Source organism: Numida meleagris, chromosome 1, assembly GCF_002078875.1.
Source record: "Numida meleagris isolate 19003 breed g44 Domestic line chromosome 1, NumMel1.0, whole genome shotgun sequence".
NCBI lineage: Eukaryota > Metazoa > Chordata > Aves > Galliformes > Numididae > Numida > Numida meleagris.
Window position 1 is genome coordinate 69,303,187 of NC_034409.1, and position 72,089 is coordinate 69,375,275.

Consider the following 72,089-nt stretch of genomic DNA (forward strand, 5'->3'; position numbering starts at 1 on the left):
CCTGACCAGCCTGGTGGCCTTCTGTGACAGCAACAACTTTGGTGGAAAAAGGGAAGAGAAATTGATATTGCCTACCTGGACTTGTGCAGGGCCTTTGACATGGTCCCACACCACATCCTTATCTCTAACTTAGATATGGATTTGAAGGCTGGATTATTGGATAGATGAAGAATCGGTTGGATGGTCACAGCCAGACAGTTGTGGTCAGTGACTCTATGTCAAAGTGGAAGCTGGTGATGAGTGGTGTCCCCCAGGGGTCCATTTAGGGACCAGTGCTCTTTAGCATCTTTATCAATGATATAGAGTGAGATTAGTGTACTCTCAAGTTTGCCAATGACACCAAGCTGAGTGGAACACCTGATCCAGTAGAAGGGAAGGATACCATACAAGAAGGGACCTACACAGGCTTGAAAAGTGGGCCTACACAAACCTAATCACAAACCTAATGAAGTTCAACAAGCCAGAGTGCAACGTGTTGCACTTGGGTCAGGGTGATCCCAGGTATGTGTACAGACTGGGTAAAGAACTCCTTGAGAATAGCCCTGCATAGAAGGACTTGGGGTCTTGGTACACAAAAAGCTCAACATGAGTCAATAATGCGTGCTTGCAGCCCACAAGGTCAACTGTATCCTGGACTGCATCAAAAGAGGGGTGGGCAGCAGTGTGAGGGAGGTGATCATTCCTCTGCTCTGCCCTCGTGAGTACCCATCTGGAGCACTGCATCCAGGTCTAGGGACCCCAGCACAGGAAAGATGTGGAGCTGTTGGAGCTGGTCCACAGGAGGGCCATGAAGATGATCAGAGGACTGGAGCACTTCTCCTATGAAGATATGCTAAGTCATTTGGGCTTGCTCTCCCTGGGAAAGGCTCCAGGGAAACCTCACTGTGGCCTTTCAATACTTAAAAGGAGCTTATATTCAAGATAGAAACTGAGTTTTTACCCAGTCTGACAGTGATAGGACAAGGGGGAATGCTTTTGAAGTAAAAAATGGGATGTTAGATATTTGAAGTAAATTCTTCACTCAGAGGGCGGTGAGGCACTGGCACAGGCTGCCCAGAGAAGCTGTGGATGCCCCATCCCTGGAGGCGTTCTGGGCCAGGCTGGATGGGGCCCTGGGCAGCCTGAGCTGGTGGGTGGCAACCCTGCCTGCCGCAAGGGGTTGGAACTGGATGATCTTTAAGGTCCTGTCCAACCCAAGTCATTCTATGATGCTATTAAACTTGAGTTAAAGCTGGCTCTTCCAGTGTACAAGGCAATCCTCACCTCCGCTTGATGAAACAGTGACACCTCAAGGGGTTTATTAATGACACAAAGAGGTGCATTAGAGGTTAAGAGCTACGCATCCAGTCGCTACGTCAAGAGAAGGTATTAGTGGTAATGGGTTGCCATAGAGAATCTGCAACAATAAATGAAGGCATAAATCCAAATGACGTTAAACTGGATGGTATTTCTGAAAATACTGAACTGTTTCAACATTTTACATTCTCCAGACTGCAGCAAAACCAAAGAAGTTTATACAGTTACATAGAACTCTATTCTAAGTTACACTTGCTTTATTGCATATAAGGTAACTCCACAACTGTTTCCTCCAATAATTTGTTCTTTTGTACTGAAAATACCAATTTTTCCACACTTTTCCATCTGTAAGTGGTTTGCTGTATTGCAATGATAAAAAAAAACCAAACATGCGTAATTATTTCTATGTAGGTGATCTCATTTACATTTTTCATACATGAGAGAGGATGGGACAGGATGGAGGTGGGGGCAGGGACAGAACTACATTTTATTACACCTCACTGCCTTAAGGCAAGGCAACTCTATCCACACAGAGATGTCTAAACATGCAGTCTAGTTGTAAGAGCAGCAGCTCTTCTGCAACTCACTGGGTGCAGTTGGTACACTACGCTGATTTTAAAATAAGATCATTTTTCATGTGTAATAATAAAGCATTTTCTGCTTACATTAGGTAAAATCATCTTAGAGCGGGAAAGGAGAAAAAGTGTAAAGCTCTACAACTGAGCAGGACAAGTAACTTATCTTCTGCTACTCTCAAAAAAGAATCATCATTTTTGGCTTAAATCTAAACATAACAGCTACAAGAAAAGTTAGCAGAAGTGAGAGTTAAACACAAGAGGCATCAAGAAACAGAAAAACAAATACATCTACACAACGTGAACCGTATTTCAACACGTGTCAGTACAGAAACTTGCTTTTCTATCCCACTTAGTGCTTTGATTTCTAAACTGCTATAGCAATTTAATAAGAAAGCTAGTTTCATTAATTGAAATTAAAGGCTAATTTTACCAGATCATTGTATGGAATACAGATGGAAGTATTTAGAAAGCTGGAGACTGGCGTCTGCACATATGAATTTAATAAAAAAAACAAACAGTTTGTATCAATTTTTTTATTAGATATCAGCAGTTTACAAATTTGAATTAAGAAACAAAATTACAGAACAGAATTAGCTTGAGCTCATTCTTGGTTGTGAGGTTTTTCCTTTATGATCTAATCATTTTTATACAAGATGTCATCAACAAAAAAATCTAAACTGTCTAAAACACAGTTCTACTATATTTCTTCATCCAAAATTTCATTATTTATCAAAAAAAACGGTGACTGTTCTGAACATTTTAACGAGTATTTTACCAGCTACTCTATTAGGCCCTTTATATATTTTAAGTTTTTTCAATTGTACATAATACAGATCAGTTTTTAAAGCACTTAAGGATTCTATATTGCAATTTTTTATAACTTTCAAAACCAGAAATAAATAGATTGTTTTCATAACAAGATGAAACCTATTATTCAAAATACCAGGTGCCTTATCACCCCTATACCTCACATTAAGTATAACATTTTCTTGCAGAAATATTGTTTTAAAACATTAATCTCCCATCATTTTAATGCACACCAATTTACGACTGCAAGAGCTTCTACTTTCTGATAAATGCAGGTTTAACTTCATTCTATGTTTTGCTACAGTCCACTAAATATCATCTCAGCATAGGCTTACTTTCTTCTCCACAGCTTTAAAGACAGCCGGAAGACATGTTATGTCTGGCAACTAAGGATGCAGGTGCACAGAGGCTTCTATTGGGAAGTCTCATTTCTAATGTTCATGCCCATCCTTCTTTCTCCTTCCTGCCTCACAGACAAAAGCAGTAATAATATAAAGCTCCCAACATCTAACATCGAGGTCACTAAGAGAAATACAAGACTGTAAAGGAAAAGAAAAATAAAAGCATACGTAATGTAACAAGTTGCTACATGATTTCTGCTCTGTAAAGACAAAATAGCAATAAAAAGAGACTGCGCCAGAAAGCTGCACAAAAATAGGCTGGAACAATTAAAGACATTAACAGTCTTAAGGCAACCTTTATTCAAATCAGCAGTGTGATTACTTGTGCATCTGAGGAGAAACTCTTCTTTAGTCTACTTAATTGATATGCAAGATGTTATGAACCATATCGATCCTAGAAAACAAAAACAGACATGAGTGTATTTTCCATTGAAAGAAATCAGTTTCACTTACATTAGTGAAATAAATAGTAGTTTAATTCTTAAAATCTTTAAGAAAATTGGCCACTGTTTTGAAGAACTGGAGCTTACAGCTAAACTGAAAGATAATTAGCCTTTTCAAATATAAAAGAGCTCCCGCTGCCCTCATATAGGAAATACAAACTACAGGAAAGCTTTACATGATTGAGAACAGGATGCTTTAATTTTGTGCACTAATATAGACCTAAGGTACTACTGTCAAGTCAGAACCAATACAAGAGTTAGGAACTATAACAGTAAGATGAAAGCAAACAACTTTCGTAGTGGAATTTTTGTTTAGGTTTTAAGAAAAAAGAAAAACACTATAAGGGAAGAAACAAAAAGACATTCTAAGGAAGGTGTGCTATAAGCTACAGATTTACTTTTAGAATTATAAAGAACTATTGTCAATCATGGCAAGTCTATGAAGTTCAAAACTGAGTCCGTTCTTTTCTTCCCCAAAATAATTCACAGCAGGATCTATGACATAAGATGCTTACAAGACAACTGCAACTAATGTGTAATATATAACAATTTTTACTAACCTGTATAGATGTCATGACTCCATTAGCGAGTACAGAAAGCTTTCCAGCCACTGATTTCACTCCTTGTTTAAACTGGGCAATATCAGGAGCAGAAGGCAAGACGTTTGTAATGTTGTAGCTTCCTAAAGGGGGATACACACAGAGACAAAAAGAAAACAGTTTCTTATAAAAGCAGACTTCTTTCTTCCCCTATGAAGTACAATATTATACTAAGAGGACTAAAAATGAACATCTGATAACCACTATAGTAAACAGGAGGCCTAAATCTCAAACTTCTTAAATGCATCTTGCTTTTTATTTTTATATTAGCTCATATTTCCACCATGTCTGTCATTTTCTACACTTTGCATTCCCAGTTAAGCAATATACATTTGGATGAGACATGATTTATCCTGTGCTTCCAACCTGCTGCAGTGGTATGTCTTGTATCCTGAAGAGCTGTTCTTACATTGCAATTTGGAGATGAATGAAAAGTAATGAACCCTATTTGTGCGCACACATGGGCATGTTTTGCTTTCTGTACACACACACACACACATTTTGCATTACTATATCCACAGCTTGGAAAATTCTGTGGAATTATAGTAATGGTCATTTACATCGCAGGTTTTAACACTCCCCAACAAAGCTGGGAATCCAACCTTCCTTAAAAACAGCATTACCTCTACTGCTATTATGAGAAGTACAGGTCTAAAAATAACAGAAAGCAAAGGTGTTTCAAAACTAACTGCGCAGTAAATAGTAACATGCGTACAATTACAACCAAACGCTCATCAGTGAGAAGAATTATCGACATGCTAAATTCTGCAAAGTATTCTGAAGTCTTCTAAATGTCCGATACTGTAAAGGACACAAATGTCAGTGAAAGAGCTTGTGCAGAATTAAGATCTGGGAATGAATCTCTACTCTCTTCTCAGTCAAATGATTTTTCTCGTTTTTCTAGTTTACAAGAAGTTTCCCAGACAATTGCACAAAGTGACAGAGGTAGGTAACTCCTTTTTTCTAACTTCCATCAAAATCATCCTTTGCAAGTCAACTATCTGACATGCCATCTTTCAAAAGCAACCGGTATAAAAGAAAATACAAAGTAAAAACTCCTTTTTGCAGCCTTATGTTTTTGGTAACTAGATCCTACAGCATTCTGTGTAAAGACAGGTATCCTGAAACTTTGCGACATAAAATCTCAGCAGTGTTCATGAAAACATCTTTAGTTTCAAGACACTCTATACGGGCAAGGACCCCAGAATTACAGCAGCACATTTGTTGCCAACCTCCGGTCTTCTGATTACGTTTGTTTTACGGAACTGATGACGATCTTGGCATTAATCCAACACCAGACAAGCTATGAGTGCAGTAAAATATCACAAACGGTCACAGTCTAAAAGTAACCCTTGAGAAGGGGATTGTAACAGATAAACAAGCAGGAAAGGCAGATCCTAGCACCTGAATATAATGTGAATTTAAAATACACGTACTAATCATTCTTGGTGTACTGTTTCCTCACTTTTATTGCTCTGAAGTGTAGTAACTATACAGGAAATTGAGCCACCTTGTAAGGTAACTTCAAGTTCACTGTTGAATTACGTAACAAGGTTGCCAGTCATAGTGAGTAACTAACCATGAAATGCAGGAAAATATTTCTCATTCTTTTGTAAGAAATCTCTGTACTCCACACGCCCTAAGAGCCTTTCCAAGTAGTCAGTAACGAATAAACGTGTGTACAATTCCTTCACACATAATACATTTTGTATAATGGCCAGTAAGTATCCTCATGTAGAATATGATGAGAATTTTATCATGTATACACACACACACACACCTAGCGTATAAATGAGCAGAATCCTCAAGTATCATATTCTGAGAAAGGATAGAGCCTATTTTGAAATGACACTACATTGTTGAATTACTAGCAGGGTGTTAAAAAACAATGAGATTTTCAATAGCCTAAATACTACTTTTCGCTCTAATACTTACTCATTTCTAACCCGATGATATGTACTCTCCAGGGTAAGTACTCCAATAAATCCTCTTGATAGACAAACAGCTTGCAAAATTTCCTTAATAACTTGGCAAGACCAGTGTTCGAAGTAGATTCAACATTATTATTACAATGGGTGGCACGCATGTGGCATGTGGTAACTCATCAAAAGATTACGTGAATCTAGGTGTCATCTCCTTTGTTTTCATAAAAGATTATTATAGGATTTTGGGGCTTTATTTGTTTGCTTTTAAACAAAAAAAGCAATACATCACAAAAATTATAATAAGATACTGAAGTCACTGAACTGAAAACACTTAACTTTTTACCTAACAAATGAACTTTTTTTTAAAAAAAAAGAGACTACACCCGTCTTGCTTGTTTGATCTATTAGCAATATTAATGCATATTGCATTTTGCATACTTTTTGCAGAATATAGCAACAAATAGCTTTCTGATATCATGACTAGAAGCAGAGTACTGGAATGTATCCCACAGCATGCTACAGTTTCTCACTCAGTTAAATATGTACCTGCTGGTTGCTTTTTCTGGTCTTCAAACAGGTCAGCTGAACTTATAGAGGAGCTTCCAGAAAGTCTTTCTAGTCGAGCCCTAGCTTCATACTAGAAAAGAATTGAGAAGGTATTTTAACAGTGTGCTGGCATTTTTAGAGTTCACATAAAATAACGAGATTATAAAATATAAAAATCCATCTGAAGTAGACCATTCTGAAAGCTATCGTTGTGTTACACATGGCTTATACAGCATGAGTTTGTCGTCCCCTCAACTCATTTCTGAATGGATCAAAGAGTGATATCTACCACTGCAACACTGAGAGGGCTGTCCACTGTTAGCTCCCCTAAAAAAGTTTATATTGCTGACCAGGCAGAGGACAATGCACTATTCAATCATTAAAAATCCCAACAAAAAATAGTGGCTAGGTATGAAAAGACACTCCAGTTAGCATGACGCTGGCATCACAGCATGTTTATAACACAGAATCATACAATGGTTTGGGTGGAAGAGACCTTAAAGCCCATCCAGTTCCAACCCCATGCTGCGGGCAGGGCTGCCACCCACCAGCTCAGGCTGCCCAGGGCCCCATCCAACCTGGCCTTGACCACCTCCAGGGATGGCGCATCCACAGCTTCTCTGGGCAGGCTGTGCCAGTGCCTCACCATTCCCTGAGTGAAGAATTTCCCTATCACCTAACTCTCCTTCTTTTAGTTTAAAACCGTTCCTTCCTGTCCTATCACTATTAGATCGTGTAAAAAGTCAGTCACCCTCTGGCTTACAAGCTCCCTTTAAGTACTGAAAGGTCACAATGAGGTCTTCCTGAAGCCTTCTCCCTGCTGAACACATGATGATTTTAATTAAACTTTTCTCAGTTCTTAGTCCTTAGGAAAGGTGATACAATGATTATGTCATTTTACATCACTGTTAACATTGTTAATTTTTCTTTAAAAGTAGGTCTTTTTAAAAAATAATTGCTTGCCTATAAAATTCTAACTAACATTAATGCTTTTTTTTTAAATTTATTTATAGGCTGATCCAATTATACGTCATTTGTTGAACAATTCATAAGCTTACCTAGCCATACAATTGTAAGGAGACATCTATTTTTACCAGTAGTTCATTAGCATCACTTTTGTTATTTGAGACGAAAGAAGCTGGACTTCATGCAGCACCAGGCTGATTCTTTCTAAATCAAAGACTACTGAACCACAATCTACCACCTCTAACAGAAAAGAATAATACTGGAGACAAGTTCCTCCTAGCAGTTGTGGCTTCTTGAAAGGAAGTACTAAACTATCAGTGTTACTGGAGACTTGTCCATTTCTATCAAACAAATTTTCAAATGGACATAACAGTCTGTAAAATTTCTAAGTTTGTCGAGTTAAGTATTTACTGCCTACTCTTTTTATGCAACAACACCTTGTTCTACAGCCAAATAATATTTTCACATTCAGTAACATTTATCACTGTTTTCAACTTACATCTGCATGATCTTGCCTTCCGAAATACATGTCTGATGATATTGCTTTTACATTGCCAAATTTTTTTTGTGCCTCATCTGTGCTTAAAGATGGCTCATATTCAGGCTTACGACGAGATGCAGGCCTAGAAGAAAAACAGAGAGCATTAGTGCTGTAACATTTATATCATGGCAGAATGTTGAAATAATCAAATAAGAAGTACTATCATCTTCATTTTTTGAAGTCTAGAAGTATAATTGTGATTTATAAAACAACAACATGCAGAAATTAAATCAGCATAAATCCAGGACTAGATAACTAGTCTGATATAGCAGCAAATAAAATTTCAGTGACAGTTTTACAAGACAATGAACTTTATGGTATCTGAAATTCATTAATCCTGCCATCTTTATTTTTAGAGTTCACTCGAAAGTAAGCCAAAATTACATCAACAAGAATAGGATATTTCTACAAAACCTCAGAAAAACAAACCCACCCCAAAACACAGCATCAGTGAAATTCACATTTAAGCCTAACAGCATGAAAAGATCCAGCCTTTTACCTCAGCAAACATGCATATTCAACTGCTTCTGGCTCTTTTTAAAGGAAAAAAAAGCTTAAATAACAACCTAACAGCATTATGAACAATATCAACACATATTTTGTGCATAATGTATTACTGGTCCAGTCTTGAGGAAACAATAGACTATGCTTGTCTTAAAAAAAAGTTACTTTAAGCATACAGGTAAATGAAAAATAGTTTTAAATAAGAACAGAAGCAATTACACTAGGCAATCACACAAAAGCCCATATTCTTGTGTTTTCCACTTTAGTGAAAAGATAGAAACATGGTTGTCACAAGAAGAAATACATTCATCTTTTATCATCACAACTAGACCTGCTGTCTTTTCGATACCTTAATCCTGAGAGCTGAGTACCATACAGTTTCACTCCTTTGGTAACTGGGTTCCACTTGGTTCATTAGGCAATAAACAGAGCAAGTAAAACAAGTAAGTTCTCAAAACAGTCAAATATGAGTCACTCTATTTTGTCTACCACCTTTTTGCTGAAAATACTTTGGAAATTACCTCCAGTAGATACACCGCACAGCACTAATCAAAACAGACAGCACCTTTTAAAAGTAACTGAACATGAAATTCAGCTTACAAAAGAAATTCAGCCAGGACGTTCTTTGCCTGATAATCAAAGCTACAACCAAATTCTCCCTCTAGACTGAAAAAAATCTCACTACTATGATCAGGACTCAAATTGTATTAACATGCCTAGACTTTCTGTACAAAAATCAGTTAGTATTTCTTGGCATACCTGTCTGAAAATCCTGTATTTTTTGAAGTTAATATTACATCAACATCTCTACTTTCCTTCTTCCAAAAAGGATCTGAATTGTCATCCCACTTAGAGAAAGTGTTGCTTCTCAAATCTGAAGAATCATAGTACCTAAATATAAGAAGAAAAGAAATATTGAAAAAGTAAAGACTCTTACACTTAACCGAGTGGAACGTTCACCTTTCCTTTAGGCTGGATACAGTCACGAATATATGCAGTGGACTTCAGAGAGATCTGTTCCCATCAAAGACAGCAGAGCAAAGGTTTCATTACTTTGAAGTATTCCGTCTTTTTTAGGGTCAGGCAAAGCACTTGGAAAAAACACTGTCAAGACATCTACTTGATTTAAGAGAAACGCTAAAAAACCTCAGGAGAGGCACTGTGAGCAAGGTTTTTGCATCATGACAACCCTACAAGTCTGTCTGTTCATAAATGCTTGGTGCTCTTGACATTCCATACCAACATACCAGCTGTGAAAAAAGCCACCACCACTTTCAAGGCACTTTAGAGATCCAGCTGCACCTAATCCATGCCATCTGATGGTGCTGTGGTGCCACACGCAGCAAAGTTTTCTAATCACAGAGCTGACACTGGCTAATCTCACAGTTCGATACAAGTCTACATCTAATTTATACAAGCAGAGAATCTGCTCCCATTTTCTGCAGCATTAACAAACAAAATTCAAAGCTGTATGGAAAGCCCTCGCCTCAGGTTCTGTGTATTTTTGTATGCACATATTACTATGAAATTTCTGAGCTTTGTAACGTTTATTAAACAATGATAAAGAACATATTTCTTGAAAATTAGTCTCATTTGAACAAGTGAGACAATCTTTTTGCAAATCAAATCTGCAGGGAACACAAAAACAGAAAGAAAAGGAAAAAAACTGAAGCATGTTTGTCAAGGAACCTTATCTTGAGCATTTCCCCTTTGATTATCTACACATATTTAAAGACATCTGGATAACACCTGGCAAAAAAAATATACATTAAGTGCCAAACACTGAGCGTTTCTCTTTGAGGCTAAATTAACTTTCCTAAAGTTTGGATATGACTAGGATAGGGCTAAGAGGACCACAACAGCAGAAAGCATTAAAAGCCAGGACCCACATTTCGTGAAAAGAACCATTTAAAAAACACACTCTCTTTGTGTTATGAATAGTCAGGACACTGTTTTTGCAGTTTATGGGAAAGGTGACACCTTCAGTAAAGTCTCCTGCCAGTGTACATGTAAAAGAGCAAGGACAGATCTGTGATTAACTTCTGCAAAAAGTCTCTCCCTTACTCTCCTGACAGACACCAAGAAAGGTGACTCACTGAGATGCAATCTTCATTTTCACAATCTCACCTCACAGAATGGATGTTACATGCAATACATTTTTGAAGGCACTTTTTTTCCTGCTAAAACCACTGTTTTAATCTCTCCACTCTATGGATACAGCTGGAAAATCCAAAGGAAGAGTCATCGATATAAATCGAAACGAAAGGAAAAGAACCACTGTTTGGGGCACATCACTATACTAATTCAATCTTTTCCTGTTCCTGTGATCCCAGGTTGTTTTCAGTCGAATACCACACACAAAACAAAAGGAAGGCAGAAATTCTGAGACAAAAGTGGCAGAGCATCAGAGAGAAGACTGTCTTCCAAACTGCCTCGCTCAGCTGCTGATCTTGCTCTCAGCAGCTCAGAAATATGGCAAGGTGTTATATGCTCTCCTACAACCATTTTCCTTTGGCCTGATAGCTTAGTTTGTGTCATATGTTCCTGCGGTAGCAGGATGTAGAAGCACACTATAAAAAAACCCGTGTGGAATCTATGACATAGCAAGGCTGCTATTCTTGCCCACCTGAAGAAGAGACAGCCATGTTTGAAAGTTCCATAGCAATGCACAATAACAAAGTGGGAGTATGAGGGCAGGGAGGTGAAGCAATCTAATCCCTCAAAGACCATCAAAACCACAGGATGGGAAAGGGATTACTCATGAGCTGCTTTGAATAAAATGACTTATTTCTTCACCTTTCCCTTTCAGGTTTTCCTAACTCTACAAAACATTTCTTCAGTATTCAAAGAGAGGGAAAAAAACACCATATAATAAAAAAACTGCATGTTACATTATTGTGTTAATAAACATTTGTTAAATGGAGCAAAAAAAAAAAAAAAAAACCAAACAAACCAATCCAAGGATTTTAAGAGGCTTTAATCATATATTAAAATCTTAAGACATTCATCTTACTTGATTTACAGACAAGTACCAGCACTAACATCCAGCATGATTATTTTGCTTTTTGCTATATACTAAGATGACAGTAAAGTTACTCTGCCTCTATTTCAGTCACAGCTTGCAATAAAGGATAACTGCCTTAGAAACTTTACCAAGTCCAACAATCTGACACTTTCTTTAAAGAGAACGAATTTGTATATCAACTCCAATTAGCTTCTACTTCTGCTACAATAAGCACAAGAGTCAAAAACAGCTAGGTCACAATTTATCTTCTAATTATTGAACCAAAATACATTAAAAAGCCTCTTCCATAATTCATTATTTCTCTGCTACTAGACTTATAAATTATTTGAGAGCAGCAACAGTTCTTTTCAAGGTACAAATAAATAGAGGAGCACTGAGATGATACATTTCATTTTAGAAGACTGCTGCCAGTTTGCTTGGTATCGTATCTGCAATTCTGCTGCTAGTGATTACACAACAAAGTAAAGACATAAAAGCCTCTGCGTTTCTGTTTGCCTACCTACAAGTAATTAGGTACCATTTTCCACGTTACTTTGGCAGCAATTCAATAAAGTTTACAAAAGGACCACCTGTTTCCATCAGTCCAGCTGTTTGAATGCAATTAATGCCTGTCAGGCACTTTGCTGTCTCCTTCCCAGAAAAATTTGCAGTACCAAAGCTTTTTTGTCTGAGATTTTTCTTAAACCTTATGTTTAAAGACATAAAGTCTTTTACTGTAAGACTGCAGACATCTACACAATTTACCTAGCACACAAGATATCAAGATTTACTTTTTTGCATTTGGTATGTTTGTAGGTAAAAGAATGATGCCAACCGCAGTAAATCATGTACCAGATTTTGATGTCTATTTAATTTTCAACTGAACACTGAAGACACACTAAAGTACCACAAAACAAGCAAAAAATTAACTAGATTCCACATACAGTCAAAGAAAGCTTATACACCAACTCTTCACAAATAAAGACTAGATAGGATTGGACAACTGATAAGACAAAACCCATAAATAACACTACTTTTCCTCAGAAAAAGTAGCTTGTTTTCATTATGTTGAAGGGCAGCAATGCCATGCAGAAGGATCTTAAAAAGCTTGAAATGTGGGCCCATGCAAACTTCATGAAATTCAGCAAGGGCAAGAATAAGGTCCTGCACTGGGGCAATCTCAAACATGAATAAAGGCTGGGTGATGAGTGGATAGAGAGCAGTCCTACAGAGAATAACTTCAGGGTATTGGCAAACATAAAAACTGAGTAAGAGCTGATCCTCCTGAAATCTATGTTAAGGCACGTGCAAGACAGAAGATATCTGAGACAGGCAGCACAGCTTCCCCAAAGACAGATCGCATCTGGACCAATCTGATGCCCATCTACGACAGAGTAACAGCATCAGTGGACAAAGGAAGGGCAACTGATGTCGTTTACCTGGACTTGCTCAAGGCCTTTGATGTGGTCCTGCATCACATCCTTATCTCTAAGTTGGAGAGATAGGGATTTGAAGGCTGGACAATTGGATGGATAAAGAATTGGTGGGATGGTCACAGCCAGAGGGCTGTGGTCATTGGCTCTTATGTCCAGGTGGAGGCCAGTGACAAGTAGCGTCCCCTAGGGGTCCATCTTGGGAGCAGTGCTTTTCAGCATCTTTATCAACGACAAAGATAGCGGGATCAAGTGCATCCTCAGGAATTTTGCTGATGACACCAAGCTGAGTGGTGCACCTGGCAGAAGAGAAGGAAGGGATGCCAAAAAAGGTATCCAGACAGGCTTGAAAAATGGGCCCATGTTAACCTACTGAGGTTCCACAAGGCAAAGCACAAACTGTTGCACTTGAGTTGGAACCATCCCAGATATTTGTACTGACAAAAAGAACTCACTGAGAGGAGCCCTGCACAGAAGGGCTTGGGAACGCACTGGATGAAAAGCTTGACATGAGGCAGCAGTGAGCACTTGCAGCCCAGAAGGCCAGCTGTATCCTGGGCTGCATGAAAAGAGGGGCAGCCAGCAGGGCAAGGGAAGTGACTGTCCCCCTTTGTTCCGCCCTCACTAGGGTATCCAGACCTGGGGCCCCCAGCATTAGAAAGACATGGAGCTGTTGAAGCAGGTCCAAAGGCGGGCCACAAAGATGATCAGAGTGCTTGAGCACCTCTCTTATGAAGACAGGGTGAGGGAGCCAGGCTTGTTCAGCCTGTAGAAGAGAAATGTTCCAGGGAGGCCTCATTGTGGAGTTCAAGTACCTAAAGTGAACTTGTTAACAGGAGGGAGACTGACTTTTTATGCAGTCATACAGTGATGAAACAAGGGGGAATACTTTTAAAGTAAAAGAAGGAGGTTAGATCAAGTATGCCCAACCTACGTCCTGTATGCGGACCAGCAAAGATGTCAATGCCCTGCACCATCATGGCAGTGGCTCTGCCCCACCTGGCCCAAGCACATGAGTGACAATTAACCCTATCTGGGCTGAAAAGTGGGCATAGAGAGTGCACAGTAAAGTGCTAACTCAAGTTATCTGTCATATGTTCATGCGTTTTTGATACATTGACTAAACACTGTCAACAAAAATATATTATCTATGATTTTCAAATGGAACACAGTTTCCCCACAAGGTGAAATATCCCACTAGTTTTATGTTTTTGTTGCTTCTTTATATGTTTTAATATAAAAATATTAAAAATTAAAATGTTTTGTTACTTATATACATTAACTATATTATATATTTTACAAGGCCTGCTCTGAAAGTAATACCTCCTATTTTATGACTTTGGCCTACGATGTCAGAGATGGATGTTGGTGGTATGGCAGTAGAAGTTGAACGTTCCCACCAATATTCCATTGCATTTTGTTACCACAAGACAGACGGCAGCAGAAGAGCAGTCTGACAAAATGGCATCTGATGTGGAAGTGGGTATGAAGCAAAGGTGTGTTACTAAATTCCTCCATGTGGAAAAAATTGCACCCACTGACATTCATTGACACTTGGTGAACATTTATGGAGACCAGTCAGTGGATGTGAGCACAGTGAGGCTGTGGGTGGTACATTTCAGCAGTGGTAACAGAAGGTCACCTCCACTGGTGCAGACTGTTCTGAGCACAGCATGCAGGCTCTTGTCCATTACTGATGAAAATGCATAGCTAATGGTGGCATCTGTGTTGAAGAAGAGTGTTGAGAATTTGCTCTATTACATGGTGTTATTGTGCTCTTTGTATCAGCAGTAGTTTCCATGGAAATCATTAGGAGGCATTACTTTTGGAGCAACCAAAGTAGGTCCACATTGTAGATGCAGCTCTAGACAACTCCCCTTTACTCAGTGAGGCCCAGGCAAGCCAAAAGGTTGCACAGCCATGGGTTAGATCTTTGGAGGTGGTGGTGAGGCACTGAACAGGCTTCCCAGAGAAGCTCTGGATGCCCTCATCTTTGGTGGTGCTCAAGACCAGGCTAGACAGGGCCCTTGGCAGCCTAATCTAGTGGGTGGCACCTCTTCTATGAAAGCACGCTGAAAGAGTCAGGGTTGTTTAGCCTAGATAACTTATAGTGACCTGCCAGTACATAAAGGAGATATGGATAAGTACTCTATTAGGCAGCGCAGCAATGGGACAAGGGGTAATAGCTCTATACTTAAAGAGGAGAGATTTAATTCAGATGTTTGAAGGAAATTCTTTACTTAGAGGGCAGTGAAGCACTGGCACAGGCTGCCCAGAGAAGCAGTAATCCCTCATCCCTCGAGGTGTTCAAGGACAGGCTGAATGGGGCCCTGAGCAACCTAACCTAGTGGGTAACAACCCTGCCCATGGCAGGAGGTTGGAACTGAATGGTTTCTAAGGTCCCTTCTAATCCAAACCATTCTGATTCTAAATACATTTGTGTTATTGAGAGGAGGTCAACTATTTCACAACTTCTGATTTGGATGTTCCTTCAAAATATAATAGGTGTGCAGACCTGTGCAATTGTTTTCCGTTTTTATCCTGTTTCAAATATACTGCATACATTCAAATACATAACTTGCATACACTTCCACTCCCACTCAAAACAAAGCCAATACGTTACCTTGAACTAGAAGAAGAGAAATATGAGTCTTCTACATCATCTGTGTACTTTTTCTTAGGTTTTGCAATTGTTGGTGTTTCCTGTTCTATTGTTTGCATATCTGAGATGACAGAGTGGGAAATGCCACTGGGAATAGGAGGAAAAAAAAAATGTGAAGAGATGACAAAGCCCACACCCTAAAATAAACAAACAAATAAATAAAGCCCTAATGTTGTTTCTGAAGCCTGCTGTCAATGCAAAAACTCTACAAACATTTAAGAAGAAACAGGAAATTAAAAAAGTAAAGCCTTTGAAAGCTCAGCTACAGTTCTCGGAAGTAGTGGCAAGACTTTTGAATACACAAACCATTCCAACAGCTGTAGAAGAGCCACATTTTTTTATTCAGAGTTTTGGCATGTAGTGGGTAGATTATGCTTAGGTTTGTACTGTTCACGAAAACATTCCAGCTACCCTCTTCACAGACAGCTAAATACAACAAAAATCCTACAGATAGTCTACAATTTAAGTTAGCATCTGTCCGGAAAATTAAAACGTCTGCCTCTTTCCCTGTTAAATACTCAATTCTTTGACAATTATGTTTCCATAACACTTCACACTTCAATATATTTTTCATTTCCGAAGTAAAATCAAGAATATTTGCATGAAAACATAGTCCATCTTAAATACAGTGTACAGAACTTCACATACCTTCTGTTGCTGCCAAATCCCATGCCAAGCCTCTCCAGTTCATTTTTCTTCTTACCAGATAGATTTAACTTTTCTTCTTTTGTTTTTATATCAAGATCTCTGTAGGCCAATCGTAAAGATGATACACTAGAACAAAACATACAGTTGAATGTTATCGTAAAATCATTTAAAAACAGTAATATTGATAGAAAACAAGTAATATGTATTGTACAACTGTATCTTGCTTTCTGTGTTTATTGAAAATATTCATTATTAAAAGGATCACACTCCAACTATAAGAATGGGAGAAAGCTGGTAGAGAACACTGCCTAAACGGTACTCTAGTGTGAATATGAGCATGCAGGGTTGGGGTTTTTTTTGTTTTGTTTTGTTTTTTTTTACTTTAAAATATATGTAAAAATTTGTAGTGTTAAAGTTCAGGGTAGAGTTTTTCCTCTACCATCAAGTCAACCACTGCCACAGTTGAATCTGCTACTAAATAATTATCAAAATTACCCAACTCTGACATATTACAGTACTGCAGTACCCACAATACGAACTAGTAATGCGTTCCCCACAGTGCACTCCTTGGCCCTGCTGTATCTTCCTACATGCTCCTAATGGTTTTAACACTTGTTATATACATTTGAGGGACATTTAGTAGAGGTGGACTACATTTCCCCTCTATTGATGCTCCTCTTCTCTGTCCCCAAAAAAGTGTCTCAGAAGAGGGGAAGAGAACCTTCGCAGCTACAACATCAAATATATTCCCTATTATGGAATCTTTGGAGCACCCAAAACTTACTTACTGCTCAGCAAGCAACACATTTTGTCTCCTGAAACATCCTTGTAATTCAAATACCGTAAGTGCTCTGAGATGCCATGAGCCTTTCTAAAGCTCAAAACAGTATTAATAATTATTTCCCACCAGTATCAATGTAGGAGATAGAGTAAGTTTAATGAGAAACACAACAATATCTTATTTATAGGTTGTGTCTGTCAAAAAGTACAAGTGAACACCATCAGAAGAAAAGTAAATGAAAATTACATGTTACTTGTAGATAATTCCTCCTGTAACTAGACGGGAAGTATCTAACTTTCCATCCATTTTGTACAGAAGTAGGAATGAAAAGCCATTTGATTACTGAAATGGACTCCTCTGGTCTTGCTCTTCATCTGGCCCCATGTGTCCTTACTGAACTTTAAACAGGAGTACAAGATGCCCCTGCCAAAGCTCATACCTTGCTGGTCAGTGCAGCCTACTGCAAGACAAGAGGCTGTGTACGTGAACTTGTGATGACTGGATATCCTTTGACTAGTCCTTCAGAAGGCTTTAGTTCAGAACTAAAAATTAATTATGTCTTACGTTCCAATGCTGACAACAATAAATGCCAGTCATCTGTTGAATGATTTTTGAAATCAGTAAAATCAGAAAAATTTATCAAACTACAGAATATACTCGGAAGTTTTAAATCCTTACTCTTTAGCACCAACTCTTATAGAGAAAATGGAACGTGTTTTCTGAAGTTCAGCTTAAAACTGCTACTGAAGGGAATCTACTCAGCATTTCACTTAAGTAAAAAGATAGCCTGCTTTATGAAATCTATTTAATGAACATAAAAAGCCTCTTATTTTCTTCAGATTAAAAAAACACCATTATACCTATTAGTTTTATAGTAACTCTAGTAATCTATTATTTTGTCACTGCACAGCAGAAAATGCAGAAACTGTACCAATTATAAAATTACATTTTAAGTTCAATCTTAGGTCTCTTTCTAAAAAGGAAGCACTTAAAAAGGTAATTTCCAAACATGTAACAAAGTCACTATTAATTAAATTACTTAAGTTCATTACTCTAGATTTTAATAAATTAGCTGGAGGCACGTGCGACTTTAAAAGTATTCATTTTTTTTAAATTTTGATATACACTGCTTATCTACAGTTAAAAACCCAAAAAGTTAACCTCTAGGGAAAGTTACCTTGTCTCTACAGATATTGGATATATAAACCCAAGTCTACGTGCATCCCTCACGTTTACAGACATTTTTGTAGGGTCCTAACCACTCCAGAAACATTGCAGTGAACCTATACAGACTGTGTACTGACAAATGTTTCTGAGACAAAAACAGAATCACTACTGTGAATTTCTTCCAAACTGAATAATATCATTAAAGAGGTTATAATTAAAGAATACTAACAACTAATAAATGAAGAATCATTTTTCTTTTTTATTTAGCAGCATGTTCCTCCAATTCAGTTTACTGGTAATTTTTGTCAATCAGTGAGAAATGTGATTTTTGCAGTAAGAATACTTGGAAAAAATGAATGATCCCCTTACAATTAATACTTTTGACGCATACAAAACATTGATTTCTGCAGAGGCCACGTAACAAGTATGCAAAAATAGCATGAAGCAGTTTATAGGTCAAAGAGCTTGGTATCATGAATTCCAAGTGATCTTCTAATTTTGTAATTACATTTATATTCAGAAAATTCCTCAATAGTTTATTAAAATGATGCATCCTAGCTCTTATGAGCTAAGAATATTCTTATGCTAAGAATAAAGAGCTGCAGCCTATTTACTAAGGATGGACTAACAGAGTTGAGGTCTCTGACAAAAAAAACAAGTTTTCGTGAAAATGAAGGCAGCTTCCGTATAAAACAGCTGCAACTTAAGCAGGCAATTCTAGCCATACTTAACCAACCCCCTGCTTCCAACAGAGAAACCCTTACCCAATACATACACAAATAATACCAAGTACCTGCATGATTCCTAAGCAGTCAGTGAGTCTGTTACAATGTTTATATAGTTCATTATACCAAACCAAAATTAACTACATAACTAATATTGAATAAAGAATGTTCAAGAAGCAAAAGTCTTCTTTGGTAATACAGGCAATGGAACAACTACTTTTTGAACCATTCCACCCACATTTGGGGATTTTTCTTAAATTGAGAAATGAAGTTTTATTTGCATAAGCTAGTCTTTGGTAGCATTTAAAATGCTGACAATTCATTAATTCATTAAGAAATCAGGCATCATGTTTTACCATTGTGAATACAACTCATACTTACAGTGGCTCTTCCATCTCTGTTTTCTTACTGCTATGAAGATCCTCTTGTTCCTTCATTCTATCTACAGCTTGTGCTTGTTTTTCAATCTCATTAAAGCTTTGGCTGCTGACTTTTTGTGCCCCCAAACCGCCTTTTTTGGCGCCAAGCTTGATCCATTAAAATAAAAAAAAAGAAAAAGAAAAAGGCCCAAGATAGCAACTGAGAATACCAAAGAATCAATTTTGAAATCAACAGCAAATACTATAACTCTGTTACGGAGTACGCAGTGCAACTTCAATAATGATTATGCTGCATAACAATAATATAATTAACTTTGTTGCAATTGAACCATTTGATGCTCATTCACTTAATTCATAATTACAGAAGTTACAGAAGTGATTAAGATTTTTGAAATAGTTCTCATTGGCCAGTATTAGCATGTTATCTTAATAGTAAGGCTTGATTTATTTACATTTTTAATAAATATGTATACAGGTATTTAACCATTTACCGTAAGATAGGAATACACAAGTTCTGTATGTAAGTGTAGGCAAAATTCATAAATGCACAATTAGTCTCTGCATATCACAAAGCATAATAAGTTTTGAGGTTTGGGGTTTTTTTGTGTGTGTGTGTTTTTTTGTTTGTTTTTTTTAAGATAAACATGTCGGTTAAGAGGTTACAGTTTTGCACTGGTTCTTTCAAAATAAATCTATTTCCAGCTCATTACTTCAAAACATGAATGCAAATCCTTTCATTATCAGTTTTTTAAAAAACACTGACTACTACAAATATGAATAGACAAAACGACGCAGATTCAGAAACAGCAAAACACTCAAACTGCAGTTCTCAGTCTCTCACGTGTTTAATTCTTTATCTGAAACACTACAGCAATATGAATTTTCCCAATATACTTATCTTAACCTGCTAGCACTTTGAAGTCTTCATCTAAGAGCTCTGACCTATGTACACACAGAATTGTACAGTTTTAGGCTCTGACAATGTATGTGCATCTGTGAACCCAGTTATGTTCTTTTAACTGTAAGAGAAAATACCTGCGTCAGCCACTTGGAATAAATGTGAAATTCCTCTTGCACACTGAGGCCCTCTAGTGGGAGCAATGAACAGTATGTTTCAATCTATTTAATTGTTTGCTCCAATGGAAGTCTTTTCCACACGTTAGCCAGACCTAAATGAAGTGACTCCCTGTTACATGTCATCCTCGTAGCCTAATATTAGGGCTATTTTCTTGGGACTTATAAGCTACACTTCCAAAATCTAGCTTTTCCTGAATACATTGAGTCAACTCTCAAATATCTCACTCAGTTTTCAGTTCCCTGAACAATCACTCTGAGATGCACAAGTCCGCATGTCTTCTCTACAAAGACCAGATACCTAAGAAAGCGTTGGGATCCAATCCAGAAGCAAAAAAGAGCTACTGAAAATGCCTCTGTTTTCAAGATTTGCTACGAAAAGATCTCAAATGTTAACTAACATAGCTGAAAGACTGAAGAAGTCTAACAATCCAGTATCAACATATCTGCCAAGAAAGAAGGAAGGTTACAGGGCAGGTTATGGAGGGCTGAAGTTGCAGGCACAATGGTTGTGAAGGCTATGTATCAATACAGGCTTTGACGTTTTTATTTTGCTCATTTTTTAAAAGACAGCAGGTGTGAGTCTAGACAGTGTAGTAAGCTGCACTGCAAACACACTTAGAATTTATCTGAGATCAGAAAACAACCCACACATCTTAGGTACTCCACCACAGAATAACAGTAATCTGTTAGACAAATTCATCTTAACAATCACAAAATCATTTGAGTTGGAAGGGACCTATTCATTTTGAAATGGATCATTAGCTGTTTTGATGTAAACAGGTTTTCTACTGCATTTTAGTTCCAGAATTGTTACCAATATATGTACTGTTCAGTATTAGCTCACATAATACACTTCCAAATTGCAATTTACTATTTCCATAGATCTGTAATACAGAGGAAAAAAAAATTATGTTAATCATATAGACTTACCCCTTTCTTAACTTGATTCGGCTTCTTTTTTATGAAGGAGGTGTTCTCTGCAAGGATGAAATGTACATTACTTTACATATATTTTTATTAATTTCAGAACTGCAAAAGATAATTTCTGCAATTTCAGCCTCAAAATATATTTTTGAATTTACTGTCATAAAGTATTATAGTTACTTCATGAAGAGATTCAGAAACTAAACTGAATTACAGTGAACAGAGCAGTAACTATTATCAAGATAATGTGAAAAAGAGCCTCTGATTGAGGACATGGTACCTCTTGCCTATTCTTAACAGGAATAAAATTATGGCTCAGTGAAAACCTGAGTGGATACCTAATAGTACACAGACTTGCCATTCTGAATCATACTAGAGGTCTACCTGATCCCAAACCACTTCAGGACAAATTGTTTAGCAGAGAGAAAGGCACTGTCCATGTTTAAAACAACCAATCATAAAGATAAAATAAATCAGTATCATCATAAACATACCAACAAAATCGCAAACATCACCAGAGGTGACCACGTACTCTACCACGGAACTGACAATTTTGCTCAATTGCCTAAATACATCATCAGGAGTCTACATTTACACACAAAGTTTGCAAGTTCCAGTCTTATTGCTTTGTATTAAACTTTGAAACATACAAAATGAATGAATCTACATTCTGCTCTTCGTGAAGTCTGATGCAACTGCTGATCTTGGTATTTTAATGAGCCCACAGTTGAATTAACTACAGTTTTCAAACAACTCCTACTAAATGCTCATACATAAAACTCTTTTGAGCTGAAATTTAGTTGGAAACAGACTGAAGAAGCATACACAGAACACAGATTCTTCATGTAAGACAGAACTTGTCACATCCAAAACAAGTAAGAAAAGCACTTGTTTTATGAGACCACATGTTATAGATAAAAATGAGAAAGAACAGGTAACACATGAGGATGACTGTTTCTCCTATCCTCTAGTCTCCATCTCAAAAAAAAAAAAGTGAATACAAAAAGCAATGAAGATCATGCCATCTTGAAGCAGTAAGCTAGATCAAGCTACCACTTCTTTACAAACACTGCGCTGCTGAAAAAAATCAATACTCCTGCTCCTGCAGGGTGATCCTCAAAATGATACACCACCCTATGTATTTAATTCTATTTTCCTCAACTTCTTAACTTGCACACAGAGATACATTCCTCACTGTTACGTAAACTAAAATTCTAGATACTGAAGATTTTGCATTACAAACACAAGATTTTTCCTAATTTTTTATGTTTCGTTTTCTGAAAAGGGAGCAAATCTATATCTAGCTAGAAAGAGAGATCTGCAAGATGTAGTCTTGCTTTATGCAAAGTGCTTGCTTAAAAAAAAAAAAGCAGGCCATTACTCACAGCACAGTTATCCACTTGTGCATAGATGCAGTCCTTGAAGAAGGCTAAAGGTGTAAAGCATTACTGGTCACCATTATTAGGTGCAATATCTGTAGCATTTAAACTCTTCAAGTTAACTAGGATAGCATAGATAAAACCAGAACACAATGGACTAAAACTGATTTCTTTAATGGGATACACTGTTTAAAAGAAGAAGTCGTAAAACAAATTGATGTTTCAAATTAACTCATGCACAGAATACTACAGTAAGAATTCCACATCCCTTCCCAGTCACACATTCTGAGTAAGAACACATATAGAGGTACACTACACTGGTTGCCGCCTTCTGTTTATGCTTATTACCTAATGTGGCTTTCGGTGATGTACTAAGGCAATCAACACTTGGTCCATGTTCTGGTCCACCTGAAAATATAATGCATAGCAAGGGTAAGAATAGCAGAAGGCTCATTAGAGTATTTAAATACCAAAACACAACGCACTGTCCTCAGAGTACTTTTTGGTATAGATACCATAACGCGTTATTTCTGTTACAGCTTTACCAGTTACTAACAGGCACTGAAAGATTCATCTGAAATCTTCTGAACCAGACTTTAATTTGGATTTCTACTAAGCATTATTAAAGGAACATGCAATACCACACATTCTAGCACAATCCTTCTAGAAACTCATTCCTTCCCCAAATCCTGAAGTTTAGCAAGGTTAGATTATTTAACTACTGAAGTAGGGTAACGAAAGCCTAAACAAAGAGGCTTATCAGAAAACGCAGGTTTTGTTAACAAAGAACCAGTCATATACCTTCATAGCATTCTGGAACATTTTCTGGAGCTTTCGGTTGTAGAGGAACTGGTTCGGGCTCTGATAATACCCATTCTGTATTCTTCATGTTGAAATAAAATTAAAAAAAAATCAGAAGGGCACACAAAATGGAATCCATCAAATACGTATGAGCACTGTGCTCAAAGACCACTGATGAGTTAATATTGAATTCTTCTGACTATAGCTTCTAGTTTTAAAACCTATAAAAAGAAATGCCTACCTTTATTAAAAAGCGAGCTGTTTTCAAAAGCTCTGCTGAGCATCTGTATCCACCTCTCAGAAACTTCAGTGTTTGCCATCCAAAACAATTATTTGCATTTTAATTGTGTTCCAGATTTCTTCACTGTATGCTAGCTATTCATTTTTATTTTTTTTTTTTTACTCTTAACATTTATACAGTACAGGAGAGCTGAATTATTTATTTACACATAATAACCAACCCTTCTCCCTGCACTAAGCTCTCATATTTATCATTTTCTAACACCTATTTTTTGATTGCAAGCAGTACTCCAAAGTCTTTGATGAGTCCTTCTGCTTTGCTCTGACACATCCTTCTCATGAGGCAAGTCTGTGGCCTGGACACAATAATACCTGCTTAATATTACCTCTTTTTTCCCCCCCTACAAGCCCTGTGCCAGTTCGTGCTTACTCTTCTTTAAAACCTCAACCTCAAAGCTGCCTGACATTCCCCTCTCAAAATACCATACTCAAGGAATCTCTCTCCCTGAGGCACACAGACTAATTGTCCCTGGTCTCCTATATTTGCAGCTATCCAAAAATTCTGTTCTGAAAATTTACTGTACCCTACACATAAATTCTCTCAAGAAGGTTTCTATCAAGTTCCTACTTCTTGTTCTCAGCCTAAAAATATTTACAACACTTCTCTGCTTAATTCTTTCTCCCTGGCTTGCTTCAGTTTGTACTTTTCCTATGTTCTTGGAAGTGTTCTTTCATGTTGCTTCTGGAAACAGAAATACTCTAATTATTTTTCTGCTATCAGAACAGATCATCTTCTGGTGAAAACTCTTATTTAAAAACTTATTTATTTCTGTCTTTGCAATAAGCATTTATGGGTAATACAGCATGTAGTAGAAGTTCCTAAAATAAAACAGATGGATAGCAAAAAGGCTGAATTTCCCCTCAAAATGTACCACTTCTGAAATATTAAAAAACAAAGAAGTTATCTTTTAAAATGTCACAAGTTTGTTTTGTTTTGTTTTTACCATTTCATTATTCATTTAAATTACAGGTCTTTCCATCCTTGGGCATCCCAGATACATTAAAAAGTCAATAAAGTGATGCTATTTTTTACCATGATCTTTACCCAGGTGCAGATATGAGCAACTTGCATAAGTTTTTATTATTTGCTGATGATGTACATGCAAGACCACAAATTATGACAGGGGAATTAATGTTTTTGAAGTGGTGAAGAGTACTCACAACAATGGCTAGTATGATATATACTCAAGTTCTTTGAATTCTTCTCTATACCAAAATGTACCTCGTGATGATATTTGAGTTTTAGGTGTTCACAGACCGCAAACGTCTGTGAACACTACTGTCAGAACATTCAATATTGTTGCAACGGCTGAACACACAATTATCCTAAATGTTCAGAAAGCAAACAAGAATTAAGCAGAGTCAACCTATACCTTGGAAGAAGCATGGGATGCAAAAAAGTCCTCTTCTTTGTGTTGAGGTGACACAGGTGGCATTCCACATCCATCTGTCCACAGCTACAAGTGTTTTGAGAGAGGATCACGGTAAAGAAAGAAGAGAAGGACATTATTAATTTTACAGGACAATTCCATGAAGGTATTCTTAAAAAGTGCACTTATCTTAAAACTACTTTTTTATTGGGTTAAAAATTTAGTGATTTTCTTTTCCACACGTTTATTTGAATATGTGACATTCCTTGTTTTGATTCCACGTCTGTGGTATCTTCCTTCCCCATAACAATTTCCTTCCTAACAAAATACACAGTATAAGCTCTGTTGCAGTAATACTATCAATACTTAATATCACCAGAGGTTTAGAATCATGTTTTTTCATATTCTCATATAAGAATTAAAAAAACACTAAGAAAATACCATGTTCTGGTACTCTGACGAATGGTCCCACTTGGTCTAAGAGTTCCAAAACCTCTACTACACCTGCAGAAAACTTTTGCAAGATGCTAACAGTTCTCAGGGAGGGCTGCAGAGCCATAAGTGCCTCAGGTCATTCTTGGAACCCTGCAGGACAATATTTTAACTTGTGATCTACAGTCCAAGTTTAAAAGGTTCTTTCTAATACACGCAAAAGACATCATACTGAAAATAGCGTCCACTTTCAAAAAGGTTACTAAATATGCAACAAGCTTACCTCATCATTGAATAATCAACTGTATCAGTAAATTGGAGAATAATTTTTTTTCAATGGGACTGGTACTAATTACTGAATGATGCACTTCAACAACACAGATAGTACATAATCACTTAAGCTTGCAGTATGTTCAGAAATATATTTACTATTTTTTTTTTACATAAGAAATAAATGATTAATAACAATTTTTTTGATGAAATATGTAACTGAAGATTACCACAGCTCTTCACAGTGTCATCTGGGGAACTTAGCACCAATTTAAACACAAACAGTATGTTAAATTTACTTAAACTTGTTTTATATCTAAAGCTATTAAGTAAAAAAAAAATCTCAGAAGTTAGTGATGTGAACCATGTTAAATATAATATCCATAACACAGAATTAGTATGACTCGCTAAATTTCATGCTGTATTACGTATAGACTAGAAGAAAAAAAGCAAGAAAACTCTGTCGTGTTTTCTGTTTTCTCTCTTTTCTTTTTTTTTTTTTTTTTTAAATTCCCACTCATCTGATCAATTTCAAATGAGTTAGTCATGGACTTGAATTAAATAATCAAAGTGTTCATTCTGCATATGCAAAACAGAACTGCTGTCAATCTTACTTAATACCTCAGCAAACTCATATACTGCATAGTTCATTAACAGCTTCTTCCTGTCAGCAATCTAACTTCAAGGCTTTGACAGCATGCCTGAACTGCATCAGTGCTTTTAACAGAACAGTACGTTCAAGACATGTGATTTGCTAATTTTTCATATATAATTTTTGTAGAAAATGTACCTATTCAAATCAAAACCCTGTGAAAATCACAAATATTTTATAGATAGCTACTGGCACTTTTATGTTTTTACAATGCTGTACATTCTCAATTCCAGAAAAGCAAAAATAATCACAATATATAATAGATGGAGAAGTGCTGGCATTTTTATTGTGCGATAGCACAAATAGAATTTTGCAGTACATCGGTGAAACAGAGTAGTTTCCATTTTGAAGAATACCTGAAGTTTCTGCTTACAATTCTTCTAACTTACTGCAAATGATACAATTAATGTTCTGAGCAACCCAGAAGTGATCCTGAAATATCAGGTTGAGCTCTACTCTCAATATCTGCTGCAAATTGCTTACTCCACTTCTTGCCTCTTCACAACAATGTGTGGCAGTAGGTCCAAAATAATCATCTTTCACACTGTTCGTTAGAAACTTAAAATGACTTTAGTGGTTAAGGAATGGGAAATGTTTCAGAAATCTAAATGATAAAGGACACACATTACTCACATCAGTACCATGCTTTCTTGTTGCTTGTGTTGCAAGAGATTTAATCTTCTCCTTGTAAAGCTGAGCAGCTCGACTGTTATACTTTGCATTAGTGTCATTTGTTGTGCATCCATGTTGATGGAAAAAAGCAGACTACGAAGCAGAACATATAAAATGCTATGAGAAACAAATATCAAAACACATGCCACTTAATATACACTGCAATGCAGCAAAATACTCTGTTCCTGTATCTAAATCTTCTAAATTATCAAGTCTATGTAAATCACCAAAATAAGAAGAAAACTCCATTATAGCAACATAGAGACACATCAACAACAACAAAATAACAAATACATTAGTAGGACATTTTAAAGTATACACAATTCCAATCAGATACAATGATTCCTAGTTCTGAATCTAACAAGTGGAGAAAGGAAGAGGTAACTGACTGCCAACAGCTGTGCTTCAAAAGATGTTTCTGATACTCTAAAAGGCATTGCTTGGCTTCATTTCAAGCATGCTAGGGAGGACAACGTATGTTCAACAGACTATTTACACAGACAGATAGTGATAGGACAAGGGGGACTGGCTTTAAACTAAAAGGGGACATTTAGGTTAGATGTCAGGAGGAAATTCTTCACTCAGAGGGCGGTGAGGCACTGGCACAGGCTGCCCAGAGAAGCTGTGGATGCCCCGTCCCTGGAGGTGCTCAAGGCCAGGTTGGATGGGGCCCTGGGCAGCCTGAGCTGGTGGGTGGCAGCCCAGCTGATGGCGGGGGGCTGGAACTAGATGAACTACAGATCCCTTCCAAACCAAGTCATTCTGTAATTCTAAGATTCAAGAGCATCAAAATGAATATATAGAAATGGTCTTCCTTAAAAATAAATAAATAAATAAATAAATGTGTGTATGTACATATATATACACACTCTTTTTATGTGCATATTTACATACAAATTCAAATTTTGTTTGAAAGATCAAAACATGGAAGAGCTAGGCATTTTTTTTTTTAGTACCTAGAACTAACTAGCAAATTACATCATATGCTCTTGCACAAAAGAAGATATCAGATCATTACAGTAAAACACAGTAAATAAGTTTCTGATAGGGTCAGCAAATCCAGATAACTGAAGGTTATAATGTCAAATGTAAATCTAGTACACAAATACCACACTCTGTAAAAAATTAAGCCAGCCAACTTCTCTAACTACAATAAAAACAGTTGTAAATGTCACCCTGCCACAAAAATTGTGTATTTTTGCATAAAAACATATATACGCTTATGAAGTTGACATTCAGAGCTTTTCTTTGTAGGCCTCAATTGCTATCACTGTAGATATTTATTCTGAAGACAAAAGGAACTTGCAGCATCCCATTTCCTAGCAATCTCAGAGATAGCTAGGAAACAGCTAGGAAGCTCACAACTGCTGTTATCCAAGATTCAGTGTCACCAGGAAAATATAAAATATAAATAGAAAATGTTAATCTGACAGTATTTCTAAGCAATAGCTAGTAAAAAATAGAATTTGACTTAATTGGAACAAAAAAGAAACTGTTTTTAACGCAATTAAAGGGAAAATGTCAGCTTTTAAAATGTTTAGGTAGTTTTCTAAACTGGTCTTTAAATTTTCAGCCATTTGTCTTCATTTGTCAGGTAATCTAAAACATGTCATTATGAATTTGAGGTATATAAGGGGTGAGCATGCTTATATTTGACCTCTTGGTATAATGCATGATAGGAAACTGTGACATCCAAGCAGAATGAAAAAAAGTACCTAAAATAACGTTTACTGCTAATCCTCTGGGAATATGCTTTCTGAAATTAACTGCAGTGTGTTTCAAACTTTGCTGTCTCTTCCTTCCAACTGCCTTAAAACCTTTGGCTAAAAAAAGGAAAATATTTTCCACATAGAATCTCCCTCTTTTGTTTATGTACTAGGTGGTGTAAAAGAAAATTGACAATTAAATACATCTAACTGCAGTATTAAAAAAAAAAAGTGTAACTTAAGAAAGGAGAGAGATAGAAAAAGGGGGTGAAAACATCACTTTATTTCTGAGAAAGTTACACAGCTGTTCAGATCTGCACACCAGAGACAGTGATTCGTCAAGTACCAAACTCAAAGAAAAACGTTTGACCAGAAAATACAGAAGTGGAAGATAAATAATTATCCTCAATTCACCATTCTCTGCATGGAAATAGAAACAACTAGAAAAAAATAGCAGAATACCAAAGTGACAAGGCTTGAGGAAAGCAGTTTCATAAAGCTCAATACTGCTAAGAAAAAAACTACAGAAAGCAAGTTTGGGTGAGAGGGAACACAAACTAAAGCAGCTGAAATTTCTTAAAAAAAAAAAAAAGAAGAAGAAGAAGAAAGATGACAGGTAAGCTCTCTGGGAATTGGAAGAAATAGAAATTTCTTATGAAAGTTACAGGTTTCCACACTGAGTGGGCCAACTCAGAGAACTCAGTTATCGGGCAGATGATCTTTGAAAATACATGGAAAAAGAGGCAAGATTCTGGAAGAGCTGACAAAGGAAAATATCCCCTTTTTGAGAAAAATGCAGCAGTTGGCACAGCTTGAATTTACAAAACATTGTGGAATAAACTTATTTCTAAGTACATAAAAAATGAAACCAAAAGTAAAAGCCAATATGAACTGGCCAAAACAAAAACACTGCTACTTCCTCTCTGACAGTGTCGTGTGTCTTATCTTGATTTCAAGTGTACCTAAGTCTTATAATAGTATTATAAGTCAGTACCTTGACTTCTAAGAGACTTTTGACATTGATATGGTCCCTGGCATGGCATCATCATAAGACCCGTAGGGAAATACAGCCACAGGAAAACATTTGTTAACTAGGTTTACAAGCAGATGGAAAGCCATCTTTCAGCAGTTATCAATGTTTCACTGTTAAATTAGATGTATTGACAATGTATTGACAACAGTTTCCAAGCCTAACAAGCTTCAATGCGCAGGATAAGAACTCAATAGTACATACAGCATTTGCATTTCCTCCAACTTGCATGCATCTCAGTTGAAACCAAGACCAATTGGAATCCAGTTCTGTAGATCTAAAGAGAGGGAAACATGTTTAGTGTTTTCTCCACAGTCATTTAAAATCTACCTTTTTCTGTGTAAAGAGTCTCTCATGCTAATTTTTTTGGGGAAGTGCAAAGCAGTGACTATGAGAAGAATTCCAATCATTATTGTACTATAGTCATCAGGAATGGATTCTTGAAAGACCTTTTGCAACACTCACGTATACAGTGTCAAAGCAACAGAGGAAGAATATTGACTTTAGTTGATGGAAAACGTCTGCTTTTATCTGCAATCCACTGTCAAATGCACTGCTCTCTCACACTTCAAACAGTACCTCCCATTTCAAATATTTCACTACTAGGCCAAAAATGCCTGTCAGATGTAACTGAGGGTACTCACCTGAAATATGAGAATCTCAGTAAAACAGCAACAACTGAGCCCCCAAAGGGGGTAGCACTTTACACAAAACCTCCCTCTCCCTACCCCCGGTACTAGCACTATGGCAAGATAATGAACTACTTCAGGAAGCAAAACAGGCAAAAACACTACACAGGTCTCTTAACCGGTTTGCAAGGGCATCAGATCAGCATTACCATCAATACACTGTCACACTGCTGAAGATAATAAAGTGCTATTCGCCTCAGTCTTGATTTGGAAAAAAATGATAAAACTTCAAAATGCTTACTCCCTCCTTTGTTTTCATCATCTTCAGTGCAGAAACAAGCCTGCCAACAAAGGTACGCTACTAACACAATAAGCAGGTGATGGGATAGGGTGCACGGCACAAGTTCTACTGAACCCTTCCTATTTACCTAATTCCCAAGTAGCCATCAGATAAATCAAAGCCAATACAAACATTAAAAACGTTTGAAGTAGAAGGAAAGAATGGACTTCTCTCTTTGATCAGGCATCCAAACAAACCAAAAAAAACCATTAAAAGTTGCAGTAAAAATCTTACTATTGCTGTCGTAAAAACACACCAACTACTTACCGAATGAAACTTAAGTGCACACCAAGCGATCGATGGGTCCCTGAACAATCAATACAAAGAAACACTCCGTATGTTACGCTTGCCCAGCTAGGGTTTTTCGATCCACAGTCAAAACATACCTTAAAGAAAACAAAGATCATTAACTTGACTTACACATAACCTCTTCTTACAGTTGTACTATGGGTCATTTTAACACCCTTGCAGTGATCAGAACTTCACTCATCATTAACGCATGTGTCAGCACAACTTCATATAACCCTAACTTTATAAAGAGAAGCTGCACAATCTGCCTGAGCTTGAAGAAGGCATCCACTCTGCATACCCCTTAGCCTAAGACTCTGCCAAATGCGCTCATTTATATTACGTATTACTTGCGTGTTGCTGAACCAACCATTTGGCTGTCCACAACAAGACTGGTTAAATAGCTGACGTGTCCAAAATTACATCATAGCCAAAACTAAGACTTTCTTACCCTCTGCCACCACATTAGATTCCTAACATTCAGCCAAAGCTACAAGAGGTTTCTGCCTCTATACCTCACGTACTTTGTAAGTATACAGACCACAGCCCTCAAGTCCCACTTTGGTAATTCTGACATCTGCGCCTCTTTGGTCAAGGAAAGAGAGAACAAAAAAAACAATATCTGGTATGAATCAACTTTCAAATGCAAGGAAGAATACAAATTTAAACAGAAACAGCTATTCCTACTCAATGTTACATTAATACATCTCTTCCTGTATGAAAACACTTCATTAGTTGATCAATGCTTTTTCAATGGGATTTATAAAGGCTGCAAAAGAGTAATTCCACAGTCAAAGTGCCCACCTACCAGGCATCCTCAGCAGCATCTATTAAGAAATGAACTCCACAGGGGCAAGCTTTTTCACCTAAACTGACAGAGTTTCAATTTGCAACCTTATCCGTCAACACCAAGGCGAGGGGAAAAAAAAAAAAACTCTTCCTGCTAGGAACTCCATTAATGTGACTAAATAGAGCATTTTTCTTACATACCCTGCCAAACTACAGGAAAGAAAGGAGTGCAGGAAGCATATATGTATCCCACAACTGCATGTGGAAATGGGGTCATTCACTGACATAAGCAGAAAGAAGAAAAGAGAAAAGCTACAGAAAATGAGTGACAAAAGGAGGAGTTAGAGTCCCTGAAGAAAGCATAGGACGAAGAATGATATACAGGAAGTTGGGAAAAAAAAAAAGAAGAATGAGTTCCTTAAAAAAAAAAAAAGCTAGCCTCACCTTCATTTTAAATCGACTGTTTTCAAGCTGTTCCTTCCCAGGGCAAAAGGAGGGAGACGACTGAATTACAAGCGGTTTCTCTTGGAGAACAAAGCTAGCACAACAGCCCTGGTCCTGCTTCTATCTCAAGAGAGCAAAGCAGACCCTGAGCAGTGAGTTGGACAGAAAATCTTCAGAGCAGAAATGGGAAAAGAGAATCCTAAGTATCAGCAAATAGTTACAAAATAATCCCATGGTTAGAAAAGTCCAGTTGGAGACATCCCTAGGGATTCCTCAGTACAATTAATTATAAGCTCTTCCTAACCTTAGTGTCTTTAAAAAGTTGACTGCATTACCTTGGAAGGTGCCTGTCACAGAGCAGTACAGTTCACTGCCTGCACTGGCCTAGGTTTCCATCACCTCTTTACCAAACGCTCGTGAAAATGACTCACAGAGATAAAGCCCTATCTTGAGGGATTGTAATCTAAGTAGGAATAACACCTAACTTCTTTAAGAACTGACAGTTCCATCATGTTATGCAACAGACAGAAACGTACGTTTCAGTAAGTTAACTGACAAAGGAGTGTACTTAACTCACACTCATGGTGCTGAGCTGTCTCAATTTCCGAAGTGCTTCCCACCATATAAATTGTAAGAAGAACTGAAAATAATGTAAGAGACTTCAGAGCCAGCCTATGAAATTATCTCCCTTTTAAAATCTGAGACAGTGCGTTTTCTGTACTGACTGAAGTACAATTAAGGTATCAAAGTCATTATAAAAATCAGTTAGAAGGATACACTTCAATAATCTGTTGTTTTTTAAATACACCTGTATTATTTTTGTCTATTTTGTTTTCAGTCATTTTAGGACAGTCCAGATTCAGTAACAAACGCTTAAGGTAAAAGCCATAACCAAGACGTTTGTACTGAAACAAACACAGATTTAGGGATAACCCACAGCAAGAAGCCATTGAATCATACAGCATCCGGCTCGCACAGAGGTGGGAGTTAACAAACCCCTTACCTGCAGTGGTGAACAAACTTGCAGTACCCGCTGCCATTGAGTATGGAAACATACAGACACAAGGCCTACAGAAGTGCTAGCTTTGGCACTCCAGGAGGGCTGGCTCGGCACGCGCCAGCTGTGCAAGGCCCCAGCGCTGAGCTGTGCAGGAGGTGTTTGTCACTGGGCAAAGGTGAGCTGTGTGCCAGCACCTGCTCTTACTCACCCACCGCTGCATGCAGATATGCTCCCTTTTCTTGCATCAGGGATAATAATCACGCTTGTTGATGCTACTGGAAACCAACACTGCAAATCTGTTCTGGCTCAGAGCAAAGGTAGGTCCAACTCACATCGCAGCCACATCACCAGCAATGCTAAGGTAAGGCAGGGAACAGGAACATTTGCAAATAGAACAGCATCAGGGTGCTGTTTGGGGAGCGTGAAAGTCTTAATAATGACATAAGGGACCACCACATACACAAAACACACTGTAATAACAGCACTGAAAAACTAACAAACCACCACCGCAATGTGCGTACTTGGTTTGCAGCCAGTTCACATTCTTGAGTTGGGCCTTCAAGAGGTGACATGGATGCTATCCTCAATAGGGGACGGGAAAGAGCCAGCAAAGGGAATGAAAAGCCACCTAGTGCAGGGAGATAGACTTGTGCCAGACCAACAGGCTGTATACAACAGCACGAGGACAAGTCCTTTAACCAGGCAAGCTCTGCAAACATTTAAACCAATCATACTGTGAAGTTTCACGACTGAAAACAACTTTGTCTGCATAGAATACATCCTATGTGATAACTGTAACATGTTTGTTAAAGCCAGCTCTGTATTATGCAGCGCATAAAAACACAACAACTCAGAAAAGCTATTTCTCACACCACACAAAGTAGAAGAAACCAGAGTCCAAAACACAGGTAGGCTAATTTCAAGACTATTATTCAAATTCCAGTTCAAACATGCTATAATCTCTGAATTAAACTGCAGATGTACTTAAGTGAGAATCATCTTGCCCAGGCCAGCATGTGCTCAGAACCCTTGCAGAGCGCCCAGCAGCGTACACCTGCCTGCAGCAGGCAGACAGGGGCCCATGGCCGCAAGAAAAGCACTTGCGCTTCCCAAACTGTGCACACGAGCAACACAGCTGAAGCACCCTACTAAACTTTCAAGAGGAAACTCTTCCAGTATTCCAAAGTGCTTCTTTCCCAGGTCTGCAGGAAAGCCCTACAAAAGGGGCAGACTAAGAGCAGAACAAAAGATCAAAGAGCATGCAGTCAAACTCGAGGGGGCGGGCTGGCAGCCACAGCTCCTTTTGCTCAGGAAGGCTCTTCCACCTGGGCATAGGAAAGCCGTGAGATGCGAGCTACTGAAGCTCCTCATGCTCTTTCTTTCCTGGCTCCACCACGGAGTTACTGTGAGCCGCCCCCAAATGAGAGCTTTCAAGCAAACCCGGTCTGAACGGGAGCAGACGTTGCCCCGGTCCAGCTCTCCCAGCACTGTACTGAATCCCTTCGCGGCACCAGCAGGACAGCCAGGTGAGCCCGACACGCCTGGGCGGCCCCGGGCACCACAGCCCTGGCTCAGAGCAGCGCGCTCCGCACCGAGCCGTGCACCCTGCCGCAACAGGCAGCAGCGGGCCTGCGTGGCTCCAGCGCAGCAACAGCGCGACGGGAGCGCCGCAACACCGCTGCATCTCTTGGGCACGGAGCTGGCGAGTTCAGGAGCCAGAACCAGGAAAGCACGAGGGCAGAGCTTGAATGAGAGAGGGAACGGGGATCTTTCCTTGCTTTAGAAACTAACTTGTGACTGTCCCTTTCCTTTAGCTTCCGCGCTCTGCGGAAGCAGGCACAGCCCCGCTGCCAGCACTGCGTGCTCGGCACAGGAGCCCCGGCCGGGCCAGGGGCAGCCCTGCAGGCTCCGTGTCCCGACACCCTCACGGCCCCACGTAGTACCACGGGTACTACACTGCAACTCCCCAAGTCCTCCCTGGCTGAGGCCGAGCTGCTAACGAAACGCCCACGTTTATCACAAGGAAGCGACCGTGCCCGTTTGATGGATAAACACCCGCTGCACCCTCGCTATCTCGGGGCGCGCTGCTGCCTCCCGGCCGCTCCGGACACCGAGGGCGCCGGGTCCCCGCCGGGCAGCGCGAGCCGCAGCCGTGCCATGTTTCCGGACGGCCGCCCCGTCCGGCCCAGTCCCGCCGGGACGCGCGCCCCGCCCCCCGGCAGTGCGACGTGTCACAGCGCTGGAGCGCGGCCCCCGCCGCGCCGCGTCCCGGCGCCCTCACCTTGTTGGTGGGCACGGAGCGGAGCCGCTTGAAGATGGCGCCGATGTCCTGTTTGCTGGGCTCGCACATGGCGGCAGGCTGGGGAGAAGCTCGAGGGTCGCCGAGCGGAGCCGCCACCCCTGCCCGCTTCGCTCTCCGGGCCGCGCCGCCGCCGAACGCCCCGCCCCTCCCGCCGGGTGGCCACGCAGCGAGCGCGCGCGCAGGGCGGCCCGGCGGGGCGCGGCTTGCAGCCGCCGGCGTGGCGCGAGGGGGCGCCGGTTGCCATGGGGACGCGCCGCTGCGCCGCGTCAGCGCCCGGTGTCGGGAAGCGCGCGCGGGCTGAACGGCGGCGGGAGGCGGCCGCGGGGCGGGGTCGGTCGTCAGCTGCGTGAGGAGATACGATGTGGGAGAGCTACAGCTGCCCCGCTTGCTGGTTTTGGAAAAAAAAAAAAAGTGAAGTGGGACAGGTGATAAAGCACGTTGTTACACCTGTGAACAGACTGATTTCCACTCGTGGACACGGTGTGTTGGTTTCAAGCACTTTGCTTCCGCTGGGCATTCACATTGAAGTACGCAACCAGGAACAACCGGGCTCCTGCCAAAATTTGGCATCTCAGCACTGTTATTCATCAGAGACCCCTAGGGCCTCTGTATCCCATCCTCCCCTCTTATCACACGTAGAGGAAGGATTACGCAGGTACCCACAAATGAAACAGGGTTAGGACAAATTTTCCTAACATCTTCTTTCCTAATAGTTTAGGTTCAAGGGACCCCTGCAGAGTAGCTACTCTAACCTGTTGAAAACAGGGCCATAAATAAGTTATCTAGGGTCTAAAATGTACACCTCCAAGCCTAACATGGAAATCTAACTTCAGGCACTGGCCTTCACCCTTCATCCACCTCAGCGCCTCAAGGACAAGAGGTTCATCCTCTCCAGTAAAGCTAACAGCCACTCTGCTGGCCGGTCAGCAAAGAACGTCCAGGGTGATGAAACCCATTACCACTGCAGCTGCAGACACACAACACAGTGTACGTTGCCACATCTTCTGGCAGATTTGGGGCCAGCAGAGGCCAGGGGACTCGTGCTGCCTGCTGCCCCCTGTCCTGGGCACCCAGCACTGCCAGACAGAGGCACTTCAGCCCGCTGGGGTCATTACTGATCACCAGGACTCAGGCACCAGTTGTCCTGACAGGCAGCTGAACACACAGACTTTTTACTCATTTTTGGAGTATGGACATTTTCTGGCAGCAGGCCAGCAGTCTCCTGCCTAGACTGACTTAGTTCAGTATAAGGGTATGCCACAGGCAGTGGGACTGATTGTGCTATATAATCAACCGCCCCCGTCACAGCCGTGTGGGATCAGCAATGACTAACAAGAGTAGTGACTGCAAGCAAAGTTCATGTTTTGTTGCCTGTGAGTCATAGGTATCCATACATCCTGCACACGTTCTCCAAATTTGCTTGCCAAATCCCATCAGGCTGCATGAGGACTGCCATCCTAGCCTACAACTGCTGGCCTCTTAGGGAGAAAGAGTTGCCAAGAAATTTCCACGAAAGAGTCTATTACATCAGCTCCATAAGTATGGAAAAGGAAAGAAAAAAAGAAAAAGGAAAGAGAAGAAAAAAAGGCAAGATAGTACCTATCTTGCCAGCTAAGTGGAAAAATCAATATCAGAAAAACAAAGTTAATCTGAAGACTAAACCGTCTGGCACAGACCCAGGAAAAGACAATCTTTGTTACTGTCCCATACTCTCCTCAGCTACACTACTGCTTCCCCAAGCAATGTCACACGAAGGCAACCAGTTCCTGCCACTGCAGCAGCCCTGCTAAACCACAGTGCACAGGCAATAACAACATGGGCAGCTCATTCTTATTTCAGAAATGACTCTCATTTCAGGAAGTGGTTCATCTCTGCCCCAGTGTCAGAATGTCAAAAACCTGCTAGTTAATTCAGAGCCACTTTGCACAAGATTCCATCCTCAACGGTGTTCAGAAACACACTCCGCACTGTCTCTGTCTCACACAGTGCCTCTATCCCAAGGCCATACTTTGCCATCCAGATAAAGTGGCTGTGCAAGCTAGACACTCCTGCTGCAGTCTGCAAGCTCAGCTGATTGCCAGCAGATGAGATGTTCAAAAGATGCAAGAAAAACATTTAGCACGTGCATACGAACCTGAGGGATGTAAACATGACCCGAGGCAATCTTAAAAGCAACCTATAGGCTTGGGAAACAGGTGATACAACAAATGGACATAGAAGAAAGGGCTGAGCTGTCCATGTCTGCTAGGGAACAGGCAGTGCTTGTAATTCACTGGCTGCTTTTACAAGTTGAGTAAATACAAATATTAAAAAAAAAAAAAACAAAAAAACCTCTACCCTTTAAGGGTGCCTGTAGGCTGAGCGCTGGAGCGTCCTCTACTTTGGAGTTAGGTGCAGTACACGTTCTTATGCAGAGCCAGTAGTAGACCAGCACTGTGAGCAAGACAGACTCTGGCATCACTTGTGTCCGCAGCCCTCAGCAGATTTTCATCTCAACTGTTTTGGCTTAACCCTGTTTGCCACTAAGCACAACACAGCTGCTCTCACTCCACACTCCCAGCAGGAGGGGGAAAGAGAATTGGAAGGGCAAAAGTTAGAAAACTCACAGGTTAAGATAGTACAACAGGAGAAGAAGAAAAAATGGAAGCAAAAAAAAGAAATGAAGAAAAAGAAAAGAAACGAAGAGGAAAAAAAAGTTATACAAAACCTTTTCACCACAAGCTGATGCTCAGCCAATCCCCAAACAGCAGCAACCCTGATGAACTTCCCCTCAGCTTTTATTGTGTGATGCTATGTGGTGTGGGATATCCTCCTTGGTCACTCTGGGTTAGCAGTTCTGGCTGTGCCCCCTCTCAGCTGCTCATGCATTCCAGCCTACTCACTGGCAGAGCAGTGTGAGAAACAGAAAAGCACTGCTCAGTACTGATTACAACATTAGTGTGTTATCAACATTATTTTAATCACAAATCCAAAATATAGCACCATATGAGCTACTACAAAAGAAAATTAACATTCTCAGCCAAAATGGAGCACATTAACAAAAAAACTGTCCAAGGCTGTAAGCCTGAGTGTGCATTCATTCTCTGGCCCCATTACCACAGTAAGTCGTACTGCCATTTGCTTTGTCCTTGAGAAAGAATGCCAATTTGTTCAAGGTATTTTGGAGATAGCCTCATTTCCTTTACCTGCGCTTGGTTCCCTTTGGGAAACTTGGTCACACTGAGCGAAATTTATTACCGCTCACATCTGTGTGCACGTAACAATACTACATTGTCTCATGGCAGCTGCAGCTCTAGAAATTCAAGGCCAGCCTCTCCCCTGCAAATTATATCCTCAATGACATAATATGGTCCCAGACACATATCATACCAGAATACATAATCCATCCAGAAAGTCGTCTCTTTGGAGCAGAAAAATCAAGCATCCAAATGTCTACTCCCACAATATGGAAATGAAGTTTAGCAGTGTAAGACTACATTAAAAACCAGTTGAAACCAGTTCAACATATCAATAATATACTTTTATTTAGTAATAATGTATTGTTTGTACTGATAACATCAAGAAGCATAACCACTTTGTCACATAGGTGGTTTCTTGGAGCTTTCTAATCTTGAAAGTAGTCCATCTCAACTGTATTGTCCAGTACAAAGCCAAAAAGTTACAGCAATGTAATTTTCAGACAAGTCCACTGCATAGACAATATTAGCTGTGCTTCGGTAAACCTGTTTGTATTAGGAATGCAAGAGACTTGCAAAGTCGTATTTAGAAGCAGCATCCCACTGCAAAACCTACCTACATTGGCCACATGATAGCATTTAATCTTTGGCAGGGCAATCAAATTTCTGCATCTTCTGCTTCAGGTTTCTAGAAATATCTATATCATAATACACAATTACGTCACAATTAATATGGTTGCTACTTCGTTGAGTTAAAGCTTCATGGGTCATGCAGAGAGGTGATCTAGCTGAGGTAACAGGTAACTTGGATTTTCAAAATGTTCTTGCTAATGTCCCTCATAAAAACCTAAATAAATTGCCATGAAATAAGGAAATGATCATTTAATAAATTAGTCAATGACTACCATAACAAACAGTGGGAGGTTACCAGTGTGTTGCCCAGAGGACTCATGCTAGGACATGTAATTTGTATATTTATCTGTGAGAAAAGTGAATAGAAAGGTAGTGGTTTATTGATACTGAACTACTTACGTTTACAGAAGTAAAAAAACCAGAAATATCTTGTATAATACTAAGTAGGTAATAAAGCAGCAAGTAAATTTCAGAGTCAAATGCAAAATAAAAATACAGTCTGCACTTCTCTAATGGGGTCACAATTAGCTGCTACAAGAAAGAGCGCTACTGGTTGTCTTTTTGGAACTAATTACAGGATCGCTTTGCTGACCTACTTCATCTGCATCTGTATGAAGAATAGTTTGGTGTTCAGTTGACAAAGCAATGAACGGAATGTTCAAAACAAGTTTTTCTTATTTCACAGAACAAAAGAAAAAGATCACTGACAGCTTTAAATACTGTGGCTGAAGCATCATGGTATATTGTCCTATATCTATGCTCTTCCCAAGGCACCCACGTGCTACCGGCACAGATTTCATCTAACCTACTACAATCAGTCTTCTCTGCAGAGAAGGAGGTTGCTACACCCTCTGAAATGTGGACAATGCTCAGTAAAAGTTCAGGTGTACACAGGTATTCTGTGGTTCAAGAACCGTTTATGGTATTTTTGAAACTTTCAGCTAGAGGATTAATGTAATATCACACAGAAATCTGAATTTCTAACAGGAGAAAGGAGATAAAGCAGGCTGAAAATGATATATACTGACCGTCAGCAGGTAAACAGTTAGATGTCAAACACAATGAAGCTATTGTCTACTGCAGTAATTACCACATGACCTTTCTTACGCTCTGCAATTGCTCTTTGAATTATCATTCAAACAAAATGAGTAAGTAAAAGTATCCTAAATTATCAGGAATATCTCATATTCTCACATTTCAGGAGCAGGCTCTGTAGATTCCTTCAAATTGATCACAATTAGCACGCTCTCTGATATTCTGAGGTAAATAAGTAACTCTGCCAAACCAGAAAGTTGGGAGAAAGATTAATAAGATGATTATGTAACCTCAGAGTTAATTTTTAAAATTAACAGATGCAACTCTAGGAGAACGGGAGGTATTGCTGCTGGACATCCAACCTTCAGTACATCATTTTTGATTTTCTTCCTTTTCTCCTTTGTTTTACAATAATATACAGCTATTTTATTTTAAAATAACGCAGATCATATCAGATTAGCACGCAACCATTTCATCTGACTACAGTGGTGCCCTCATTGAAGACTAAGTGTTTCTACTTATCTCCAATTGTGAAGCCTGCTTTAATTTTCTTCTTTGCAAGTGTTATGAATAAAGACTTAATTGGAAGAAAGACAAAAGAAAAAAATAATCAGCTCAGCTATGGCAAAAACAGTTTTAGTACATCAGGCCAACTCCACAAATATCTCAACAATAGATAATAGCAATGGATTGGATTGTTATACCAAGATGTTAAGAGTGACAACATGGTTATTTTGAGGGTGTAGCTTTGCTTTTACAATCTTGTATACGTATACCAAATTTGTATTTATAATTTCATATTGTAGTCTGCAAGTATATTAGCAGTCTGAGGAAAAAATGAGCTTAAAATTTTGGTGTCAAGTTTTCAAAGCCTCAAAAGGAACAAATTAAGAAGAATTTTAATATAGCTTTGGACTATACTTGCTTATCTTTACAAATTAGCGGGTTGGAACACTTGCTCTGTGAGGAGTGGCTGCGGAAACATGATTTGTTCAGCCTGGAGAAGAGGTGATTCTGGGGGTCCCAAGAGCAGCCTTCCAGCACCAATGTGGAGGCTACCAAGACACCAGCCAGGCTTTATCAAGCACAGCAGAACAAGACACAGTGGTGTCTTGCAGAAGGACAGGTTCCAACTGCAGGTAAAGCCAGGGGAGAAAGAACACCATTAAAACGGTAATTAAGCATTGTAACTGCTTGAAGAGAGAGGTGAGGAAATCAGCCTTTGGAAGTTTTCCAGACCAGTTCCAAAGACTTGAGCAACCTAGTCTGAATGCAGAGTTAATTGTACTTTAAATCAGACACTGGACTAGAGATCTCCCGTGGTTACTTCCACTTAGACTCTATGGTTACTTCATTAAATTAGATTTAAAAAATACTGATGTGACAGACAAGATCAAACTTCTGGCTAGCAATCACAAACACTACTATGTTAATCACTAGCAGTTAGCAAAAAAGAAAACCAAAAAACACCTCTCTCACAGAAGGTAGAAGAGACTCAGATATTACAAAAAAAAGCATAGTTGTTCAAAAAAATCTGTATCAAACTTGACTATACCATGGAAAGCACCCTTGTAGTACATTTTGCATACCCACAGAAGACATCAATCTCCTCTTCTTCCATAAACATTTTGCTGCAGTGTCTTGCACTGTGTTGTAGCAGCCCAGAGTGACTAATGGCATGCCCATCCTTATGGCTCTTTTAAATAATACAGATTTTGTCAGCTTGAATTGCAATTAAATGTACTATTTGCTTTATAAGAGTATTTTTACATACATTGCAAGATGAAGTGCATTCTGTGTATTTAAGAGATTAACAGATTTTATTGTTTTCTAAAATATATTACAATATGGAGACCAAAAGCAGTAATTCCTGACAGATTTAGTAACCATTTTGTGAATGAATAATTATGTTAAGCTTTCCTTGACAGACATACATACATCCACTTTCAGAGCTTGCACATTTTAATTCATTGAACATTATGACTAAGTATATCTATAAACTTTAAAAGCAAACAATAAAATCCCAAACTACCAACAGTGTTTAATAGTTACCTCAAAGTAGATTTGTTAGCTTCATTACAGTGCAGCTTCCTAAAGTAGCATATCTACTCACCTGATACTTGATTTTTTTTTTTTAAACACAAATCTGCTGTAATTTACAACCCAGTTTTAAATGTCACAAATGCATACTATTTGGCACTGTTACAGATGACTGAGTTGTAACTGCAAACAAATGTAGTTTTTACAGTGTTCTGCTACAATAATCCATGTAAGGACTAATGCTAGTTTATACGTTGACCCACAAAGTTATCCACATTACAGATTTTGAGTATGTTAGTGTGTTTTCTGTACTTCTGAAAATCTAATCACAGAATATTTTGTCTATAGCACAGTAATGAATATGGCAAGAAAGCAGATTTAAATATACCTATAATTTAAACTCTTAAAAGTCTAAATCTTATCCACATCAAAAGGTTTGATAACTAATAGCCATGCTCTTTATATTTTGGAATATCAAATTATATGTACATATACACAACAGATAGCCTCTTAATAAAAAGCATTTTAGTCTATTTTACAATCTTTGTTCAAAAAAATCAGTCTTCACAGATTTAACATTTCAAATCACCAAAAAATTCATTAGCAGTTAGAAGGATTTTTTCTCCTGCACACGTGTGCTGGAAATAGCTAGTATTCTGGGGCTTATGTATGATTTATCTTTTTGTTTATAGAGAGCTACTTAAGATCTACAAGGAAAACTCATTTAAGTGCCAAACCATATAAACAACATTCATAACAGAATCCCAAACTATGACACCTGCAGATATCTCTGCTACAAATAACCTTCTGTAACAGATAGTTATTAAATATAATATCTGTTTTACAACTTCAAGCCATGCTGACAACATTGAAAGATTACTACAACATGGAAGGAGTTTTCATTCAGTCAACTGATGACTAAATCTATGTCATAATTTAAGTATTATTTGATCAAGCATACAAAAAAGATGCTTACCTACATAGCATTTAAATAAAAAAATACTGCATCTTTCAGACATTGCTAAGAACAAATAGAAAATTAACTATAATAATAATCTTAAAAATTCAAGTTGCAAGTTACGGAAGGTCACTTAAAATAACCGATTAAACAAAAGTCAGCATAAGCCACATACCTCGGGTAGGATGAGGCACAAGCATAGAAATGCAAAAATGTTTAAGAGTCACAATAACAGACCATGTGGGAAGAAAAAGCTTAAAAAGTATTTTTCCTATCACTACTTTTTCCACCTAGCCCCTTTCATTTGCATTGTGCACAAGTTGTGAAAACCACGTGAAATTAGTTCTATATCTCTTTAAATCACTGCAATTTCAGTATTGAGCTCTCTCTCCTTTTCATGAAAATATATACATTCTATACATCATTCAGCTTCCTCTTGGTTTAAATATATACTGTACAGGCCTGCAGAGCTTTTGTAACACTTCTGTATTAACTTTGTCCTTTGTCACTGGATTGGTTCTACATAGTTTGCAGGGTATAAACCAACTTGTCCGTTGTCCAGACGTCCTTTGCACCAACCCTGTTCATCTTCATTCTCCATTTTAGTTAACTCATCCCCTGCAAAAAGAAGGAACATCGTTAACAAATCTGTAACCTTCTAAGTAACAACAACAAAAAGCTAGCATGACGATTATCTACGTGTCCACTCATCTTCCTTTGCACACACCAGCTCCCAGCAGAAAGCTTCTCATCGCTGCTCTTCGTGCTTTTGATAATAATACCATTTACAGATTGACAGATAGGACAAAAGACCTCTCAATTTCAGGAAATCAGTGAGAAAGGAGCTACTTTGAAACAAAAACATTACACTAACAGCATTTCAAAAAGGCACAAATAGCATTTTAAACAAAAGAATGCCAATTTTTAACTTATATATGGTGCTACTTCACTAGAAGATCAAAGGCTCGCTTATAGCCAAAGATAGCTGATGAGGAGTCTGGAGCACAGGCCTTACGAGGAGCAGCTGAGAGAGCTGGGACTGTTCAGTCTGGAGAAGAGGAGGCTCAGGGGTGACCTTATTGCTCTCTCCAACTACCTGAAGGAAAGCTGTGGTGAGGCGGAAATCAGCCTCTTTTCTCATGGAACTAGTGATAGGACGAGAGGGAATGGCCTGAAGTTGCACCAGAGGAGATTCAGGCTGGATGTTAGGAAATACTTCTTCAAAAGAGTGGTCAGGCACTGGGATGGGCTGCCAGGGAGATGGTGGAGACACTGCCCCTGGAGATGTTCACAGAATGTTCAGATGTTGTACTGAGGGACATGGTTTAGTGTGGTTATATTGGCGATAGGTGAATGGTTGGACTAGATGATCTTGGAAGTCTTTCCCAACCTTGGTGATTCTATGATTCTATGATATGAACAAAGATAGCTGCGGATAGTAAAACTACCTCTAAGCAAACAGAATAATCCTACATTGGGTTATTAATCCTACCTCAACAAAACGTCAATACAAATGAAATAAGTGTTTCATTAGGCTTACTGTCAATATATACTTGTCTTAAGAGCTGGTGAAAGATAAGGAGTAAAATGTTAGGAAATGACATGGCAGAATTCTCTTCAGTAATTCTTCCTGCTTCCAGGACTACTCTACTAGGTTGCAATGCAGGAGAATTTAAAGAACCTTATACTTTACTCTGTCACATCTCTTCTTTCCTCATCTTTCTTTTAATGCCTACCTTTACACTGTTGGAAGTTGATGTAGAATTGTAGTTGTAAAAAAGTTAACCCAGAATTTGTTTCCTAACTTGAACAGCAAGAGCTGGCACTGAATATCCATTCAGGTATTTAAGAACTATAACATAACCTCATTGTGCACCTCTAATCTTCTGCATTTCAGGAAATACTTAGGCATTAGAGAGTCTGCAGACTTCATGGGCAAATGAATGTCCACCTCAGCAAAAAGTCTACCAGGCAAAAAAAGGCCACATCACCCAAGTTATTTTCCCACATACAACTTCTTTGAGTCAAATTATTTCTGTAGATACATGAAATTGTATTAACCCATCTCTAATGGTTATAAATACAGAAAGTATTACAGAAGTCTTAGCATATTTAGGAGAGCAAAAACTAGCCTAGACACTATATATTGTTTAGTAGAAACGCAACAAGCATCATAATATATCTTCTATAGTTGCTCTCTCAGCTATGAAAAGGTTAAAGCTTCATCTGCAGAGAAGGACTTAAGGGTTCTTGTGGACAATAGGTTGGCCATGAGCCAGCAGTGGGCCCTTGTGACCAAGAATGCCAATGGCTTTCTAGGGTGTATTTAAAAGAACATGGCCAGCAGGTCAAGGGAGGTGGTTCTCCCACTCTACTCTGCCCCGCTGAGGCGACATCTGGAGTATCGTGTCTACTTCTAGGCCTCTCAGTTCAAAAAAGACAGGGTTATCCTAGAGAGAGTCCAGTAGAGGGGCACAAAGATGACTTAAGGGCCTGTAATATCTCCTGTATGAGGAATGGCTGAGAGACCTGGGACTCTCAGCCATCCCAGGAGCCCTCAGGATAAGACTGCAAGGTGATCTCATCACTGTTTATAAACATCTAAAGTGCAGGAGTCAAGTGGGTGGGACCAGGCTCTTTTCTGTGGTGTGCAGTGACAGAACGAGTGGCAACAGGCAAAAACTGGAACATCAGAAGTTCCATACAAACATGAGGAAGAATTTCTTTATTGTGAGGATGATGGAGCACTGGAACAGGCTGCCCACAGAGCTGCTGGAGTCTCCTCTGGAGATATTCAAGACCCACCTGGACATTTCCTGTACAACTTACTGTAGATAACTTGCTTTAGCAGAAGGGTTGGAATTATCTCCGGATTCCCTACCAAACCTTACAATTCTGGGATTCTGTGATATCTAGTTTGCAAGTCTACCAGATAACAAATAAAAGAAAGCTATGAACAAATACTTGGCTTATGGAGATGTCTTACAAAATTTTTAACCAGTGACCTTGGAGGTTTATTAAATTATTATCACATTTGACAATAATACACAGAACAGGATTATAACAGAAACAGTCTTTATAACTGCACCAAAGATAGCATGTATACTAACACATTGTGACAACGCTGCCTGGTCTACATTTCCTGTAGCTATTTGTTCCCTGCCATGGCTGAGAATTAGACATATGCTAGACAGTTATGTCCCCTGCAGTTATAAGATTATAAAACCTCTCTTAAAATATGGGTAGAGTTGTTATTCCTTATCTTTGGAAGGGAAAAAAACAACAATAGAAAACCAGAAACAGACGTATAAAGTATTTCACTAATAAAAAGGCGAGTTTCATGTCTGAAGAAAAAACTACATTTGATGGACACTGCACAAAGCCTATACATTACAGGATGTGGCTAGAAGTGATCATAAAAGCCTTGTAGGCAAATTCTTTGAATACCCAAGGTAATTCCATTGCAGAATATCCCCATACATTAAAACAGATCCCTAACATGCATTAATCCCCTGCTGACAGCTGCTTAGGAGTCTAGGCATAGTCTGCATAGGAACATGGGAACAGAACACATTTTAAACTGGCTCCTGCCTGATCCAGTCTATTGTACATTCAGTGTAAATCTAGTCACTCCAATACTTGCGTCTAAAAAACCGCTAGTTTGACTGCAGTCATTCTGTAATTGTTCTTCTGTAAAGGAGGGGTCATAGCCTAGCATGATCCCTTTCTTCTGATTGATACAATCAAGATTTGGTGTTATAACGTACTTTAATGCTCTTCCTTCAAAGGTATTAAGCAATTTTTAAGTTAAGCCTACATACACCTCTTACTGTTCATATTTGCACTTCATTTCTAGAGGCCTCACATTGAGAGCCACATCATTCAAGTAGTTTAATACAAGTCAAACAGCTGGTACTAAAGTACAGAATGTCTAACTTTGTATTTAACCATTACATCTGTGTGTATAAACATTGCATAGTTCTGTCATGGAAAGGCTCGTTATTGTAAACCTCTGGAATGCCAGAATGACTTGAAAGGTACAATATATAAATTTCAAGAGGATTAGTTTATCTCCATCCCCCACCAAGAAAAAAAATGAACAGTTAAAGTCTACAGAATGAAGAGTAATTTTGGCTTCTGTGCATTCCAGAGAAAGCTCCAGATGTTTAGTTACTACATCCTTCTGCCAGAGCACAATTTTAAAAAGTTAAAAGATAAACCACCCAGTTTCTCTTCTTTCAAAGTCCAAATTACTTGTCTACAAAGAAAAGCCAGAGGTAGAGTTTTACTGTTAAAAAAAGGAGGAAAGAGAGTGAACAGAGTCTCACCAGGGTTGTGGGACTTGTTTATTCATAAAAACATTTCAATTTATACGCAGTTCTGAGCACCATGCTTCTCCATATGCAGAATGGAAGACTACCAGTTCACTGATAAGCTACATCATCGTCTTATTTAAAATATTAACTTTCAGCTCTAACATTCATCTAACATGCACTGTAGATGAAGTGGCATAATTCTTATGAATGCTGAAGGGGAAGTGGAATGAAAAGTTTTCTCAGATGTTCTTTCAACACTTGAATCCAATTTGTCCTCTGCAACTGTGCTTGCTAGTCGTTACAGGAGAAAGGAGCAAATGACAAGTAAAGGTGAAAGGAGTAGATAGACAGTCTAATCAAACTCACTTTCACAAATGGAAGTTCTGTTTTTGTTAATATACCCATGAAATCTTATTCTGGAGTTCCTGTTTAGCAAGCTTTTCAAGTGCAGTTTGGGGCAAGACAGGATATTTGCCTGTTACCATAGCTCAAAAGGTGTAGATTTTGCCAGTAGAGGGTGCTGCCTCCGGGTTGGTCAGATTATGAAAAACACTTAAGTCTCCTGTTTAAGGGCTGAGGAAGATGCCCAGGCGCTCACTCAGCACACAACCGCTGGTAGAACTAGCCCAAACTGAAGGCAGCAGCATTCATGGTGTGCAACCACTGTAACCCTATGTGAACTTTTTAAGGGCAGAAACATACTGTCACAAGTGTCTCTCCCACCAGTTGCCTCTATTTTGTTTTCTCAACTCCTACAATCAAGTAAAATGACTCAAGGGAAATAAAACATCTCAAGAAGGGAGATGTCCAGTCAGTGTGCCCTAATGTAATGCAAGCCAACAAAACAAAGTAAACACAGTAGGGCTACTGTGCACAGATATGCTGAAGGGTGTGGAAGGAGAAAATAGTTCTGTCCACGACCAAATGTTCAGCTTAAAAAGAGAACAAAAACAACACCTTAGTACTGTAGGAAATAAGAGGACAAAAAGTGAATGCTCCCAGTTTAGACAGGAAAAAAAATATAACAGATGATTAGATATTACTTTAAGATGCACTGCTGTAGTCTTTTTCTTTAAATAACAGCTTTGTAGGGTTGGCATTTGTAGATGGCTAGAAGCAGCAGCTGTTACTGTCATCAACTAAGAAAAGGAGAAAAAGTAATCAACTGCAGCTCCCTGTTTTATTTAACATGAGATGGTAAAAAGAATATCCCAAACAGACACATTCCAATACATTCCAAACAGATTAGAAGTCAGTATTTTCAAACATGGGATAGCAAGAAGCACTATCAGGAGGAGTGGGTTAGACAAGATCCTCTAAGTGGAGTTGTACATTCAGAGAACCAGGTGAGTTCAGAAAATAAAGGAAGTGCTGAAGAGTAAAACTCCTTATTTGTCCCATTTCTCCCTTTGATAAAGTGCTTTAAGTGAACACTGTAAACTTACCTGCTTTAAAGCTGAGTTCATCTTGCTCTTGGCCCTCATAGTCATAGAGTGCACGCACTCTCACCTCCATTGCAGGAGAAGTATCTTCATCAAATGGATTGGTGTCTCCATTTGCATCAGTGGAAGAAAAGGGATTGTTGGACTCTTCATCAGACCAATCTGTAGGGTAGCTTTGGTTTTTTTCATAGCTGCTAACACTAAAAACAGATTTTAAATTATTTTTTTTTTTGCTCTTACATTAAGAGACTAAAAGTATCCCCAAGATATCAGTTTCCTTAGTTAAGCTTAAACTTCTCTGTAAAGTTCAGCTTTGAAAATTTCCCTCTGCTTATCTTATCTACCTTTAGGTGGCAATAAGTTATTCAGAAAAAAATAATATCACATTCTTACAGTATATTCAAAGCTAAAAAAAAAAAGGAAAAAGGAAAAAAAGAAATCAAAGACAACTTTCCTATAAACTCCCAAGAAATTTCTCTAACAAAAAACCTGTAGAATCTATGAGATTATTTACTCTAGAAAGGTAAAAGCTGTGAAGGTAGTAGATAAGAGGAACTAGGTATTTAAATTGCACTGCAGAATCTCTCTCACTTCTCTACGCACACCTACAATATATTTTAACTTTTTGTATGTTGCAATCCACCAATATAAAAGCTTCATTACAGAGTGACAACTTCATCATTTAAAGAAGAGTTCACTGTTGAGTATGTGCATGCCATTTAAGACAGTGGTATCCTTAGGTAGGCATACTGAAGGAACAGACAGCGGTTTGAAAAGGTCCTAAACAAAAAGAAAGCAATCATAAAGGTAGACTTATTCAGCAAGCACACATATAGGAATAAAGCTCCAGAAGCATTTTCATTAGAAAAACAAACATCAACATTTTCTATCACTGGTTAAGAAAGGAAAAAAACAACAGCAGTTCCGTTAGCAACTGCCAATAAGCCCAGTAGTTTCAAACCAAAGATCAGGGCAACAGATGAGGCATCTGTTAGGAAAGACAAGTTAGGTTACAGTGTAGCTTACAAAACCTCTCAAACAGACTTCATGCATCAACTAGCATAGCATTATAGAAACTGAAAATTGAAAACCCTGGATAGAGAAAGTGTAAAAACAATTGAAAACAACATTTCACCAACTTTTTGATTTTATTGTCCTCCTTTTCACTGACAGTACTCCCAGTATCTTCTTCATCTTCAAAGGGATTGTAACTTGATTGTACTGACTGCACTGTGTTACTCTGGACACTAAGACTGCTAATTTGGAAAAGAAAGAGCATTATGGTGACCCTATCTGTTTAAGAGTAAAAACACTCATTTGTGTCCCACTAAGTAGTTTTTTAGCAGACCCTTTCTCCAGCCAAAAAAAAAACAACCAAACAAGAACAACAAAATAACAATTAAGAGTGGTGTAAGATCCAAGAAAGTTCTGACAGTCCCACATACGATACACTCCTCCAGAACTAGAATCATTACTTTCTAAGGAAGCTGCTGTTAACAGTTATGTATTAACGACATCCAGATTAGTGAAGTCACTAAACATTTTGCAAGCTAAGATTTCAAAGTAAAACTGTCACTTCTAGACATGGAAAAATAGCAACAGACTAACTGCCAGATCAGCTTCACAGTTTAGTTCACTACACAGTTCAGTTTCTTATAATCCGCAGTGGAGAGAGAAATGTAAAACAGAGAATAATCACCAAAATATTTTGTGAGCTGCAGAAAGCTATTTCAGAATGCTCACAGAAAAGTAACATCTAACTGGCCACTGGCTTTTTGATCTTATGTTTTTGTTATCTTAAATAACTGTTCAGCCTTTTTTGGCATGAAAAATAAAAAAATACCTGCTATGTTTGTTAGGCTGTGAAACTTGATCTCCCGTCTGATTAATACCGGTCAGAGTCACTCCATCAGAAGCTTTCTTCTTTTCTCTTCGGCTGAGAGTGCGATTCAGATCTGCAGACCACTCCTACCAATGAATGCAAAAAGTGATCGAGAAATGTAATCAAACAACTAATTATCACATCTCATTTTTCAGACTGTGTTACATTTACACAGTCTTACAAATAATTATTGTAAAGATAAGTTACTCTAAATGTTTTGGTTATAGTCCTCATCTTGTTCCTATCTTACCAATGCAAACTTATCTTTGCTACTCAATCCCAAAAGTGACCTGCACTTCCCTGCTTATCATTCTGTACACCTTGAAAAGACTTAAAATACCAGACATCTGGTAGAGAACTGGAGAAATCAAAGGAATTGCTCAGTGCAACTCTTTAAAAGTTGTATTGAGAGCATTTACTGTTTCAAGTAATGCCAAGACATCTGGCTTTTTAAAATTAAATCTTAGGTTTACCTTTTAAAGTATTACAGTCTACTTTAAGACACAAGCTAACTTCAAGAAGTGCTGCAAGACTGACCTACAACGGAGCTCATTCTTCAAGGCACTATATATAAACTTCTATCCCTAAAATGTGCGTGAGCCCTTCAGGTACTGCACATGCATTAAAAGCCATCCAAAAGAGCTCAAATCAACACAGCTGTTGACAAGACTCATGATGTCATTTGTTAAGTATCCTCTTCTTGATGTTCTGAATCATTCAGAAGTTTCAGAAGGCAGATGAATAGGCACGATGAGACCTGAACACTTTCAAGTCAAACTAGGCCGCATACCGATATAAAACAGAGAGTAAACTGGATGCAAGCAAATATCCTATACTTAGACACGTTTCATCTCAGAAAACATGATAAAAGTTAAAAATTCAGGAGATGGTTTGCTATCCAAAAGATAAAGCTTTGAGATATTAAAAAGAAAATGAAGATTTTGTGAGGTGCTACTACTAATTGTTTATACAAGAAGCATGGTCAGTCATGAGTGATTCCTGGCCAGCTTTTCAGAGGTAACTCTTTATTTTAATCTACTACAAATAAATACGTATTTTTGAGTTACTGTAATATAAAGACCACTGACCTAAGTATATTTCTAGTTTATAATGACATTTCATATCCATTTGATCATTACTTTTGTTTCTACTTACGTCATCCTTGTAGCATGTAAATGAAAAAACACTTGATTAAAAAAATAGTAACAACAGAATTTCATGTATTAATTTTACTGTTTATGAAAAAGGATGGTATTTCCCCCACACAAGTAACTGTAGTTCAGTGCTTCAGGCAAAGAAATTCTGCGGTACTATTATGAGCTTTCTTCCCCAAAACTTAAAATCAGAAGTTATTCAATGTTTTAAAAACAAGTGACATTTTCCATTAAGTTAAAAATGGAATACTTGCACTCAATAACTGAAGTTCCCACTCCATTAATTGAATGCTCAGAAATTACTTCAATTGAACTTATGACCGTCCAGAAACTCATTCCAACTCCAGCCTCTTATACTCTGCTAGTATGATTCTGCACTGATAGAATTTGGTATTTGTTTCTTATAAGCTAAGTGAGCAGAACACTCCTCAAAAGCTTCCTTTTTCCTTTGAAAACTGTATTCAGCAATAAAATAACTGGCACAAGGTAAGACCTTTTAATTTCTTCTTTTTTTTTTTTTTAATAGTATCAGGAAAAACTGGTTTAAGACTTCAAATCAGTTCTGAAAATTTGGAAGTATTTAAACTATTTCAATAGTCTTTGCTGCCTACTCAGTAACAACAAGGAGATTCCAATTTAAGTCTGACACCGAAAAGGACAATCTCATACTAACAACTTCAGTAATTACTTCAGCTTTAAAAAAAGAGTCTGCTTTTACTTCTCTACTGTTTAAACAGGTGTTTGATATAATCATATCCAAAAGCAGGGACTGAGGGAACCCAACTGAAACCAAGAAAAGAAAAACCGTAAAACAAGATTAACTACTAGAAGTTGTTTGAGTCTGAGCCTCACCAGAAAGGAATATGACAAAAAGGAAACAGGAAAAAAAAAAAAAACAACCAGAAAGACAAGTCTGGGTTTTACACACTCTGATCTTACCTCAAACTGAGGCCAATTCATTGACATCCCTGGACCTTGATTAGCTCTGAACCACCGCAAGTCTTCAACAGCATCTGCAGTTTTGATGTTCTGTTCCAGTTCACGGTAGATATTTTTGTAACTGCAAAATAAATGTCTTCAAACTTAGTACAAATGTAGAAACATGCCAAATTCCCTGATCTCATTTTATTTTCATATATATATAATATATATTAAAAAAAGTGTTCAAGCTTCACAACAGTATTGAAAAAAAACACCGCAAGACAAACTTTTTAAAACTCTATAGGATAGACCTATTAACTGCCTGTAAAAAGTTCAATGAAATAACATCCTTATTTCAAAGATGAATTATGACTGTCTTGTGAAGTATCTTAAATAGCTGTCATTAAATGTAGTACTTAATTTGGAATATATTTAAATTACAAAACATCAACCTTGAACTTTCTTGAATTTAAAAGCTTGCCTACAAGACGGTAGGACCTGTTTTCTGTGTTAACTTTACAGCATTCTGTGTGGAGCCAGGAGCTGGACTCAATCCTTAAGGGTCTCCTTCCAACTCTGGACAATTTACGATTCTACAAAATTCCTGTCTTAATCCAATGAGACTTATAATTCATTATGAAAATAAAAGTCTCCAACCCGAAGCAGAGTTAAATGAGTTAAAAAAAACATAAGAAAATGTCTATTCCTTGTACCTGCTAACAGCTTTTACTGTTTTAGATACTCTGATCTTATTAACTATACTATTTACATAAAATATCAAATACTATAAAAAAGAACCTTGCTGCTTCTGCTCATCTTTTAGTCTAATTCTTCTTTAAGTCAAATTCTCTTAACGATGAAGGATTACACACAATAGAAGTCATGTTGCAGATACAATTCTGATCCCTAATCCTAAACCATGCACATGATATGTTTCATCTACAGACTGACTACAGATATAACCTGCTTCTTTTTAATAAAAGGACCAATATGGTGTAATACGGAACCCACATGAAGAGATGTTAACATAACAGATACACAGAACTACGATTCCATAGACAAGCTAGAGGGATTTTAGTGAAATCCTACCAGACCATGGCACACAAACTCTAGAATTATGAGAGCTGCTCTGGAAGTAACGCCTCCTATTTTATGTTGATTCATGACATCAGAGGCAGATGGTGGTGGTATGACAGTAGAGGCTGAACCTTCCCACCAGTATTCCCTCATGTTTTGTTGCCATGTGATAAATGGTAGCACAAAGGCACTCTCACAAAATGGTGTACGACATGGAAGAGTGCACAAAACAAAGAGGTGGCACTGAATTCCTCCATGCAGAAAAAAATGGCACTGACATTCATCGACACTTGGTGAACGCTGATGGAGACCAAACAGTGGATGTGAGCAGTGTAAGGCAGTGGGCGATGCATTTCAGCAGTGGTGACAGCAACAGTGGTACACTTTTGCTGGTGTAGATTTTCATGAGCACAGCATAGTCTGTTGTTCACTGCTGGCAAAAATACATAGCTAATGGTGGTGACTGTGTTGCAAAAGTGTTCTGTAGCTGAGAATTTGCTCTATCAAATAGTGTGATCGTGCTCTTTGTATCAGTTGTAGTTTCCATGGAAGTAAATAAGAAGCATTACTTTTAGAGTGATCTATCAGCAATGAGTGCTTACCAGTTCATTTAGTACTTTTAACTATAATTAGCAAATGCTAGGGATAGATGCTAATCTGAACTTAGACAAAGAAATAACATATTCAAAACATACTAAAAATAAGTCAGATTTTAAACTGACCTACTTGAAGCATGGATTATTTTTTTGCTTAGAAGTATAAGCATTAATTTTGAGTCTTGCACAGTTTTACCTTGCAACATTAGACAAGTCAAGGTGTTTCTGAACTTCCAGCAACACTTCTCGAAAGAAACGTAAGCGTTTTTCCTCAAACTGCTGACACTGTTCAAATACCTGCTCCATGTTTTCCATATATTGAGGAGTGGCATTATCTAATTCTTTCAGTGATTTTTCATACTTCTCTTTTGTCTGAGGTGGAAGGAGAAAAAAATGAAATCAATTAGCAATATTTTTATTACACTCCTACAAGATCCACAAATACAGTAACAGAAAAGACCTAGACTAAAATACACCAAGCCGCATTCTCTTTGTATTACCACAGTACCTGCTGGATCATGATGAGAGTTACCTAACAAAACAACAAAACAATTACAATTAAGGCCTAAGCCTCCACTCTGGCTTTTTAAAAGAAATCATGAAAAATGTTAATGTAATCCTAAAGATATAAAAGCAAAGGAGGCATTTAGTATAAGAGTAAGTAGTCTTTGAATTTACAGGGTCTCTTAGTTAAAGATCGCCAAATAATTTCAAAGTGTTAGCATTTCCCATTCAGCAATTTACATAGTCCACCGTGAGTTATGAACAGGAGAAAGTACCATTGCATACACTCCTGTGAACAGAAGTTATAAATCTAGTGAGCTCAATTAACGAACAAAATCTCAGACCCGAGATTTACAGCAGTAGTCCAGAGACGTTAAGAGATCCCACCCAACATAATGTTGGCCTTCCAGATCACAGAGCAACATCCCAAAGGGAAAAGTTTTCTTTGAAAAGAAATCACATATTTACTTTATTTAAATAGATTGTATCAGTTTATTTTCTTTAAAAAAATTTTTTTAAGTGCGCATTGTGCAGTCAGGAATGATGACAATTTTAGATGCCAGCACGCTTTACACATCTATCTCACAGTCTCTCAAATGAAATAACTCAGTCCTCATTACCAAATATGAAGAACTCCTGTATTATTCTGTTTCTTTCCCTACTCAAAGTACTTAGATAAAATAGGGGTTATATTATCAGTTCTTCACAAATAACATAGCAGTGACACGCTTTGAGAAAATCCCAGATTTTGGCATTGGACCATAACAGAGCAAGCTGCACCGCAGTCCATGGCACATTCAGGAGGAAAAAAAAACACTTAGGTATGGACAAGCTATATATTAGACATACCTTTAGTACATCTTGTTTGCTTCTCTCCACTTTGTCTTGTAATTTCTTGAGTTGTTCAGGATTTAGCGCTGGATCGGCTTTGCTATTTGTCTCTCTGGATATAGCCAGTTTCTCCTCTTTACAGGCTGCATGGTATGCTTTCTTTGCAGCTTCCACCTAAAAAGAAGATTTGAATCTCTGCATCTGTGACACTTTATAAAACAATGAGGTTTTGTTTCAGGGTGGCTTTTTTTTTTTGCTTGTTTGTTTTTTAATAAACTTTTTATTTAGGCCAAGGAACAAACACTACACAAAAAAAAAAAAAATCAATGTAAGGACATTATTGTAGTACTTTGAAATCAACGTATTTCACCATAGAAGAAACATCACTTATACAAGCTTAGAGAAGTGAAGAAAGACTCAAGAAGGGTTTACAGGAAGTCTTAAGTACAACAATTTTCCCTCATGCCCATGTTCCTCTGCTCCCCTTCTTCTACAAACCTGTTATTTAAGAATAACGTGTGACAAGGAGAAAATTCACGAACACTTCTCCCCTGATCATTTCTTTGAACAATTTGTAACTTTCCAATGCATGAGATCAGATATTATTGAAATGATAACCCAAATTCCACCTTTTCCAGATTTTCGTTGAAGTCACCAAGATTAAGAGAGACCAAAAGAAAATGGTTATTTTCAGAAGAGGACAGAAAGCAAGAGATCTTTTTGAGAAAGGAGGGTCCAGCAGAGAAAATAGGGAGTTTACTCCCTTACAGAGATTTGAGACATTAATATACTGTAACACAGGATATCTAATACATAATCTACTGCTGTACCTCTTTCAGCTTTTTTGCCCAGGGTTTCTGAGCTTTCCTAAATCCATCTTCTGCTTCTTTGGTTTCCTTAAATCCTCCCATCATTTGCTTATGAAAGGCTTCCTTCTGCCAGTTCTTGATTTTTTCAAAGTCTTCATTCATCAGTGAACCTTTTACTTCTAGATGTAGTTCACTCACTTTTTCAGCTTCTGACATAAAAGCACACCAAGCCCTTTCTACTGTTCCATACTGTGGGCCTAAACACAACAGAAAGTGTCATTCTCAATAACCATCACCCACATGGAACTTATATTCCCAAGAAGCTACCTGAAGCTATTGACTTATATTCATTTCTAAATAGGAATTCCTAGATAATTATGCAAATCTAGAAAAGGGAATTGTTGTGTTTTTTAAAAAAAACAATTTTAGAATATAACAAGTTAAAGTAATACTTAAATAAATAATATTCATTTAGTCTGGCCTGCATCTCCCTAAACCGTGATTCCCAATCTTACACCTATTAGCTCCTCTTCAAACTGCCTCCCATTTCTCAACATACTTTTTGAAGCATGGACAACCAGAAACAGAAAAGCTAACTCAGAATATACTAAAATGGTAACAGATCAGCCTTTCATTAAAACACTACTTTTCTGTTATTTGTTCCCCAACAACCACTGACCCCTTTTTAGGCAGACACACTTTTCAAACAGCGCATACTCTACCATTATTGACTCAGAAACAGCTCATCTGTAGAACTGAATTTATTTGGATACATCAACACTGACAGCAAGATTCATCTGCTTCCGTAAGAAACAAGCAAATTAGCGAAGGAGTTAAGTTTTCTGTTGTTGTTGTTGTTGGGTTTTTTTTGGGTTTTTTTGTTTGGTCTTAATCAAGGAAAGCTTTATCTTTGAAAGACTCATTTGTTACACTGCTGAGCCATTCACAAAGGTTCCATTTAAGCTAAACATTTCTACTTTCAACTTACCTAAAACATTCAGATTTTTTTTTTCTTTTTGAGAAAGCTTTCAGAGTTCAAAATGAAGATGTATTACCTTTTTCCACAAGCTGTTTCCATCTTTTTGCCCATTCTGTAAGTTGCTGAGCATAGACCTTCTCTATTCGTGCCCGTTCATGAATACAATTCATGAGATCATTGCAAAGTCTGTGACCATCATCAATTCGTTTTACTGTCCGCTTGTAATTTCCAACCTATAAAGAGACAAACACTCAGCAATTCCTGCTTGAAACATCGGAAAGCAAGATAAATCTCTAATACACATACAGCAACAGTACAAGAAAGATCATCTGCTATCAGGAATTCATCCATTATAGCAGCCAGTATTTCCAATTAATCTTAAAACTTAACTTATGTGAGATATTAGAAATAAATTGCAGTATGATCTGCACCACGAAGGTGACAAGTTCTCCTGTAAAAAAAAAGTTATTAAAAAAAATCAAGCTTGCCATTCAGTAGACAAACAGTTCAGTCAGCAATGCAAATACAGCATTACAAAAGAATCTATGCGTTGTTAGTCCTGCTGTATAAGTATAGGTAATTGTCACAATAGTTATTAAGCAATTGTTCTGCATTATTATTGCTTGGCAATGTTTTAGACAGTCAAAATACTTGACACAAGCACTGAAGAAGGAAAGAATCTATTTATTACTGAGCATCCTAATTTCATGTTCTCTTTAATTAAAAGATTAATAAAACTGCAACAACATACAAAGGAGTACTGTAAAATCTACATCGAACATTAGAGCTTTTGTTTTCTAAGAATGCAGTATAGAAAAACACATCCACTATATATCCAGCAGAGATCAGAGACGCCCTGCATTCAGTGCTGACAAGCTAGGGTGCAATTAGTACAAAAGTATACTCTAGAATGTAATGTTGCCTCAACACTGATAGTGACTTGGAAGCTCCCATCCCTAGCATAAACATGAAAATTTCAGAGAGAAAAAAAACTAGAATTCCATGTACAAGCTACAAAGGGATGAGATATGGAGAAAAATGTATGAACATTCATTATATAAGCAAACACCTATTCATTTTTGTGTATTATCAACATTAAATAACCAATCTAAGTAATGGGGAGATACTGATACTGCTGCCAAACTAATATTTCCACTAGTTTCAAGGTCAGTCACGTTGACTTTTGTAAACATTAAACAAGACATAAAAACTCAGGTAACAGAATTTGCACGGCCTATTAAATATTACAGTCAACTTCTTATCAACCCTAACCACCTGACTGAAAAAAAAAAAAGATTAGCAGTAAAGTAGTAGGTCAATCATTCAAATACTTAAAGCACTTTCGTCATTTTTACATGAATTGCGTCTTAAACATGGGAAGCCATCCAACTTTCTGGTTTGCATTCAGAATTTTGTCAACAGATGTACATGCAAACTATCCGCTTCAGAAAAGCTCCTCAGAGTACAAAGTGAAATATTGTAATAATCTTAAAAGAAGAAAAACTATATTAAGGGCTGGAAAAAATAAGTGGGACTTTATCAGTGCTTATTCTGATAAATGAAGATGAATGTTGGCCAAAAATAAGTTGACAAAATTCAGGGTCAAAGCTGGAAAAAAAAAATAACTGAAGTGAATGATGACAGGATGATTCATTAAGACATTGCCCTCAGGGCATTAATTTGAGTGTTTTTTGAACTACATCCACTTCAACAGATCTGATAAACTTAGTTATCATCTAAGTAAAGTCAACAGCCACTGATTTGTCCTTCTCTCATCAAAAAGTACCACCTTTAAAAGCAGGAGATTAAAAACTCAGACATAAAACATAATGCAAGCAAAGATAAGAAGCTATCAGCAGTGCAAAGAAGTAAGCATCAAAATCAGACAGACAATGCATTCACGTCCAAGCAGACTTCATCTATTAATAAGAAATGTATGAAAAGTAACCTCTTATTTTCAGGGCAAATATTGAAAATGAGAAATAAGTAGGTTCAGGCTAACACCACACAGTAACAAAGATCATAGAAATGTAAGTAGGTCGCTCCAAAAGTAATGCCTCCCATTTATTTCCATGGGAACTACAACACATACAAAGAGCACAAGAACACTGTTTGACAGAGCACATTCTCATCTACAAAACACTCTTTTGCAATAGTCACCACCATTAGCTATGCATTTTCACCAGCAATGAACAACACTCTTAAAATCTACACCAGCAAAGGTGTACAGCTGTTGCTGTCACCACTGGTGAAACACACTACCCACCATCTCACTGTGCTCACAGCCACTGATGCCATTTTGTCAGACTGCCCCTCTGCTGCCATCTGTCACAAGGCAACAAAAAGTAATGGAATATTGGTGGGAAGGTTCAGCCTCTACTGCCACACCACCAACAGCTGCCTCTCATGTTGTGAACCAAGATAATAAAATAGGTGGCATTACTTTTGGAGCAGCTCTCGTACAATCAAAACGTTAAGAAAATTAAGCACATGAAAGAATACTTGCTAAAGTTTGTGACAGGAGGACAAAGTTATTCATCTGTTCAAAGTTACTCCAGCTGTTGGTTCACAGCCAAGCAGGCTTAAAACAGGTTACATTTGGCACAACTATGGAAAGCTTTATATTAGCATCAATTTGAGTCTCTAGTTACATGCCCAGGGATTTATGTCTCTAGCATGAACATTTCCTTTCATAAATTTTCACTACTAAATTAGCATTTTATATGCTAATACTGAATTGGAGCTGGCTGCCTCATGGTATTTTTAATGCCTTCGTTTTGAGACGTCTGAGCAAACCCTGCCCACGCGGTAATATCTAGCAGTTGTCAAATCTCAGGCAGCATTCAAAGAACGGAATTCAGCTCGCCTATTACAGCCTACTCACTCCTCAGCCTTCTGTCGCAGAAGGCCACTTGTAAAAAAGCCGCATATGCAGAGCGGAGGAGATTTACCCACACCACCTCCTTCAGCTGAAGAGGACTGAAGGAACTAGCATCATAGTACAGAACAAGAATAAGGCCTACAATACTAGAGAATAACAACCTTGTATTCCAAGGAAAGTCTTCTATAATAAAACACCAAACACCAAAAAAGTTCATTCAAACTGTTTCATAAATCACATTAGACATCGCATTCAATTTTCACACCCTGTGAAGGAAGTTAAGAGTTTTGGAAACAAAACATTTTTCTGTAATTTGTTTCATGACACTGAGTGTAAATTATATACGTGGCATTTAGCATTTGTAAAACAGTGATTTATTTATTAATTGTTGATACTTCACATCTTTCAAATAATCTAGTTTATTCTTCCCCTCTTCTGGGAATTTATTTAAAGCAAAACATACTTCATAAAAAGTTCCTCGAGCAAGCATTTAAAAATTATTACTTAACATACTAAAATTACAATGGTTTATGCCAAATTTGATTATTCTCTTGACTTAAAACGTTGGTTCTGATGCTATAAGATCACCAGTCCTTAGCCTTTTCAGACCAAGGTTCCTTTCTTCTGTAACAACCTGAGCCTCCCAGGGCATATCATGTATAGAGAAAAAAAAGAAAAAAAGAAGCATTACGGTGTTGTGGACTTTTTCCAGTATCTTACTAACACACTCACTCCAAGTGCATCATATCAAAATTTCTTAAGTAACTGTTTTAAATGAATCTCACCAGCTCTTCCCGTGTATTCATCAGTTCATGTGCAGGCATGCACATAGATTTCCATTTCAAATAGGTTTGCACATCCCTCCTCTCCCTGCAGTTTCAGATACAAAGATGGAGGATACAGCTGTCTGCATCTGATTCAGAAGACCAGTGGCAGGGAAGAGATGTACATGGATCTAGAGAATGTGCAAGTAACCAGAAAGTATATGCAAGGAGCAGAAGGGTCACAGGTGCATCCATAGCTCATCTGGATAGCTTAAAGCTCCTTTTTAGCCTGCTTACCATGAAGCTCCCTGCTTCAGCTCAGCCCAGATAAGCATGTCTGTAAATAACCACATCCATTTCACTCCTGCAGTCAATATTTGTGTCTCTCAGCCTACAGTCCTGACTGACTCCTTGCTTTCAGCTGTTCCCCAGTGATGCTTTCCTTTTTTTTATTTTCTGTCTGCAGCTTAGGTCTGACATAAGCACTCCGGAGTGTAACAAGTGCCCCTACAGATGGAGCCCTCAGCACAGCAAAGGACTTGTCAGGAAATGATTGCTCCAGGACCTATCTCCAAGTGAGATCTGTTGAAAGGCAGACTCAGTCTTGCAAAGACTCAATTTGGTGCGGGGCAGCAACTGTCTGAGGCAGGACTGGGTAGGACAGTGCTTGCAGTACAGCTTTCTGAAGCAGATCACACTGGACTTGTGTCCTACTCAAGAAATTCAAGATACTGCATTAATAACACTTAAACATGATCAGTAGATGGACTAAACTAAGACGAAAAAATAAAATTAACTTTCTTAAAAGCAACTACACAGACCCTGGAACAGACGTCTGAACAGACGTTCAGACTGGAACGTCAAGATGTTCCAGTGCTTAAATTCTACAGTCACTTAATAACCTTTTGCTTTCCCCCTGTGAATGTGTGCATACTCTTGAGTGCTGACTCCCCCCTCAACCCGGGAACTACCCTCCCCACTCCAAATATATGTTTGGTATCTTCATATAACAATGATTTTTAACTTATTTTATGAGTAAAGGTAACACTAACTGAAGTAATTATAAATATTCACAAATATATCTACACAAACTCTAGTAGATTCATTTAGATGGTATATGGTTCTATAACCGTAAATCGTTTTAATTCTTACAATGAATCCACTGTTTGAAAATTGCATTTTGAGCTATGGAGACTGCAGTGACAACTTTTTGTGGGGGAAAAAAAAAAAAAAAACGGAGCATGCAGCCTAACAGAGAGACCAGGGAGTCACGTAAAGGGAAAAGGATTCCAGTCTCTGCATGCCAAGGAACCACTAGGTTAATGCAGGGAAGCCAAAACAAGTAAAAGCTGACAAACACACTAAACACAACCTGAATTTGGGGGGGGGGNACAAACACACTAAACACAACCTGAATTTGGGGGGGAGGTAGAGGTAGGGGGAAATAAAACCCCATGACTTAACACACTTTTTTATTCGATATTCCATTTTTTTTCCCCCCCAATTTCTGGGGTAGTCCTGTTTTTCTTTGTTTCCTCAGAGCTACATTTATATAATGCCTCGCCATTTTCAGATTTCTACATTAGCACTGCTCAGAACATAAACACAGGATTTCACCAGTTAGAGTAACTTTCTGATCTTTGTTGGGTTCTTTCCTGTTAAACTTGTCCTTGTCCTACAAATGAAGCATTTCCTTCAGGAAGGTAAATTGTAAGACTACAAGCTTTCTTACAGTTTCAAGGACAGCAAAATCTTTTACCACAAGATATTTAAAAACTGCATCCTGCTTTCAATTTAGCATTAACGCCACACGCTCAGCTGCTGTTCACCCTTAGTTGCTAGAAAGACTTTAAGAAGAAATGATCCCCTAAAAGTTTGTTTCTTGAAAATACTGCTACAATGGTCAAGTTCTTGATTAAATTGGTGAATTCTGTGAAAACTCTCATTCTCAGTTTTAACTGTGGTACCCTCACCCTGCCCCTTTCTTTCATAAATTCTGTTAGCTATCAGTTTCCCCCTTTTTTTTTTGCTGCAAATAATACTGAGCTTTGCTAATACATTTCAGGTGATCCCATTTTGCCCCATTCCATCTCCTATGGAATGCCTTCACATGTTTGTTCAGCTTAGGCAAGAAGATATCCCTTCTCATTGCAATTTTTCTTCTCGTATATGAGCACAGCATCGAGTCATCTCAAATCTTTTCTAAGCTAAGACTTAGCGAATTCACAATAGCCAGAGAAAGACAAGCACACTCTGATCAGGTATTCAGTATCGCACAGCTTAGCAGTACACTCCTCTTTCCTCCGTGACCACCCAGCTATAATGCAACCAACCACCGTCACTGATATGGGAATATATAAAAGATTACAGCCTCAATATTTTATAGTTTCACAGCATTTGTGACTCTCTTTGTATTACATTATTTACATACCTTTATCTCAATATTTGGTGGTTTTTTTTTTTTTTTTTTATTAAGCATATTCATAGACAAGGATAAAATGCATAAAGAGTTAAAAACCACTTAACAGGTTTTTCTGGTACGCTGAATGAAAAATAAGGATATTTTAATTTGTCAGCAGCTCAAAACGTGGCAAACATCTAGCTATTGCTAAACTCCAGTCAATTAATTCCCACATATTATAATTATTACAACCACTAATAGAGAGCTTCAAACACCTGAAGTAAGATCTGACATAACTCTTTTTCCAAGCTTGCCTAGTTTATCCGTAACTAGTCAGCCACTATGAACTGGAACCATTTGAAAGAAAATAAATTTCCTTATCTCTGAAGTCACTGTAGCATACAACGTGTTCCGTTGTTGTTTTCAACTGGCAAATACTCACAGGCAGGAAACACACAGTAATGAGCTTTGAAGGCTTAGTCAAACCCCACGCCGATGGCCAGTATGAGAACAAACTATTTCCAATGTTCAATTCAACCATAAATACAACTTTTCTATATACAAACTAGAAATTTCCAAACGTTTTGATCACTGTTAACTTTTATACTACTCAATGCTGTAGCATGTGTTCTCCCTCAGAATAAACATGCAAAAAACCCCAGATTATTCAAGGCCCAGTTTGAAACCTTGTTCTATATTTCTATGTGCGTCTTGAATATCTGTGTCAATCAAAAGTGGGTTTTGAACATAAGCAGAATTATTTTAGTCCATAAATTAACAAATACACAGCACAAGCATCTCCCAGCATTATCTCTGTGTATTTAGGTTTTATATTGGTAAATTTACCAACATAAATTAACTGCTGGATTCGAGAAAAATCCTGAGGAAGCTCTTAGGCTCACAAAAGCTAAAGCTAAACATACCAGTAAGCAAATACCTGGCAATATTAATGGAAAGCATTACGTTGCTCAAAGCTAGAAGAAAAAACGCATGCAGGAGATATAACAGCAATCTACTGTAGTAGAGTCCAAATATTTCTAAAATGGAAGAGCAAAATAAAACAACTGGCTTCATCAGCAGAAGAAACACTCCTTAATAAGGAATTGTAATTCCTCAACTTCAAATCACCTTTTTTAACGTTCAATTGTGAGAGGGAAGGGCTCCTCCCTCTTAAATTCTTCTTAAATTCATCCAACAAGCACACAGCCTCAGAAGATAACTCACATAGATGTTGGCTGACAGCAGCAGGCACAAAGTGCAGATATGAGCAGTACCCAAACTGGCAGGCCCATGACCATCTCTGCGCACAGTTTATAATGCAGTTTGTCAGAGGCATGTCCCAGATTGGCTGTCTCTGCTATCCAGAGTGTTTGGAGCGCTCTGATTTTTGTTTGTTTCCTTGTTGTTTTTCTGTTTGTTTTTGTGGGGGAGTGGTGTAACAAAAATGCAGGCTGTGGCCTAATTTGATCCAACCACAGTACAAAGAGGACCAAATTCTCCTTTCTGAATCAGTGGAAAATGTTTCCTTGCTAGTGGTTCTGTATCTTTGGAATGCAACATGCTTAGCACTTCAAAATGCATACCAAGTTCTGTGCTTGAGAAGAATGAGTCACAGGCCTAAGTTTCTAGACCTAATGCCAGTCACCGTTTAGCAGCTGATCAGAACGTCAGTTTTTGCTTGGATTAGTAGGTATTTTCACAGTACAAATAAACAACTCTGCAATACACAGAGAGGTCTCCATGCAGCTGATGCAAGCAGAGAATAAGGGAGAGTAAGGACTCGTATCTAGGGTATAGGTGGCACCATCAATGAACAACCTATGGATCATTAAAAATATGCATTTCTATAGGCTGTAGTTGTTCCTTTCGATGCCTTACCTTGCAAGATATGCATATACTTTTACTTTGATCTCTAGCAACGCTTATTCATCACCTTTCTTACCTTCACAGGTATCTCAGTGAACAGTAGTGTTTATCTCAGCTTGCTCAAGGCATTTTTAATATGACCACAACAGTGATTAGCAAGCATAACGCTGGGTCTTATTAACAAAATGCATCATAATAATTATAAGAAGGCCAGTTTTAATATACCAAATTATTTCATATGGAATTCAATACTACCTCAGAAGGCCAATTGGGTCATCTGTTTCTCGTGTTTTAAAACAATTTAACACAATATCGGAACAAGACAGGTTTTTTAGGTCAATACAGCAGACAGAAAAAATCCAGAGGGTTTCCAGGTGAACACTGGGCACCAGATTTCCCACTTTCTCTTGGAAAAGTTGCTGCCATCCTGCTCCAGGGCACAATCAGTAGCCTCCAGAACACGTTACCTCTGTCACCTAAGTAATACCTATGAAGGAATTTCTTCTTGGAATAAATCAACAAGATTCCTCTGTGTTAAAATTTCTGCAACCAAAAAACACCATGAGTTCAGCAAAATCTATCAAGGTACACTGAAACTTGTCAGAATGAAAAAGAGGTTTCCATTTCTTAAGAAATGCAGGGCATTACTACAACTAAAATTTGATGAAACTCTCCTGTAGCAATTATCTCTTATCTCTTATCTCTCAGAATGTCTTTCCTTAATATTTTGCAATTCCTTGCTCTCTAAGCAAGCATAGATGAAAATATACATGAATTTTTCCATCTCCTAAAATATTTTTATTTGCTGAACATCTGGAAGAATTCTGAGGGGCAGGAGTTGGAGGGACAGATGTGGTCTCCGGGAAAGGATTTCTTCTTCCACTAGGAGACAAAACCCAAGCTACTACTAAAAGGTTAACAATGAAAAACTTTCCTCAATTTACCTGTGAACGCTGCTATTTCCAATTTACACTACAGAAAGGTATTTCTGAAAGCCTAATTTTTTCAAGTTGCATCATCTGTTCTTGTCCAAAAGAAAAAGCTGAACAGTTAGAGTCAGAAACTGGTCAACAACAGAACTATTTTATTTCCTAAAGATGACATTTCATGAAGGTCTGAAGGCAATGGCAAAAACTTTTTAACTGGCTTATCAACACTTCGATAAGCACAATTTTATCAGCTCAATAGAACGTCAACATTCAAGAAATTAAAGTGGTTCAGTTTCAAAGATACGCAGTGAGCAAAACCATGGCTCTTGCAGGAAGTTCTTAGGGAACATTACACAGCCAGCCACCTCACTCCTTCCTAAGTGTCTTTCAGGAAGAAGATGTGCTTTGCAGCACATTCCAAAGGTAAATAAATTTGAGCTATTTTGGAGTATGAGGCGACAAACTCGGAAGCTTCCCATGTCTGCCTCTTCTGTGCCACAGCCAGGTTTAAATACATTCACTGCATTCAGTTGTGGCAGTGAAACACAGCAATGTAGCCTACAGTTTGTTGAAAGCCAAGTCTTTAAAAACAAACAGCAAAAATGATCAAGTCAAATATCTTCAAAACTTCTGATGAAATAGAAAGGGTGCAAATGACAAGTCTGCAGTAACATTGCAACTTAGAAAATTAAGAATTCCGTAATTCTTATTATGAAGCACGAAGTACTGAGGCTGCAATTCCAGAGACACTACGTCTTTCCTAATTAAGTCAGATGAAAAACATTGATCACAGCAGTTGATCTATCCAGTTTGAGAAAGACAAAGATTGGAACTCAAAGTTGCAATTCTCAGAAACAAAATAACTGACTCAGAGGACAATGAAAAATGACAAATTTTAATCTAAAATTCAGACAAACTTTGGTTGCAAAGATGGCTCCAAACCCAGCAAACCAAGAGCTTGGTAATTAAGTTTGACAGGCCTGCTATTAGTGTCTACGTGTCATTGTTAATACTGAAGAGTTACTCTTAAGTTGACATCTTAGTACAAGATGTCCTTTACTTTAGGTTAATGTTCTACTGATAGCAGAAGCCTGGCACACCTCCCCTGTATTAACTCCTGAGCTCAGGAGTCATTCCTGCTTTACTGTTTTTCCAGGCTGTCCTGTAGAAAGGCAATGTTTACAGTCAAAAGATACTTTATGTCTTGACAGAATTTGGCCTATCTGCAGGATATCTTAATTATTTGCTTAATGAAAATATTCAGAGCTACATATAAATCAAACTACAGTCCAGGCTAGTAGGAGGCATGTATGTTTGACTGCAATGACTCTTACTGAAATGCACAAAAGTACAGTGTGGAGGTCACAAGAAAACTATTCCCAGATGAAAGGAATTACTCAAAATATTCTGTATCAAGGCTACACCGCATGAGACAGCACATTAGGCACTTTTCCACTGTGCTTTAGTCCAAGCATCTTGTTCAGTGTCAGGATTAAAATCATCACTGTCACATGATGCTACATACAATTATAATGACTGTCAACCATAATGTTCGATACTATTCATAATTCTCACTATAACAAAGTATTGTCAAGACTCCTAATCATCGTATGATAACTATCAGAGGGCAAAACCCCAGCAATCTGTTTGCTTGCTATATTGTCTCAGCTATATCCATAGTGGCAAGAAGAACACATATATAAACATTCAAGACAGCTTTGAGAAAACAAACATGTTTACTAACTACACTGAATTCATTAAATTCACCAAGCACAGCATGCGTGAAAGTCAAGATCTGCTAACACATCGATTCCTGCTGTTAATAGCTTAGTATTACTACAAAATGATTTATCATTTTGTTTATAAACAAAGCACCTTTTTTTCATATTTAATCCAAAGTATTTTAGTGTATACATAAAAGTTCTACCTTTGCAGAGTGTCCAATATGTTATATTATACATTTTTCAAACCTCCATAAAAACATAGCCCTCATTTTCAAGAAGGGAAAAAAAGAAGATCCAGGGAACTGCAGGCCAGTCAGTCTCACCTCTGTACCTGGCAAGATCATGCAGCAGATCCTCCTGAAGGCCCCACTAAGGCACATGGAAAATAAAGGCGAGGTGATTGGTGGTAACCATCATGGCTTCACCAAGGGCAAGTCATGCCTGACAAACATGGTGATCTTTTATTATGGAGTTACAGCGTCAGTGGATAAAAGAAGAGCAGTTGATGTTAACTACCTGGACTTGTGCAAAGCATTTGACATTGTCCTGCATGACATTCTAGTCACTAAATTGGGGAAAAACGGATTTGATGAATAGACCATTTTCTGGATAAGGAACTGGCTGGATGGTCACACTCAAGAGAGTTGTGGTCAATGTCTCAATGTCCAAATGGAGATCAGTGATTAATGGCATTCCCAGGGATCGGTGCTGGGACAGTTGTGATTTAAAATCTTTGTAGGTGACATGGACAGCGGGATGGAGCACAGCCTCAGCAAGTTTGGAAATGACACCAAGCTGAGTGGTGCAGTTGACAAGCTAGAGGGAAGGGATGCCATCCAGAGGGACCTGGACGGGCTTGAGAGGTGGGCCATGCAAACCTCATTAAGTTCAACAAGGCCAAGTACAAGATCCTGCACCTGGGTTGGGGCAATCCCAAGCACACATACAGGTTGGGTGGAGAATGGCTTGAGAGCAGCAGAAGGAAGAGCAACACAAGAAGGACATGGAGTTGTCAAAGCAGGTCCAGAGGAGGGCCACAAAGATAATCAGAGGGCTGGAGCACCTCCTCTATGGGGACAGGCTGAGAGAGCTGGGGCTCTTCAGCCTGGAGAAGAGAAGGATCCAAGGAGACCTGATAGCAGCCTTCCAGTAGCTGAAGGGGGCCTACAGGAAAGCTGGGGAGGGACTTCTGACAAGGGCATGTAGCAACAGAATGAGAGGGAATGGCTTTAAACTGGAATAGAGTAAATTTAGACTAGATATTAGGAAAAAATTCTTTACTATAAGGGTGGTGAGACATTGGAACTGGTTGCCCCGCTGCAGGGGAGCTGGAACTAGATTATCTTAAAGGTCTTTTCCAACCCAAACCATTATATGAAACATGAAAAATGTCAGTTTTATGGATGAGTTAAAAGCAAATACATTTAAGCTATGCATGGTAGAGGTCCTAGCTTAGACTAATTGCTATTTCTGATCATCTGTAACCCCTTAATATTAGAGCCTTGAGTTCTCTTTTGTCAAAACAATCATATTAATTTACAGAATTCCTATTCTTTAATCTTTTATGCTTTCAAACCTGCTTAAAGGAATACAACAGTCTTGTAGAGAACAGTGAGCCAGTAATTATGCTCTTCTGGCCAACTCATGACATTAAGAAAATCCATTTAGTCCAGGATTCTTTTTTCTTGAGCACCTCCATATTTCTCTTTGGAAACATTTCTACAAAAGAAGCCTATCATGCTTTCCTCAGCATAAAGACACAGAGACACAAACTAATTCAGAGGTTATTTAGTACAATCCCCTGCTCAAAGCAGGTCTGATAGATCAGGTTGCTAAAGACTTTATTCAGTTGAGTTTTAGACACCTCTAAATTATGGAGATCCCACATTCTCTCCGCAGTCATAGTACAGAGCGTCCTTATAAAAAAAAAGGATTTATAAGACTGACAATCCAATACATTTAAAATAATTCTTTATAAATAGAATGAATAGTTATTGTTTACATAATAGTAAATAAGTCTCCCAATAAATGATAGCTGTCTACTCAGAAGAGCCCAGACAAAAACTTCAGCATTAGATAGATCTTTTAGGTACAGGAAATCTGCATCAAAACACAATACACACCCTCCCCTCTGTGCTACCACCACAGTTTGTAGGAGTCTTAGAAATGCTTTCATTTTAAAGGAAACACAATGGTAGATCATCAAACCCAACGTCTGACGTAATCTCTGGCAACAGAACGATTCAGATTTCCATATTTGCAACAGTTAAACTCAGTTCCCAGTCACATGGTAGAAATTTACCCCACTGAATACAGTTCATCTAGACTGCATACTGACTACAGCCAGCACTGTGATATTGTCAAACCCTTGTTTCTTGAAATTAACTTCCCTTGTAATGTGCTTCTGCTTTATGAAGTTTGTTCTCTTTAAACTTTTATCAAGTTACTGTGACATCTGAATGTCTTCTTCAGACTTTGGCAGAAGTTAGTATGATCTTGCATTGTGCTTTATATTACCTTTCTGCATGAATGCTCTTACACTGAGAGAGCATAAGTTCTCTCAAAAAAGAGCTTACACCTAGGCAGAAGCAGTAGATGCAGTAAATTCATAAGCTAGCTTAAATTTTAAGCTATGTACGCTTATAATAGTGTTTAACCAGTTACTTTCAATTTAATATTCCTCATTCAATCTCATTGGTAATTTTAAAGGCTCTTCCCCCACCTCTTCCCAGCAATAAGAACTGGCAAAGGTTCAATTCCAAATTGCACATCCCATCAGACTGGATGGTCCTTGAGTCTCTGCCATTTAAAAAGCCTTGACAGAACTGGGCCAAAATCTAAAAAGTCATTTTTACCCTGAAGGCTATTTCTGCAGATCACAGTAACAGGAGACATCTTATATTGCGGCTTTCTCCACAGTTTATCGTGTACAAAAAACAGATTTTCTATAGTAAGACAAGAAATATAAAATCAAAATACTGTGAATTAAAAACTTAGCTTACCTCCCAGAAGCTATCACTGGAAACTTCTACTCCAACAGAATCATCGTATGAGCCAGACATTTCTATGTAAGGAGAGCTTGCAAGTATTCAGAGCTTAAACACCTTCAAAACCTGTAAGAAGATTTAAAAAAAGCATTATTAATGAAAAACAGTTATTAGAAGAGAAATGAAGTATCATCCCTAAATTCTTGGATATCACGAAGAGCAAAATAAAAACAAAAGCTAAGTACGCACAGCATGTAAGTGCATTTTGAAACAGAATAATTTCCAAGTTCTCAGCTCTATCACAGTACTTATGGTATTCCGAAGTTGTTCAATCCATCTATCAAATATAATTGAACTCTTACATTTTAAATTT

General features: G+C 38.2%; 2 protein-coding genes across 9 annotated transcripts in view; both read right to left on the reverse strand.

Annotated features, from left to right (window-relative positions):
* On the reverse strand, positions 2,393-35,980 carry ARFGAP3 (ADP ribosylation factor GTPase activating protein 3). 5 transcript variants are annotated; one of them, XM_021392465.1, is made up of 18 exons: positions 33,718-33,769; positions 33,513-33,529; positions 32,510-32,629; positions 31,256-31,374; positions 30,224-30,296; positions 27,245-27,376; positions 25,261-25,344; positions 23,588-23,669; positions 23,135-23,194; positions 21,414-21,460; positions 19,408-19,553; positions 16,354-16,479; positions 15,667-15,792; positions 9,366-9,497; positions 8,061-8,184; positions 6,596-6,686; positions 4,086-4,207; positions 2,393-3,476 (listed from the first exon to the last, which is right to left on the reverse strand). In XM_021392465.1, exons 1-18 carry the CDS (start codon positions 33,752-33,754, stop codon positions 3,459-3,461), a joined length of 1,656 nt encoding a protein of 551 aa, XP_021248140.1. In that variant the 5' UTR covers positions 33,755-33,769; the 3' UTR covers positions 2,393-3,458. The 5 variants fall into 5 exon arrangements, with proteins under 5 accessions (XP_021248140.1, XP_021248149.1, XP_021248146.1 ...); XM_021392474.1 differs by lacking the exon at positions 32,510-32,629; XM_021392484.1 differs by lacking the exons at positions 2,393-3,476; positions 4,086-4,207 and adding an exon at positions 4,214-6,310.
* Positions 39,319-72,089, reverse strand: part of PACSIN2 (protein kinase C and casein kinase substrate in neurons 2) — a 65,937-nt gene continuing 33,166 nt past the window's right edge. For 2 of the 4 annotated variants that reach the window (XM_021392506.1, XM_021392500.1), the window contains 10 exons: positions 71,732-71,842; positions 58,241-58,397; positions 57,207-57,442; positions 56,395-56,550; positions 55,238-55,413; positions 53,387-53,507; positions 51,255-51,379; positions 50,551-50,667; positions 49,415-49,611; positions 39,319-44,271 (listed from right to left, as the gene is read on the reverse strand). In XM_021392506.1, coding sequence (XP_021248181.1) covers positions 44,159-44,271; positions 49,415-49,611; positions 50,551-50,667; positions 51,255-51,379; positions 53,387-53,507; positions 55,238-55,413; positions 56,395-56,550; positions 57,207-57,442; positions 58,241-58,397; positions 71,732-71,791 — 1,458 coding nt within the window. In that variant the 5' untranslated portion in view covers positions 71,792-71,842 and the 3' untranslated portion in view covers positions 39,319-44,158. The remainder of the gene's footprint in view (positions 44,272-49,414; positions 49,612-50,550; positions 50,668-51,254; positions 51,380-53,386; positions 53,508-55,237; positions 55,414-56,394; positions 56,551-57,206; positions 57,443-58,240; positions 58,398-71,731; positions 71,843-72,089) is intronic. The other 2 variants (XM_021392513.1, XM_021392521.1) reach the window with 2 other exon arrangements.

Excerpts from the sequence above, each read along its gene's own strand:
- ARFGAP3 (XM_021392465.1), bottom strand. The coding sequence starts at position 33,754 with ATGCAAGAAAAGGGAGCATATCTGCATGCAGCGGTGG. Across the intron at positions 23,670-25,260 it reads CATCCCATGCTTCTTCCAAG|AATACAGAATGGGTATTATC; the intron begins GTATAGGTTGAC and ends TTCAACATGAAG. Across the intron at positions 21,461-23,134 it reads ATCACCGAAAGCCACATTAG|AGAACACCTCCTTCATAAAA; the intron begins GTAATAAGCATA and ends TCATCCTTGCAG.